Source organism: Oryza brachyantha, chromosome 5 (assembly GCF_000231095.2).
Source record: "Oryza brachyantha chromosome 5, ObraRS2, whole genome shotgun sequence".
In the NCBI taxonomy this organism is placed as follows: domain Eukaryota; kingdom Viridiplantae; phylum Streptophyta; class Magnoliopsida; order Poales; family Poaceae; genus Oryza; species Oryza brachyantha.
Window position 1 is genome coordinate 8782927 of NC_023167.2, and position 72089 is coordinate 8855015.

At 39.4% G+C, this 72089-nt stretch overlaps 3 protein-coding genes, 1 long non-coding RNA gene and 1 other non-coding gene across 7 annotated transcripts; 1 reads left to right on the forward strand and 4 right to left on the reverse strand.

Moving 5' to 3' along the window:
- Positions 1-6190: 6190 nt before the first annotated feature.
- LOC102715761 (glutathione S-transferase T3-like) lies at positions 6191-9210 on the reverse strand. The gene is made up of 3 exons (XM_015837053.1): positions 8851-9210; positions 6676-6984; positions 6191-6595 (listed from the first exon to the last, which is right to left on the reverse strand). The coding sequence occupies exons 1-3, from the start codon at positions 9208-9210 to the stop codon at positions 6191-6193; spliced, it is 1074 nt and encodes a 357-aa protein (XP_015692539.1).
- A 10455-nt stretch (positions 9211-19665) lies between these two features.
- On the reverse strand, positions 19666-19804 carry LOC121054578. The gene has a single exon (XR_005811966.1). It is a non-coding gene; the product is annotated as a small nucleolar RNA Z247 (small nucleolar RNA).
- A 10211-nt stretch (positions 19805-30015) lies between these two features.
- On the forward strand, positions 30016-43666 carry LOC102716320 (hippocampus abundant transcript 1 protein-like). 3 transcript variants are annotated; one of them, XM_006655120.3, is made up of 13 exons: positions 30026-30322; positions 39542-39653; positions 40364-40599; positions 40686-40912; positions 41699-41774; positions 42144-42230; positions 42339-42419; positions 42519-42551; positions 42648-42701; positions 42799-42840; positions 42979-43057; positions 43216-43286; positions 43399-43666. In XM_006655120.3, exons 1-13 carry the CDS (start codon positions 30158-30160, stop codon positions 43459-43461), a joined length of 1326 nt encoding a protein of 441 aa, XP_006655183.2. In that variant the 5' UTR covers positions 30026-30157; the 3' UTR covers positions 43462-43666. The 3 variants fall into 3 exon arrangements, with proteins under 3 accessions (XP_040380120.1, XP_006655183.2, XP_040380121.1); XM_040524186.1 differs by lacking the exon at positions 42979-43057 and having other exon boundaries at positions 30016-30322; XM_040524187.1 differs by lacking the exon at positions 39542-39653 and having other exon boundaries at positions 30249-30322.
- Positions 43667-44549: 883 nt separating this feature from the next.
- Positions 44550-47293, reverse strand: LOC102716597 (pentatricopeptide repeat-containing protein At2g34400). Its single transcript, XM_006655121.3, has 2 exons — positions 46269-47293; positions 44550-46176 (listed from the first exon to the last, which is right to left on the reverse strand). Exons 1-2 carry the CDS (start codon positions 47189-47191, stop codon positions 45228-45230), a joined length of 1872 nt encoding a protein of 623 aa, XP_006655184.2. The 5' UTR covers positions 47192-47293; the 3' UTR covers positions 44550-45227.
- A 19823-nt stretch (positions 47294-67116) lies between these two features.
- On the reverse strand, positions 67117-67886 carry LOC107304274. Its single transcript, XR_001550299.1, has 4 exons — positions 67809-67886; positions 67599-67712; positions 67435-67502; positions 67117-67264 (listed from the first exon to the last, which is right to left on the reverse strand). It is a non-coding gene; the product is annotated as an uncharacterized LOC107304274 (long non-coding RNA).
- Positions 67887-72089: the final 4203 nt, after the last annotated feature.

Below are 72089 nucleotides of genomic sequence, written 5' to 3' on the forward strand. Positions count from 1 at the left end.
TAAAACATAAGTCCGTTTTAGTCCTACCATGTTTGTTTGGAGGGACTAAAATGAACTAAAATCTTATTAAATGACCTGCTCAATAGTACACATTACACACATAGCTATAGACCTAGAGTAGGAGAGTAGGTGTCCTATAGACTTTTAGTCCTTTTTAGCATCTCTTTTAGGGACATATGGACCTAGATATTTTAGTCCATTTTACTGCCTTATATTTGGTACTGTCGTGGCTAAAAGGGATAGAGTGGCTACACTCCGATTAATCGGTAGATTCTCTGTCTCCTGCCTCGACTGTGACTGTTCGTCGCCCTTGCGTTGCGTGCATACCAATATATGCGGGGCCAAAAAAACACTCTCCCGTTTGTTTCCTGTATGAAACGTTCCTGCCTCAGCTTATAGTAATCCGGCCGTCTACGTCACGAACGACCATGACAGCCACAGCAGCAAGTGCTGTCTGCTAGACTGCTACTACCTCTAAATTTAACGTTGGCTAAAACACGTTTTTACACGTGAAAAATAATTTATATGTAAAACTTTTATATACGTGTATACAGTGACTTAAGAGCAATTGTGTAAAACAAACCACGATGAAAAATCATAAATCAAGTCCAAAATCAAGTTCTAAAATTTAAATTTTAGCTTATAAGAGTTCATTATCTAGATTTATAAAAATAATAAATATTAGCATATATATATATATATGAAACGGATGGAGTTACCTTTCATCTCTCCATTTCCCCTATTTTGATCGTCTCGTGCTGTGCCCGTTTTCGCCATGACAATGGCACTGGTATTTTATATGGTACTAATTCTAGATACATCTTGATTTGACCCAGTTTGATTCACTGGAACAACTAAAGTGATTTTTTTGATGTCTGGTAGTATGATCTGTATCCACTACTAACTCCAAGCTGAATAAGGCTAAGCCGAATCCTTTTGGGCCGAAACAAGCCCAACCAATTTACTTGCACAAAACGAAATAAACTATTAACACATGATTAATTACATAGGTATTATTTTAAACTTTAAAAATGTTTATTTGTGGTTTTAAGTCAACTTTTCAGTAGAAAATCTTCATAAAATTGCAATTAATAAGGTACTAATAACCAGGGCGAGCTGAGGACCCTTCTGGTTTAATTTTTGCATCAATTCTTTCTTTAAAAAATAGATGATCAATTAACTTACAAAATGATAATATATTGGCAAAGGTTAATAGCTCTATCTTTAACTTGTGGGCTTATTTGCCGTAACCAAAATCTAAATTTTGAAACTTAACATTATATTTCATTTTAAGTGTTCTTATTGTATTTTATTTCTTCTACCATTGTCTTTTAGATTGTTAAGAACACAAATAAAAAATATTATTCATTGTGAAATACATGTATCAGGGGTATCCTTAACATGTAAAGAAGGGAATACTATCTTGTACTGGGTCGGTTTATATATAGGATTACATGTTGAGATTGTCGGGCTCTATTATATCCGTTACGGATAGGCCTTAGTCTTATCAGATTAGGTCTCTATCTATAACCATGTCCGCTCACTATACAATGGGGACAGAGGCACCCCTCAGGGTGGGTCATATTCAGATCGGCTATTTTCTAGTTAATCTGTATACAATCGACTACAATCTCCAAGTAGGAGTAGGGTATTATCTTATATATCGAGAGCCTGAACATGGGTAACCTCGTGTCTCCATCTAACCATCGATATTTACGCCTCGCTAGCCACCCCATATATATTGTTGATCCAAATCGTCGACATTCATGAATTATTTTTTGTTAATTTGTATTTATTCATGTTAGTGATGTTTAGTTGTGTCGATTTAGAGGAGAAATGATTATACATTATATATTACAAGAAAAAGAATTAGTCTAAAAGATCTATAGCACTGAGTTCCGACCCTTGAAATTATAGAACCAACGTGCTATTGTCAATGAAAAAATAAAACGAAAAAAAAGAGACTAGAAAGCATAGAGAATTTTTTTACTTTTTAAAACTTTTCTAATAAATAATTTTATTACTAAGTCTCAAAAAAAATATTTGTATCGTATAAATCTTTTGGTCATGCCAGTGCTGGTGGTGTGACAAGGCAACACTGCCATGTAATCCGATTAGCGCGATAGACTTGCCACACCATTGGTCTTGCCATGCCAGTGTCACTGGCTTCGCAAACATGCCACGCCAAACACTCTCCGCTAGCGTTGGTAGCGTAGCCAAGAGGTTCGTACGGTGAAAATATTTTTCTATGAGGTTTATTAATAAAATTATTTATTAAAAATGTTTAAAATATAAAAAAATCGAGTGTAGAACCCTCGATAAAACCATCGTCTCCTTGGCTTCTCGTCCCTCTGTAGTCTCTCATTACTCTGCTTCCACTCCACCTCCATCACTCGCCATCATCGATTCCATCCATCCATCTGCCCTAGTTCCCCTCGCGCGCGCCACCACTCCGGCCGCCATGGTCGTCGGGACGGTGCGCCCTCCTCCCGCACCTACTGGGCTGCCCTGTTGGCGCCACCTGAGTGAGCGCATCCTGTCGGAGCGCCGGGTGGTGGGCTCCCTCCTCAAGAAGGCGGAGGCCTTGCTGGCCAGCCGCAAGGACATCAATGACGGTGCTGCAATGGGGGCGGCGAAATCCGGAGTGTGCTATCTCCCACCCCGCAGCAAGAAGAGAGGGCGGTTCTTGTGTCCGGAGGCCACTGCCGGCGAGAGGGACGAGGCTGCCTTCACCAAGAGGAGGAAGGCGATCATCACTAGCCCGGCGTGGAGGCGGAGATGATCGAGCCGATGATGCTCAAGGCGGAGAGGGAACGCTCTACAACCTTATCGCCTTGCTTTCGGTGTATTCTCCATTGCTGCCGCACATCGTCGAGCCGACACAGACATAATGTCGCTGCATCGTCGACCCTAGCGGCGATGAGATGGAGATCAATCTTAACTCCGCCAGTGATGCCACCTTGTTTGGGTTGCTGAACCTGCTCGAGCAATTCGCTCAACAGAGCAAGATTCTGCCGCTGGAGGAGGATCAAGAACCGACCAATATCAAGAACTGCGTTAGCCGCTCGACCCTCTCCTGTAGACGTTGATAATCTTCACATCTCATGGCTTGCCGAGCAAGAAGATGATGAATTCAGTGGTGACGTCTCTCCTGTTGCAGTTGACAAGTTCCCTAAAATGTCATGCTTGAACTGCAGCTCACCTAGATCACCTTGCAGTGACTCTTCCTCATCTTCGGGCAGCGGATCCGATGATGACGACAGTGCGAGCAGCAACCCGGATACCGCCGGTGCTCGCATGGATGCTGAGACAAAGCCATTGAAGGTGGAGTAGCAGGAAGTCACCGCACGAAACACGAACCTAACCACCAAGAGAGAGATGGTAGCATCTTCCGAATCATCATCTTCAAGAAGTGGCTCGTCTACATCATCCAGCAGCGGTTCATCACCCCCCTTCTTCTCTGGCAGTGGCTCTTACTCTTCTGACAACGATGAAGAGGTACAAGCAACAACCCTGTTAGGTATAGATGGCCATAAGGCCCAAGGCTTGACGGCCCGGTCCACGGCATGGTCATTTGGCTTGGCCCAAACACGACACGACGCAGCCAATGTCGGGCCCATGCCACCCTAGCCCAACAATTGGGTCGTTTCTGGCCGACGCCTTGGCACGATGGGCTGGCCCGGCATGGCCCGATTCAACTAGTAGGGAAGAAAAAATATTAAGGGACCTAAAATAGACTTAATTCATTCATATAAGTCCTAGTCAAAAAGAAAAGTATGTAAAATAGACTTAAGCCATATAAAAGACAACTCAAAGAAGAGTGAGGACAAATAGACTATTTACACAACCCAAAAGAAGTGAGGGTCGAAATATAGACATATTTACTGAATAAGCACGATGGGCCATTGTGCCTTTGGGCCGGCCCGACATGGTCCGAGTGCTATTAGGCCATGCTTGGGCCTTCAGTGCAGCCTGTGGGCTAGCACAACATGGCCCGGCGTGTTGATTAGGCCATGTTGGCTCGACGAATTTTGGCACAGGCTCGATCGTGCCTGGGCCATGCTGGGCTAGGTGGCCCATCTGGCCATCTATACTGTTAGGCCATAAATAATAGAGGCCACTCGATTGAGTAGTCCCATGCCCAAATCAATTAGGAATAAGTTCATTTCCCCTAATTTGACAGCGAGTTCGAATTTTGTCCCTGAACAGCAATACCAGATACAATAGGTTCCTCAACTATCAAAACTAGCACAGACGAGATTCCTCGGTGGTTCAGATGGTAGTTTTGGTTGATGTGGCACCTACGTGGCCAGTTTGACTTGGTCATCGTCCTACATGGTAGTGACGTGGCAATGAATGCATAATATAAATTATAAAAATTTAAAAAATGTGAGGTCTCCATACCAGTTAGACAAAAACCGTGAGACCCACATATTAGTAGGCCCTACACTCCTCTCTGTCTCCATGGCAAGTCGACGCCGCCTCCTCTCTTCCTTTGGGATGGCAACAAGGCAGGGCGGGGACGGGTTTGCTTGGAACGACCCCGAGCCTGACCCCCGATTCCAAAACCTGACCCTATCCCCGATATCTCTTCCGGGGCTAGATTGCACCCCGACACTGACCCCCCACTGGGGCCCCGCTTTGAGTCACCAGGCGCCGACCAAGCCTGCCAGCTTGCAGCCGTCGGCCCGCCGCCCCTGCTAGCTGTGCCCCCTGCCTATTGCCCACCATGGCCCACTCGTCAGGTCCCCGCCTGCGGCCTGCCTGACATCAGCCACTCGCCGTCGCACGAATTGACAGGAGAGGGAGAGGGAGAGCTAGAGAGAGAAGAGGGTTAGCTAGGGTTTCTCCTCATTTATATATGGTGGGTGAAATGAGCTCTAATAGATAGGCCTATAATTTACTATGCACAAAATCTAATACTCCTCGTTTGGGACCTTGTGGGTGACCTGCGGGTATACTCCCTCACCTATGTAGAAAATCAGCCCCACCCCCATCCCCGTAGGGGCAGGTCCCTGGCTTTGCGAGGGAAATTGCCACCCCTACCCTTCCTTCTAATCATCTTTGCCTCACATATTTTGTTTTTATTTTTTAATTGTTAAATTTTGTTTCATGTGCCACGTTAAATGAAAACCAAGTCAAATTAGCCACGTAGGCGCCACTTTAGCTGAAGCCATCGTCCAAACCGCCTTGAGACTTATTTTGCACCGATTTTGACAGATGAGGGACCTGTTGTATCTGGTTTTTATATTAGAGTACGGAAATCGAATTCGTTGACAAGCTAAGGGACGTTAAGAATAGATGGACTTATTCCAATCAATTACCGTGTAGGATGAGGCCAAAGTGAAGCCACTAACTGTACAATGTTGTGTCTCTCGATGACCCACCAAAAAATCTGAGGTCACTCGGGCTGAGGAAAGCTGCCCACATTGCACATATAGCCTGAGACAACCATCAACGAGAATAGTCCAGTTTACCCCACCCTCTTTCTCCAGATGTAAGATCAGCCATTCATAGCTTCAATACAGTTGTATAAAGGGAGAGATGAAAAAAAAAAATAGCTAATTGATGCAACCACGATAGCACGTAAAACAGAAGGACCACTACAGGGTACTCCACGAGAGATAAAAAAGTAGCATGATAGCCAGCAATGTTCCTGACTAATCGAGTAACAGAGACAACACATAATATCTCAATAGTTCAGTTGAGCACAGAGTTATATATATATATATATATATATATATATATATATATATATATATATGTCATACATCCAGAGTACAGCACTACATGGCAGCATAGGCCTCAAAAATAGCGAGTTTTTGCCCTGGCGTGCACGAACTCCAACTTGTCGACGACGATCCCTGGACATCAACATACTGAATGAAGGACAATTCCTGACACAAGTGAGAAAAAAAAGAGGAGAAATGCTAAAACAAACCTGAAACCTTGTCACTTGAACTTGTGAATGACACAAAATCTTTCAAAGATCCCATGCCTCCACAAAATTTCCAGCAATTCCACCAGGGCAACCTGATCAGTCCATCTATCATGGATGATCACAAAATATAGGACCCTTTTACAACCTGAAATTCAAACAAAGACATGGAAAAAGAGAACACATGGATGTACAAACAATAGCATTGTAATACATATGACCAGCAACAGAATATAATTACCTCGGCATGACTCATACAGTACCAGGACCGCTGTCCTTTGTCCTCCAAATCTGATCGGAGAGGAAAGTGACAACCTTGGTGTGAGCTTCCTTCGCCCATGGCTCCATCTTGGAGGTGTCAACTTGCAATAGCTCATTGTATGTCTCCAGTGTTTTGTTCTTATATTCTATGAGCTTGGCCTCCTTCCTCTCTTGGGCAGCCTTCAGCTGCAGGGTGGCAGCCTCAACCCTCTGGTCAGATAGCTTCTGTTGGAGATCCTTCATTCTTTTCAACTCTTCCTTCTGACTTGCTTGAGCCTCAACCAAATTCTTCAGTTGCTCCTTCACTTCTAATGCTAACTCACTAGCTGAACCCTTTCCCTTCTTGGCCTTCTTGGCCTTCTTGATACAATTGGGTGCACCATTGCTTCTGGGTTCCTGTTCAGATCAGGTGTACGCTTCTTAGGCCTTGGACCACCATATGAGGTGTGGCTGTTCCACTTTGGAAAGTCAGCAACCTCTTTCCACCAGTGCACAAACAGGAATTGGTGCCCCTGACGAGACCGATACAACTCCAATGCTTGATCCATGAGCAGCATATCACTCCTGCCACCAGCATATGCATCCCGAAGCTGGATGTAACAACCATTGAAGAAGGATACCTTCTCTATAGTCTTGTCCCAGTGGCCCTTCAGGTGGTGCACTTCCCTCTTCCTATCAGCAGGGGTGGTCTCATTGTAAGCTTCAGCAACTTTGGTCCAGTAAGTCTCCCCCTCTCTTGCATTGCCTTCGATTGGATTGGTGGAGTTTCTAAGCCATGCACTCACCTACAACAAGAGGGACAAATGTAAGCAATAGATGTCTGCAAATATATATGTTCACATTGTGTTGGTCTGAAAGAAAAATAAACTTCACGAGCAACAGTCAACAGTGAAGTATATGGCATCTGTGCCACCTATATGTGCTGCTGTCAACCAGTTTCATAAAAATTCTGACCCAAAAGTAAACAATTTCATACATAGGAAAGCAGCTATAACAATTATAATAAATTCAGGGATTCAGGCATAGGGGAGTATTGGACTGATCAGTGCAGGCAACAGTGCAGCAGACATAACAAGTTATCAAAATGATAATTATTGTTATTTCAAGAAACAAGAACATTGTAATGCTGGTAGAGTTTCAGACGACTGAACAAATCAAATCATTTTTAATTAGATAATGAACAAATTAAAACATAGTGGGCAAAACTTCTGTTATGAAGAACATATATACTCTCCATGCAAGCTGTCGGACATTATTTGAGTCGGGATAATCCCTTGTATACCCCTAAAATATTAGCTAATCCCTTTCATGCCCCTAAATTTTGCTTGCTTCCTTATATACCCCCAAAATTTGATTTTGATCCCTTCCATACCAATCTCGTCAGTTGACCAACTAATTTCTATAAATTCACCATTTTACCCTTTGGATGAGCATAGAAGTTTATGAATTATATTATTGAAAATGTAAAAGTTTATCGCATGAGACTATTAATAGTTATGAGCTTGATGTGCGATTCAATATTTATGACAAAGTTTATTTTTAGATAATAAAATAAAAAATATGTATTTATTTTTTTAAAAAAAAGTCAGAAAAATGAGGAGTGTTCATATGAAGATAGGACTACTAATGCTCACAGTATTTTTTTGAAGTACTCCTGATAAAAAAATCTATTTTCCTACTAAATTTCAAATAAAAAAATTAATTTACTATATTGTTTTGTTCTTAAAATTTATGTCACAATTTTCTATACTGAATATTTAGTTTCATTAGTTACATAAAATAAGCATACTATGCACTCAAACGAATTTCTCAATCATTTTTCAAGCTTATATTTAAACTTAAATTATCAAGGGCATTAAAGACATTTTTCACGAACTTAACAATGAAATGAAGGAAAATGTAACGGCAAGGGCATTGAAGAGATCAAGTTAAAATTTCAAGGCTATAGAAAGGATTGAGTAAGTTTCAGGGGTATAGAAGGGATTGAGCAAGTTTTCAGGTGTATACAGGGAATTCACCTAATTTGAGTTCTGTTCCAGCCTTTCAGGAAGAAATATATTCATGGATACAAATTAACACCCCTGAAAACGAATTAAGATCATTGTAGTATGCTTAAATATGCGTACAGTATTAACTTCGTTCTCACTTTTGGTATACTTCCATGCACTATTATCAAGCTGTTCCTGCAGTATCGACACATGCTTTTCTACATGTGTCCTAAACACCTAAGATCAGTACACAAAATGAAAGCTTTGCACACCATGCATGTTCAGGCTTTTTCTTCAAACAATTAATGTTCAGATTTAGTTAAATTAGTACAAATCAGTACAACAAACCAAGTACTAGTCTGTACATGCATGCGAACCAGGCCCTCATGTAAGCACAATCTACCTGCCTGCATCAAACTGATTGTGTATTTCCAAACAAGAATAATTGGAAACAAACTGAGATTGTGTATTTCCTGAATTCAGTAGGCGACACTCTCAGTTGTCTACAGTGCTTAAGTTCAGGGTGACAAGATAGCATCCACAAACTGATGAACCCAGATCACAAGCTCAGAAATGCAGACTGTTTATGAAAAGCAAATCAAATGCCGACAATTCAACATATCATGTCCAATGAAACATGTCTGCAAGTAATAAATGTAATACCAGCCGGAGATCCTCGTCGTGGGTGTAGCACATACGCTGCCTACCATTGTCGTCCCCTGCTTCAGGATTAGCAGCCACCCGATCCCCCCGTCGAACTAGAGCGGCAGACGACGCAGATGTCGTGCCGCCGGTCACATCTGCTGGGGTTGGCTGCGTACAGGATGCAGGAAAGATCGATGCTGCTGGGGGTGGCTGGGAAGGGAAAGCAGCGGGATGAGCGAATGGGTAGGTAGATGGTTGCCCTCCCTGAGGCATTGCGGCGACAGTCTCCGGATCATGCAGGAAGTTGATGAAGCCTCCTTGAGGAGAAAGATCCGTCGCCGTTACCAGCGCCCCCGCCCCCGCCCCCTCCCTGCCCATCGCCGGCGTCGCCCATCGCCCCTGCCCCTCCCCCTCCCTACCCAGCGTCGCCCGACTCCCACCGCCCTACCGTGCGCCGCCCTGGCCGCCTCCGCCGACCTGCCCAGTCTGCCGCCGGAGATAGGCAAAAAGGAATACGTACGTGGTCCAGCTTTGTCGGTTGCGAGCTTGCTCCACGACGCCGGAAAAGTGAACAAGGATGGAAGGCTAGGAGAAGTGGGCGGGAAAAGGGGGGTTTTCAGTGCCCTAACCCCTCCCCGACGCGGGAAGCGGGTGAAAAACGGCGGGAGGTGAGGAGGTCCATGCTGGTGCTTTTTTTTTTTTTGACAAATTGACCCTTTTTATAAATTTATTTTGATTTTGATCCCTAACAAAAACTTAAACTAAAAATAGGCCGTTAGGCCAGCGCTACTGCATTTGGCGCTGAGAGTGTATGTAACCACGCCAACGGATCTGGCGCTAAGCTCCTATCAACGTGGAGGCCGAGTCAGACATGCAGCCAGAGTTCAGTGCTAGGTGCAGTGGCGCTGAGGTGACCAAGCTCAACGCCAGGTGGTCGGGCGCTGAGATCCGCTACGTCGTTGCCACACGCACCGTGAGAGAACCCTATACGGTAGCTTTCCAAACGGGGCACAGATACAGTAGATCACGACACACCTCTCCACCTACGGCTGCATCAAACTATGCATGCACATAACGTAACATTGGTCGGGTGCTGCATGCTTGACTCACCTCCACCCTGGTAGGGGCTCAGCGCCAGGTCCGTTGGCGTGGTTAGGTACGCTCTCAGCGCCATATGTAGTGGCTGGCCTAACGGCCTACTTTTTATCTTAAGTTTTTATCGACGATCAAAATCGAAATAGGTTTACGAAAAGGGTCAATTTGTCAAGAAAGGTGTGCATGCTGGAGATGGCCGAGCGATTGGGGATTTTTGGGGGGGAAATTAGGCTTCAGTAGGTGGTGACATCGGGCTCCAGATTCTCCGCTCCAGTGCTCCACGCGCTAGAAAGTACATGGGACCACCGAAGCTTGCACAAGCGTCGTGCCTCCTCCTGAAGCTACGCCAAGCTGGAGGTGGGCCTCCTACATGGCGAGCAGTGGCCAGTGTTCACGTAAGAGCATCCCCAATAGCTCATCTAAATTTGGTCATCCATATATTTATTTGGATGATCATCTAAAACACTTTCATCCTTCATATCCTTTTGTACTCCAGCAGATCATCTATATATGGCATCATCTATATCTATTTGGAAGATTGGAGAGAGAACATCTAAATATAGAGTTTCTCTCCTAATATGGATGACATCCAAAAATAGATGATGAGATAGATGATCTGCTGGAGCTCAACTTCTATTGGGGATGCTCTAAGAGCATTTTTCATGGCTTTACCTCTGAACTTTCCACTGGAGCTGTAGGCAAGCCATTAGAGCAGCAACAAGTCACTGAACACAATATAAAGCTGAATTTGGCAGACATAGCAACACTTCTGGCAACTGATGAGATTGAGATGTAGGAAGTCACTGAGCAAGAGCAAGAAGTCACTGAACTTGACAAGAAGCTGACAGAGAGAGCAACATTTCTTGACACTCAGATGAAGGAGCTCATCGCTAAAGCCCAGGAGAAGCTGCTGTGGCATGTGCTCGAAAGGAAGAGAGCACGTGATCAGCTAGAGGAGATGGAGAGGACGGCGCAGCCGGTGCATGACCACATCGACCCTATCGTCATGAAGAAGCTGGGGATCTCTCTAGAGGTTGAGTACATGGTTAGCCCGGACAAATCTCGGTACAGCGTGCGTCGCCATGGCGGTGACCTACTTGTAGAAGCTTGGCTTCTTCCTGAAAGTATAGTGGTGTTGATGAGCTAGAGCTGAGTAGGACTGTAGGATGATTCATTAATGGTGTAAATCCCTATAGGTTCTTGTAGGTTGTCGTCTGTCTGTTGTTTCTTCGGTTGCTGGAGCCTGGAGCAATATGTTCAATATGATGTATTTAAGTCCATTGGTTATTTGAAATTTTGAATTATTTAAATCCATTGATTACAGTAACGATGAGATGGAGCTGAGTGTAGGATATGATTCATCAATTCAGTGGTGTAAGCTCTAAAGCTTCTTGTCATATTGGGATTGGGTGTAGATCCTCTGAAGTTACTATCATCCAGTAACAATGGCTGACATGTAGGCTCATGGGATATAGAGCCTGCATGTCAACTGCAGCTATTGCACAACAGTAATTGCAAGCAATCTCATCGATTGGGATCATACTCTCACCGTGATGTCATTTGGTGTGTGATCCTTCTACTTCTCTTAAGCCTTTGAGCTTTAAGTAGTTTGTTTAATGTTATGTATACTTGAAACAAGGAGCATTTTTACGGTCATTGAAAAGTAACTAGCTCATTGCGGTGCACCTAACTGTTTGTATTCGGTGAGGTCGTTTAGATCTTCAATCAAATTGGTTTATTCATAAATTAGGGGCATTTAACTTTTCACCACTGCTATAGTAGCAAGTTTACATATTTGTCATCTTATGTGGGACCCACATGTCATAGACATATTGATTAAACGTCACATATAAAAGTGGCAAATAGTTAATTATTCCCATAAATTAATAGCAGAAAACAAGCATGCTATCATAGAAATAATATGGTGAGCAATTTTACCATTTTTTAAAAAAGTATTATCTCCGTTTCTAGCATTCTCTAGCTTCATATAGATGCTAATGAATGCAACATATGTATGTGTGTGTATATATACACACACCAACAATATACAGAAGAATCTAGGCATGGCCAAAATGAACTTACTTCCCTAGTTTTCCTCCTGTGTTGTGCCCGTTTTGGCCATGACAATGACAATGGTATTTATGTGGTACTAATCTATCCTATAGTTCATTTTAGTTGTTGGACAAATCAAACGACTTAAATTACCTATCTCGCATATACCCCTTTCCCCCTTTATCGTGATCCATATCCCCCTCACCGACCTGACCATCACGCGTAGGGTTGGCAATTTCCCCAGTGGGGTCGGGGCCGGGAGAGATTTTCTCCAGCGGGAGTGTGGGGAAGGGACCCTAGTAATTACCAGGAGTGAGGATGGGGAAACACCCGTGGGGAACAAGTGGGGTCCCGAAGTCCAAGAAAAAATTAGAGTCCGTTCACCGAAATCACCAAAGTAGTTCCCTATCGAACAGAGGAAGAGAGAAAGGGTGCCTGTCGAACAGGCGAAGAACGACTGGTCCGTCGCCATGACCTGTCAAACTATGGGAGTTCAACAGGGTGGCTGTCGTCCTACCCAAATCGACAGGGTGTCACGGACAGGCCTGTCGAACAACCAGTGTTCGACAGGGGGCGGTGCGGGTGGCCTATCGACGGCATGTGTTCGACAAGGGCAGTGCGGTAGCCTATCGAAGGCCTGCTGTTCGACAGGCGACGCTCCAGCCAGGTTGTGGTCCCAGTCAAACGTTGGGAGTTCGACTGGACCCTCTGTCGCTCTTCTGCTGTGCAACAGGCACAAATCGTCTGCCCGCAGTTCGACAGACTGCTATTTTGGTGATTTCTGTGCAATGGCCAACATTTTTGCGATTTTCCATAAAAATATTAATATTTCTCCAAAAAATTCTATATTAACTCCCTTCAAAAAATAGTGCATTGCAAAAAAAAGGTCTAACATCAAATAGGTATATATAATATAGGAATATTTGACTATTTGCCACTTTATTCGTTGCCGCATTTCCAAATACCATTCTCCTAGTTAACTTTTATTTTTTGCCATCAGAGTGTAAGGATTATTGATTTAATGCCATTCTCACCATCTGCCTCCACATCAGAGCCACGTTCTCTAGGCAAATTGACAGTAGTGTTGAAAGGACATTGCTACCATTGATCTTTTTATAGTGGTTATTGTTAGTTGGCGTCCGTGGTTTTTTCCGAAAGGGTTTCCACATTAAATCTGTGTCTTTTGATCTATTATCCCTAACACGGACATGTGTCTTACATTTTCTGATTAGTATAGGAAAGGTTCTGTCTTTATGCAACTTGCATTACAGAAGTATTGGTAGGGGTTCATATCCGCTCCATCTTCCAACTGAGTATTTACTTTTAAGAACCAATTGCTTGAGTAGGCAGTAGATAAGAATCTAAATTTGATAAAATTAGAACCAACTTGATGGCTTCATGTCATCATGTGGTAAACTAATTTATCTGCATCGAGCAGCAAATCGTACTTAATCAAACCATCTCCATTACCCAAAATTGACACTGTTTGCTGATGCCAGTGGACCTGAACATGCTGACAAATTGCACACCATTTGCCAATGAGATGGATTGGTGACTTGTAGCATGGTCGTCCTCGTCCTTTAGCATTCTCATCTTTTTCATAAGTATATTTTTATTTATACTTATAAGTTAAAATTTTAAATTTTAACTTTAATTTAAAGTTGATTTTTGTACCTTTTATTCTAGTTTATTTTTAGACTTTGCTTTTAAATATATAAGAATACATATATAAAAGTTTTATTTATAATTTTTTTTGTTTGTAAATATGCTGATTAACATTTTCACTGAAAAAGCCCTTTTTTCCTGAAAAAGCCAAATGATGATTCATCGGTTATCAACAATAGGTAACATTAAAGAAAATACGAACAGAGAAATATATCCAAAAATATCCCTAGATAGGTTATGTAAACAAGAGGTGGAAGGATAATTCCTCTTTCACTATCTATACTAGTTGATACCCCGTGCGTTGCTGCGGGCATATTAGAAATTTTAAAAATTTAAACATTAGTACGAACGATTGGCATGTGTGTAGTTTTAGATTTGTAATGAGAATCATACATCAGTTCCTCCGTCGCTGTCTTGTACACGCGTATCGCCCTGTATCATATCCCTACATTAACATCAGCACCACTACCACCATGCGTTTCAGCGCATGCCCTCATCCGATTGGAGAAGAGGAAGTGAGAGAGGTGGAGAAGAGCTCGTGGACAGTGTGGGGACGATGGTGGGCTTTTTTGGGCTAAGGATAATGGGTTTGACACGTGGTGAAGATCTATAACTCACCGGATTCGATTGGACAGCAGTGATTTAACGATGACGTGGCCTTCTAGAATTTAAACTTTGTGGATGAACTATATAGTAAGAGAGGATATGTCTATGAGTAAATCTAAGATGGGAGATAGACTCTCTCACCCTCAGCCAATAAGTCATGACTCTCCGATTCTATTTCTTCAATTCTCTACCTTAGACTATCGTTTTCTCTAAATTTTATAAGCATAGGTGGGGAAAATATTTCTGCTCAAATCTTCGTTTTGTCGTTTGTCACTTTGACTGGTTGCTCTGCACTCTGTCATCGGAGAAGAAATCAACAACACCTTCAAAACAGCTGCAACTGCTCCATATTACTAACGTTTGGCCCTAAATGTTCGACGTCATTGATTTTTTTTATACACATTTGATCATTTGTGTTATTCATAAATATTATATAATTATTAATTATTTTCATATCATTTCTAGTATTGTAATATGAAATTGAAGAAATATTGATGCCATGTTAAAACCAACAAAAAGAAAAAGTGATAAGTGACTAATCCCTTGTCCTCGATCTTCTCGTGATCCATTGTCGTTCGTGAGGTAACTGCATACTGCTACTGAAGCCTTAATATTATTATACTTCCATGGACCTGAAATTTTAGAAATAGGTGTATGAAATGCGTACACACAACAGGTATAACACACACACATATATGACATCTGGCAACTGTCCTTAGATGCACTGTTCTTTGTCTACTTGTATTAAGCTCATACGCTGTACCGTCACATGGCACGCCATCACACTACATCCCACAATCTGACGTGTTTTTTTAACCCTCTGCGTTAACAATGAAATGACTGCGTATCATATTAACCCAACAATTATTTTATCCCGATTTAACACACGGTCAGTCTTGTATATGACAAAGGGGTGCTTGTATATGACAAAGGGGTGATTGCCGACCAACATATTTGTAAATAAAAAATAATTTTTAAATAAAACTTCTATATACGTATTTTTAGTAATTTAAATGTCTAAGGCTGAAAAAAAATTAGGTGAAAAAATTTCCAAAATTAACTCTAAATTTAAAATTCAAAATTTAAAGTTTGGCTTATAAGCATAACCAGAAGAGAAAATATAAGAGAAAATATAAGGTAAAATAAGTTATAACTGAATATTATATATCCACGACATGCCAACCTCTACGATATTTTGTCTCGATGCAAGGTACGGTCGTTCGTGTTAGGGTCAAACTGGTGAACAGTTGTATGGAGAGTAGGCTTATGGGGAGCCGAGGTTGATAATAATGATCTAGGCGACAAAGTTAGATATAAGGTGACGAAGTTAGATAATGAATGGTCAGTGTGTGGGGGAGTTCTTCGCAGTGAGCTTCACAAGTCATATGATAGGAAATCACGAAGAAATTGGCCAAAAAAAATGGAAAGCAAAGAGGAGGAAAATGATACCATGCATGTGTGTGCGCTATAAAACTTCTAGGAAGCGTTAAACCCTTTGATCTCAGGCCGCACATATACATAGAGATGTGTTGAAAACAACCTCCAACGTGGTGAACAAATATTACAAGATACAGATAGAATCGGTGTTAACTCTAACTAATCCTAGTTAGCGCATGTAACTCAGCCGGACTAAAACAGAACTCTATCCAAGACTCTATCTGTAGCATGTACACACACGCATATACTTTGTATATGCAACAACTATATTTCTAACAGCCTCCCTCAATCATAACTTATCTAAGTTAAGATTGCGACGAAATTCTCGAAGCTGCTGTACTGAAATTGGTTTAGTGAAACCATCTGCTACCTGATCTCCAGACGCAATAAATTTTATTTCCAACTACTTTCTAGCAACCCTTTCTCTGACAAAATGATAGTCAACCTCTATATGTTTGGTGCGAGCATGAAACACTGGATTTCATACAAATATGTAGCACCCAGATTATCACACCACAACCGCGCCGTCTTAGGAACTGAAACTCCAATCTCAGTGAGAAGTGTTTGCACCCACATGACTTCTGCAGTTGCATTAGCCACATCCTTATATTCAGCCTCGGTACTTGACCTTGACACCGTTGCTTGTTTCTTGGCACTCCATGATATTAAATTTGAGCCCAAAAATACAGCAAAGCCTCCTGTCATCTACTGACCCTGCCCAATCGGCATCAGAGAAGGCACTGACTAAAACAGAAGGAGACTTACTAATCTTAAGACCAAAAGCCACTGATGACTTAATGTATCTCAAAATTCTCTTAACAGCCAACCAATGTTCTTCCATAGGAGAATGTAAAAACTGGCAGACCTTATTAACTGCAAACGAAATATCTGGCCTGGTCAAAGTTAAATATTGTAATGCTCCAACTATACTTCTGTAATTTGTTGCATCTTGCTCTCCTAGAGCAGAACCAACATGAGCTGACAATTTTTCTGAGGTGGACATAGGAGTACTCACAGGCTTACACCCTAACATTCCTGCTCTCTTTAAAAGATCAGATGCATATTTTTCTTGAGTCAACAACAGACCTTCATGAACTTTATGCACTTCTATACCCAGAAAATAATGCAACTCTCCTAGGTCTTTGAGAGCAAACTCTTGTTTGAGATTTTGTAACAATGCTTCTGATGCACCCTGTGTAGAACTCGCTATAATTATGTCATCAACATAAATAAGCACAAAAACAATAACCCCTTCTTTGTTAAGAAAGAATAAAGAAGTATCAGCCTTTGAAGCCTTGAAGCCAAGATCACACAACTTTGCACTTAGTCTAGAATACCATGCTCGAGGAGCTTGTTTAAGTCCATATAAAGCTTTGTCCAATTTGCAAACGAAATTGAGCTTACTTTTGTCTTCATAACCAGGCGGTTGTCTCATGTATACTTCCTCTTCGAGTAAGCCATGCAAGAAAGCATTCTGCACATCAAGTTGACGAAGATACCAACCCCTGGATACAGCCATGGCTAAAATAGCTCTAATAGTAGCAACCTTAACAACTGGACTGAAGGTATCTTCATAGTCAATGCCATAACGTTGTTTAAACCCCTTTGCTACTAGTCGAGCTTTATATCGATCTAGGCTGCCATCAGCCTTTCTTTTTATTTTATAGACCCATGTACAATCAATAATATTTTTCCCTTCTTGCGAAGGAACTAAGTGCCAAGTTTTATTTTTCATTAATGCCATGAATTCAGCATCCATAGCACCTTTTCAATTTTGATCTGTAAGAGCTTCCGCTAGACATGCTGGTTCACCATTAGAAGTCAAAAGACCATACCTTATAGTTCCATCTGTATACTTTTTCTCCTTTCGTATGCCTCTTTGCAGCCTAGTAACCGGCCTATCACCTTGACCTGTCTGCGGGAGAGTAATCCGGCCATCACTATTGCTGGTGTCAGACTGCTGCTGCTGCTGTTGTTCGCCATCAACGGGAGAGAGCACGGGACTAGTAGTGATGCTGCGTCCAGTGATGCTGTGTCCTACAGGACTGCCTTCATGGATTTCAGCGCCGGCATCTCCTGGATCCACGCCAAGAGGAGGACTGCGTGCGCCAGCGCCTGTATCTCCTGGATCATTAATTTCAGTGCTGCCAGTTGAACTAATTTCCGTGCTATCAGCTGGATCTTCTGCACCCGTCCCGTGTATGGCCGAACTTTGCACTGTTTCTTCGCCTTGATTTGCTGCATTCTCATCAAAAGGATTAGTTTCTTCATAATGGTTATTAAGCATATGATCATTCAATTGCATACCCCCACTGGTTACGTCCGGATTTAGCATGAACACGGGTAGAAGAGCGACCTCAGATTTCAACCTGGCGCCAGCGTTGGGATTTAGACTAGCAAAGGGAAAAACTTCTTCATCAAAGACGACATCCCGAGATATGTACACCCGGTTAATTGAAACATCAAGACACTTAAACCCTTTATGGAGATTGCTGTATCCAAGAAAGGTACACTGCTTAGAGCGAAATTGAAGTTTGCGAGTGTTATATGGGCGAAGGTTTGGCCAACATGCACACCCGAAGGTCCGCAAAGAAGTATAGCTAGGTGTCTGGTGTAGGAGACTCTCTAAAGGCGTAGAATAATGGATCACTTTGCTAGGTGTGCGATTAATCAGATATGTGGCTGCAAGAAAGGCCTCATCCCAGAATTTTAGAGGCATGGATGCATGAGCAAGGAGTGATAGGCCTACTTCAACGATATGCCTGTGCTTGCGTTCTGCCGAGCCATTCTGCTAATGAGCATGAGGGCAAGATACATAGTGAGTAATACCAATTTTGGTAAAGAAGGAGTGGAGTTTTTCATATTCTCCTCCCCAATCGGATTGCATGGCAATAATCTTTCAATTGAAAAGACGCTCAACTAATTGTTGAAACTCATAGAATCTTTCTATCACCTCAGATTTTTTCTTAAGCAAATAAATCCAAGTAAATTTATTGAAATCATCTATGAAGCTAACATAATATTTCTTGCCTCCAACAGAGTCAGGGGCAGGACCCCAAACATCGGAAAACACAAGTTCTAAAGGAGAATGAGACACACTAACAGACTTTGGGTAGGGAAGCTGATGACTTTTGGCTCGTTGGCAAGCATCACACACACTAGACTCACTAAGATCTCCTAAACAAGGGAGATTATTATTACTCACTACTTTTTGAACAATAGGTAAAGATGGGTGACCCAGACGATTGTGCCACTTGGAGATGGTAGGTTTGACGACCCCGAGAAATTTCTTGGATGATGATGAAGGAGGCAGCTTTGGTATGGGGTAAAGACCATTGCGGCAGGGCCTTCTAAGCAGAAGGTTCCCCGTTCCCTGATCCTTGATAGCAAAGAAATTTGGATGAATTTCAACGAAAGCATGATTATCAAGGGCTAAGCGTCTTGCTGACACAAGATTTTTCTTAGCATTGGGAACATGTAAAATATGTTTCGAAAAGAGATTGTGTGTAGGGGTATGAATTAAAGAATGACCTATATGCTTAATGCCCATACCTGTGCCGCTTGCAGTGTAGATCTGATCTTTCCCGTTGTATTTTTCTCGGGTTGTTAATTTCTCCAAGTCTCCTGTGATGTGATCTGTCGCTCCAATGTCGACATACCAGCTGGTATCGGTTCCATATGAAGCTGTGTTTGCGGCTTTGTTGTATGGCACATAAGATTCATCATACCTGTGCCAACAATCCGCAACAACATGCCCTGGCTTCCCGCAGAGCTGACACATGGGGCGCGGCTTGCTGTTACTGCGACCACCAGTGTTATTTCCGCGACCGCGACTGCGATCTCCCCGGCCACCATCGCTGCGACCGCCTCCTCGGCCTGAATTGTTGTAGTTGTAATTGTTGACACCGTTGTTTTTGCTGCCTCGCTTTGCACTGTTGGCAGATGAGTGTGACACTGAGTGGCGCAGTTTCTGCCTAGATTCAAAACTCATTAGTTGAGAATAAAATTCAGAGAAGGTAATTGTTTCTGTTCGCCCAACTAGTGATGAGACCACTGGTTCGTAATTATCATCCAGACCAGCAAGGATATAAGACATCAGGTCCTCATCATCTAGTGGCTTGCCGGCGGAAGACATCTCGTCGGCAAAAGACTTCATCTTGTTGATGTAGTCAGCAACACTGAGATCGCCCTTGTGGGTCGTCGCCAGTGCCAAACGCGTGTTCAAGGCACGCGCCTTAGATTGTGAAGACAGCATCTCGGTAATTGCTTTCCAAGCTTGAGCGGCAGTCTCCATATTGATCACCTGGGTTAGTATTTCTTTTGACAAAGTGGACAAAAGAAAACCAAGAACCTGTTGATCTGCTGCAATCCAAGTTTCATATTCTGGATTTGAGCTTCTGATGACTTTGTCATCTGTCTTGACGTCGATCACGGCTGGAGGAGCTGGTGTCGCGCCGGTGAGGTAGCCTTCCATGTGTGCGCCACGGATGATTGGAAGGATTTGCGCCTTCCACAGGAGAAAATTTGTCATGGAGAGCTTCTCAGGAACAATCTGGCCCGAGAGAGGATTTGTGACGGCATTGGAGGAACTTGCCATCGCTAGATCGCGAGATGAGATCTATGCGTAGCTGGTGTGGCTCTGATACCATATAAAACTTCTAGGAAGCGTTAAACCCTTTGATCTCGGGCCGCACATATATATAGAGATGTGTTGGAAACAACCTCCAATGTGGTGAACAAATATTGCGCAAGATACAGATAGAATCGGTGTTAACTCTAACTAATCCTAGTTAGCGCATGTAACTCAGCCGGACTAAACCAGAACTCTATCCAGGACTCTATTTGCAGCATGTACACACACGCATATACTTTGTATATACAACAACTATATTTCTAACATGCGCATCACTTTATTGAGTTGATGCTACAGTGTTTGGAGTATTGTAGCTCGATTGGCGGAGGACGGAAAAAAAAGAGAGGCATGGCGGATCCGTGGATGGATAAGTGTAAGGCTAAGTGCACAATAAAATTTTTCAGTTACATGATAATATTTAGGTTACAATTATACCAAACTAACATTTAAATTAAAAACGCATAAGTGAACATTGAAACTGAAATTTTCCTTAATAAAATAAAGATTCAACGCTACAGATAGAGGAGTGGAGCATAGCACATAGCAACATAAATGATTGATATATGAATAATTTGCTATCTCCCTCTGCAAAACCAAAATCAACAAAACAAAATATTAGTAAAGGCAATTGAGACAGATACATTGATCTAAAGAAATATGAAGAAAATGTAAAGCCATACTAAAAACATATTTCAATTCCACCCCGCGGCAATATTATCACTTACACGAGTACTTGGTTTGTTCTACTAGAACGCCTACTCCAATAGCTCTTTAAATCTAGTCACATAACAATGGTATAACAAAATATGTTGTCAATAAATAAACCTACATCTATCAATAATCGCATTTCACAAGTTTACTATTTACCATTTTATGCTACTGCCTTTCCTTTTCCTTTCTTATCCAACTTCTATTCTTCTCAATTTCAAACAAAGATGTAATATAAAAAAATTCACACTTACGATGATTCAGTAAATCAATAAATAAAAAATCAGAACATCACGATTCACAATTCAGATTATTAAATATTTATTTTCATATTAATTCACAAATTAAAAATCACAGTTCACCTATTTGGACTGATAGTGGCGGTCTCACGTAGTCACGATCTTGCTGGCGGTGTCACGATCGATCTGGCGGAGACGCGGAGTGAACAAGGACACCGACTAGCTGGCCCTGCCCTGAGTGCCAGCTGGCTGGCTGCCGCCTGCGCCATGCGCACCCGCGCGCGCCGCCCAGACCGCATGTCGCATGCGCGTCGCGTCGCCTGCCCACCTCCGCGTCGACCGCTAGAAGTCGTCACGCCGTTGTCCCACTTCCGCACCGCATCCACATGCCGCCGCTTCCGGTGCTCCGAGTTGAAGATGGGCATGCAACATGTCACACGCTCGCACCAACCGTGGGGAGGGGGTGGGAGGGTTCTAGCCGGGGTCGAGGTATGGCAGTCTCGCCACACATGATACCCTGCACGTTATCGTGGACATATTAGAAATTGTGTACAGTTTTAGATTTGTAATGAGAACCATAATATCAACTAAGAATTTAAATTTGTAATGGATTACAGGCACAGCGAACAAATACATATCATACCAAATGAAAGACGTATAAAAGACAATGCAAAGAGATAATTTCAGAGTAAATGCAAATATATAAGGTGTATTATTTTATTGATCACATCAAATAATAGAAAGGCGGTGATCACATCAAACAATATTTGGTAAGGAATCATATACAACCTTAACACATGTTAGGTTAAATCATGAAATGAGCAATGCTTTGACTTTACAGAGACTAATTATTGTCATTTGTCAAAACAGGGGAAACAGACAGGAGTCCCTATGTGAAGTTTTTTCCCTCGAAATTTTATCGTACACTCTTTTTTCTTTTTAAAATCAAAACTTTCATACTGTTAGTCAATATCTAAATCAAAACTTCCATTCTGCTAATTTCAGCATGATATTTATAGTTAAACACATGAACATACAAACTTGCAAAGTGAACCAATTTAGACATATAGAAGTGGCAAATAGAATAAAAAATAGTACTAATGTTTATTTCAGGCAAATTTCTCTACTTTTATCTCAGACATACTTAATCTAATTAGTAATTATTTGAATGTCATTTTATTAATTGATGTTTTTCATCTGCAAAAAGTTGAAATGTTTCCGATCAGTTCAGTTGTCATTCAGCATTATTTTAACTGTCTTGCAGATTGTAATATTTGGGGATAAAGTTATTCTCGAGGATCCTATTGAGATGTATGTAATGACAACTTAGGTTATTGATAACTTAAATCATTATTCTTTTCAAGTATAGGTTTATCCATATTACTTCTGTAGTATTTTTTATGGCATAAATATATTGCATGCTTGGTTGTAAGTTTAGGAGTATTGTCTCACTTATCTGCATTTTATTTTCAGTTGGCCAAAATGTGATTGCTTGATTGTCTTCTATTTGTCTGGTTTCCCTCTTGAAAAAGTTGGATGTTTCCTTCAACAGTTGTTTATATTGGAATATTTTCTATTATGATTTAATAGGTAGACCTCTGTTCACAAAATGGTTTGTAGAACACTTCTCAATTTTTTTATTGTAGTTTTTCATATATTTTTTCTTCAAATCTAGTAGATAACTGTGCATACTTCACGGAAGTAATCTTATTTTCAAGTTCAGTTTATCTCTCTTCAATATTATCTTCTGAAGTCTTACTTTATAGAACAATACAAAGTACTATGCGCTGCACCTGTTTTCATATAAATGCCATATGTTCTGATTCAAAAAATGCTACTAATTATCTTGAAATCTAAAACTTGACTATATTCATAAGGAGCACCCATCCATGTATACATGTGTACATGATGTAATTATTTTCTAAAAACCCCTCTAGGCTCACACTTGCCTGTAAGGACCCATGCACAGGAAACCTCTTTCCAATAAGCCTTTAATATGCATTTAGATATCCTCGGTTAAAATACACATAGAACATTGCTATTGATATGTGTATACACCAGAGATCTCACTGTTCAAGATAGTATGGCGGGCTGTTTTTGGGCCGAGAGATGGTGGGCTTTTGGATTAAAGAGATGAAAACTATGGATATCTGGCGAAAATCTAAAGCTCACCGAGTTTGATCGGACGTCTGTGATTTAATGATGATGTGGCCTTCTAAAAATCAAGCTTGCGTATTATGCAGCTAGCTGGGTCGATGGATCGATAGAGCTTGGTGGCGTTGGAAGGCTGCTTGGCCCACATGGAGAAGCGAGGAGTCTGATTCGACCTACCAACAGTCCGAGGGTCGCTGGTTTTTGAAAGGAAAAGAGAATTTCAATTTGATTTGGAATTCAAGGAATTAGTCCTATTAAGAGAAATAAGTCATCCTCCTAGTTTGTGATAGAGTCTTTAGATATAAATAGATAAGGCATTGAAACTCTAATGTATAATTTCTCTGTACTACAGAAAAAATAAGGTTTAGAGTGCTTTGTAGGTATATTGTAATCACATATTATTGCAATAAAGTTGATCCATATCGAATTGTGTTCCTTGTTCGAACGGGTGGTAGTAGGGCAATCGATATGGACATGTTTGCTCAACAATTATTCAGATTGTTTTATTTTCACTAAAAGATGAGTTTGATTGGTTCTTCGTACTATTTACCCTCATATCTCTACTAGGCTTGATTCCTTGCGTTGCAATGCTAGAGAAGTATAGGTCCACGGCATGTCTAGACCTAAATATTTATTGGGTCTCATCTTTTGGGTATTTAAAGGAAGAAGTCAAACGACATATTTGCAAAGGAAAAATAATTTGTGAATAAATTTTTATACCTATTATTAGCAACTTAATTGTTGAATATGTAAGCATATAATGATTTAATTTATTCGATAAATAAATCATGACATTAACCATATAAACTATGATACTCAAATCATACGATCTATACATGTAAACTAGACAATAAAAATAACCTTATTATACTCAAGGATAACGACTACCCTAATTGGACTTGAAATTGGAGTTAATTTGATGGTTCAGGCTACCGGGTCAACATCAGTTGGGTTTGGAGGCCGGGCCTAGGAAAAGTTTGGCCGAGAAACCCAGCCCCATGCCCCATTCAAGCCCAACAATACACGGAAAAACAAAGCACGTCCAGGCTAAATTAACTCTTGGGCTTTCTTTGGCCGGTCCAGGCTTTTGCGAGTTTTTTTAGGCTTTTCTATAATTTTATAAATTTTGAGCTTTTTTCGAGTTCAATACCTAGGCATGTGACGTTACACTAGAGCAAGTTCAAAAGTTCAATAGTATAGCCATCTACTAGCTCTAATTCATCTATAACCAATTTAATAGCTAATTTATACAATAGTTACATACTAAACATGTATTACCATGTGTCCATATCTCACCTGTCATATACACAATATGTTTTGGAGTCCGTGCTACAGTTAGTTATAAATCTATAGCCCACTGTTCTTTCCTTTCTTATCTCATTAAAATGTGTTTATAGTACTGTACCTGCTGTATCCATGCATCGTCCTAGCCGTGAGGTCCAGGACCGATGGTAAAAGGGCACGGATATATCGCCCTCATCGAGACAGCTTTGTAACCAAGAGAGCAACACAAGCAAAAGGTTCAGTGACGTATACGTGAGGGTCTATAATCATCCAAATGCATGTTGCCTGGAAAGAGACTATTTGCCATAAAAATAAAAAATGCTTTTGTATAGTTACATTTTTAATGATTTTTAGGACATGTGCATTAATTGGATCTTGAAGTGACAAACGAAAAGAACATAGGGAATACTATTAATGAAGTGTTAATGTTAGCTTTCATGAGCTGCACATAAAAACAAATCACAGCTATTTAACTAGCTGACAAACACATGACAGTCACTTTAATGAATAAAAAAACAAAAACCAATAGAGGCAACTCATTAGTACTGTTTATATAGTGGATATAATATATTAAGGCAATAATGAAGTTCCCCATGCCTATGTGTTGCCCGTAGGGAAAAAAATATTGCTTAGTGCAATTGCAATAATTGAATAATAGTGATAAGTCCCTGAAGTGAGATCGATCTCCCAGGAATTTATCGACGACCACACCAGGTAAAAATATTTAGCATAAGCCAAAAAATGTTTAGGGATCCATTACACAAACACGTGGGACACTCTTGTCAGTGGTATAAATGTTCCTTGCTGCAATCACGGCATGTTTTGATTTTGTTTTTTTTTTACCGTATCATGCCATATCGTAAAACAATCATCAATACCTTGCGTTTTCTTTTTAATTGCTTGGTAGATGTACATGCACATGTACCACTGCACACAACACTACACTCACATAACTGTGAATGCACCTCATAACACACGCTCAAAGAGGTGAAAACCAATGACCCATATATGAACTCGCTAAATTTTAGTTGAAAAACCACTTGTGTATGTGTAATATTCATGGGCGCTAGGATTTAGACCTCATGGGTGAAGTCATACACCCATGACTCTGCGACCACCCTACATGTGATTCCCCAATACCTTGTGTATTTTGTTAAGAATATACTCCCCCTATCCTAAAATATAAGTATTTATAGGATTAAAATTTTGTACCATAATATAATTTTTTTGCATTGATTCCTATAACTTTTATCATTCTAATGATTTCAGAGTCAATCAGATGCTTTATGCTCAGAAGATAATCTAACCAATTTAAAATTTAATAATTAACTAAGTGACTAATAGAATCCTTAATCTATGCTAAATATCTTAGAAATACATATGCTTATATTTTATAACAAAGCTAGTATAAGAGTTAAGTGATATTACGATAGATTGATTCTACCTGAGTTGCATGCCTATAATATATCTTTCTAGCTCAATCCTTGTCACTCAGAACCTGTACACTCTGTTGTATAAACTGGCCACAAAGGCTTTAATATGACACCGAGAATTATACATCTTCTCCCTGTCGGAAACTTGTTTTCATAGTGCTAGAGCATGTGATCTACCACGTGCCGCTCTCACACTAATTCCATTGTCGCTGCATGATCAGTGCGTCCTAAAACACAATTGGAAATTTATCTTTGGTCAGCAGGCCTGTCGATCAATACCGTGGAGCAATAAATATTATATACTGTCATCCATCATCCTTGCATAGACTACTATCACCATCACAATTGCGGTTGTTGTCTTCTTTCACGTATATATTGACTAATTACTCAACTCTTCGAGCGCCTGACCACACTAACAAGCTTGAGGCTATTTGGGTAGGGTTCAAAACCGTGATTATCACGGCGATTATCGCACGTATTGCCAAGCTAAGATTGCGGTTTTTTGCAATAAGTTTCACAAATATTGTTTCAATTCAAAAATTTTGAAAAAAATTAGTAGAAAAATCCAAAAAATTCATGGTGATAATTATGTTTATCCTAAACATAATGGTGAAGAAAATTTTCAAAAACAAGATATGAATCGATTAAAAAAGGTTAAAAGGAGAGAAAAAAAGTGAAAATCTCACTGTTCATGAGGCCCAATATGGCCTAATGTGGAGGAATTCAAAATCATCATGATAATCGTAGAAAACCATGTGATTATCGTGATCAAAACCATGATTATCGTTGTATTTAAAGTCGGGTGATAATCGTGCCAAATCGTGTGATTATCGTGATCAAAGCGATGATTATCGCCGATAATCGTGTCAAACCATGCGGTTTGACGTCCAAAACCATGATGATTTTTTTTTAAATTTGGGTTTTGAATTCGTGCGGTTTTTTAACGATAATCGTGATTATCGTTGCTCCTCCGAGGACCGGTTTCGGTCCCCTGATCCACGGTAAATGAAACCTGGTTGTGTGTTCATTGGGCTGCAATATGTTGTTGCTTGTGGTTTACATCTTGTCAGGCGTTAGTGTTATCTTTGGGTTTGTCTGGTTAGCGGTCAAGGTGAGATAGGATATGGTTATCCATATTTTTATGGATAGGGTGATCTAGTTTTATGTTTGGTTAGATGGATGGGATGATGATTTTCTTTTGTTTGGTTCGATGGATGGATATGGATGGAATGGGCGTATTGAGTTACTAATAAATAATAATATAAATTAATTATCATAGATCTTATTATAATTAGTACAAATAAACAACAAAATATATCTAGATAGCTAATTTAAACTACATAATTACTAATTAATAGAAAAATAGACTAATTATCACTAAATAAATCGCTAATGATCCATATTAGTGAGGGTGGATGAGTTCATCAAGCCAATTTGGCTACATACCTGAATATTTTCTTCTTGAGCTCCTCTATCCAGCTTCGCACATGACCCAAACGCACTAAAAAATGGGCGGCCATCTCCTATCTAAGAATGTCCAATCAACCAAACGCACCCCTTATTCCAGTGGCTTCTCTCTCCTAGCATTTTATTGCGGTCGAGCCATGTTGTTTTCAGGTTGTGCTTCCCATTGCTCCCATCATTTTCGTAACGGTGATAGATGTCTTTTGGTCTACATTGGTCATCATAAGTCACCAGATTTTTTTTCACGGTACTTCCTCATGTTACTGCCATTGCCAGTTCAGACCGTTGAGTGAGCTACCCCTCCCGCTACTCTTCGCATTCGTCTTTGCACGCTATAGATCATTGATTATGTTATCTTTTTCTCGGCTACCATCACATTGTATGACACTTCTTTACCTATATTACTCTAAATATTGCGGCCATCTTGACCATCATCTTTGTGAGAGTCCCTACCTCGCCCGAGCAATATTGACAACACCGATCTATCGTGATTTGTCCTTGGGTCTTGGAAATTCAACATGATGCCTCTCCTTAAGCTTTTTAGAATATCAATTCTCTGGTATCACTAGGGATGGCTATGGGTCGGGTCAGGTACGGGCGGAGCAAAAACATGCTCAACCTCATACCCGCCCATGAATATTCGACCCGTATCCGACCCATACCTGGCGGACGCTCGGGTAGGTACCCGGTGGATATTTTGAAATAAACATATCAGTAATTTCTTATCCAATATACATTAAAAAATAGTAAAAGAAACAAATAAACTCAAAATTACAAATAAAAAGAACAATGGTATCAAAATCATAGTATCACACTTAAAATAGTGAACTACTAACCAAACATAGTATCACAATGAAATATATATGGTTTTTTATATGGGCCAATTGGGGGAAAAATTATATTCGGGTCGAACGCGGGTTATTCACAGGTAAAAATTAAAACCCAGCCGCTATCCATTAGATAGTCAAGTCACGGGCGGGTATGTCTATGGGCAAAAAACTGTGCCCATACATATACCCATCGGATCGGGTACCCACGGGTACCCATACCCATGGGTAAAATTGCCATTCCTATGCATCACCTCCTCCTAACTAGTCTAAGAATGTGCAACACTAGTTAACTTTCGTACTTCTATTGCCTGATAATGGTTTACATTCAAATTTACGCTATTTGACTTTTTTGAGAAGTAATTATGAAAATAGAGTGGTTTCAAAACTTATTTAAAAATGAACTATTTTGCTCTGCCCCACCCCTAAAGATGCGGAGGTACTTCATCTTCTCGCCAGAGCTCAATGTCGACCTTGCTGACTAAGTATGACCTATCCAAGAGGCAGGTACCTCTATGCCAGGAGGGTCAGTCCTCCTGTATAGATCGAAGATGACTTACTTCCACACGGTTAGGAGGGGGCGCGGAGCAAGCGGATTGTTTTTAAAAATAGTTTTTAAACTGGCCTACTTTCATACTTTATTATCTAAAATAGTGCAAAAGCCGGCTATTAATTTACATATCGGGTACGTACTTTTTAAGATATCACTGAATTAATTCATCAAAGATGTTTCCCTGCCACCAATAATGCACATATATGTGTCAATGTGTGTGATAGCGCGTACACATCCCTCGATGATCCGACCTGATCATTATAAATATTGAAGGAAAAAAAGGTGAAAGTGAACGCTCGAGACACTTTGCTTTCACCGGTAGCAAACGAAACAGCATTTGTTTGTTGAGATGCAAGTGCAACTGCTATTGATTGCACTATGCACTACCTGAAGCTAGCTAGACGTTGCACGAACTATCTTTATTAGTCTCACCTTTTTCCTTAATTAAGTCCATCTTAGAGACACTACAGCATCTAAATCTAATCACGGAAGCGGCATTGATCCGAAGTGAAGTTATGGAGCGGTCTGAACCTTATTCAACCGCGCTAATTTATTCTTTTATATCACTCTAGCCCACTCCACTCATTTGGCTGGGTTCCAACTTAACCAAGATGGATCTGGGAACTGTAGCCCTGTAGAAAATGTTACTTAGAGCGGATACAATAGTAGACTATAAACCAGCTATAAATATATTTTAAGGAGATAAGAGCGGAGAGAAAAGAGCAGCGAGTCAGCTACAGCACAGACTCTAAGATGCAATGTTTGTGTATGGCAGATGGGATCAGGTATTAATAGTGTAGTATATGTTTTGTAGGTAACTATTATATGAATCGACTATTAGGTTGACTATTGATGAATTGGAGTCAGTAGTTGGCTATAGTATTGAACTTGAACTTGCTCGTGATGCCATCCTTCCTATAATTAATCTTTGAGGCCCATTAATTAAATCACAATATAATATAATATACCAATCATTACTGTTGGCAGAATAAAAGTTGGCAATTAAGCAAATTTAATTATTAATCGATCCCCTCTGAGTGACGTAAAGGAGAGAAGAAAGGGGCGGTGGAGAAGTGGGCGACAGATAAAGAAGCAGTAGTTGAATAGGTAGTGAGAGAGAGTGAGAGCTAGTATATATACGCACTAACGCAGAGAGATTAAGGGAGGGGGAGGTGATGGAAATGGCGGAGGAGCTGGGTCACTTGCTGGTGTTCGGGTTCCTCTTCTCGCTGGCGGCGTACATGGTGGCGCCGGCGATGACCGACGTGACGATGGCGGCGCTCTGCCCCGGCCGCGACGAGTGCTCCCTCGCCATCTACCTCACCGGCCTCCAGCAAGCCGTAAGATCCATCATCCATCATCCATCCAATTTCATCACTTCGCTTCAGTTCATCAGTTTTTTCTTGATCGATTTCGTCAGCTATATTTACGCATCATGCATGTCGTCGTTGATTTCGTCTTAGAAAGAGAGATGGTCAGATCGACTGATCATGCATACTGGCAATTGCACGATCGATCAGCATATATTAATATATATGCATGGGTTTATTTAAATATAGTTATATCTTTCTTTTTTTAGAAAAAAGTGTTAATCAGCTGGTGGTCAGTTTCTTTTTCTCCTTGGAATAACATCTGGTGAGCTCATGAGAGAGAGAGAGAGAGAGAGATTCATCCGCACGTCGTTGCTTTTTTTGTAAGGTCATGGAGATGGCGTGAACAACCGAATGCAAAGATGGTGTGCTTCGTTAGAATTTTTCTGAGATATTTAATGGTGTCCTTCACTCTAGTCAGTTAACTACTCATCGTACATTCGTACTCTTCCACTCTCAAAATTAATGCGGGCTGACACTGTAGTTTTCAGCCGTATACCCGGTCCGTAAAAAAAAAAACTCTATTTCTTTGGATGTACCACATTTAGCCATTCGTGTTATTTAAAATTTTTATTAAAAGATATAAAAATTAGGCACACGTGAAATACTATTTATATTATATTTGGTCTCTTTCAGTTTGTTATTTATGCACTTGTCTGTAATTCCTATCAATATTTAAATTAACTTGAATAATATGAGTATATAGTTAAACCTTACCATGTGTTTTTTTAGGGAATAATTAATTTTTTGCTACTCTTAGAAAGACAATAACATATTTACCACTAGACCCACATATCTTGACACATGAGGACTCACGTATCATAGACAGCGGGTGGCAAATATGTAAGATGTCATTTTAAAAGTGGCAAAAAGTTAAATGCCCCATTTTTTTAGTGTGCGGTTTTTTCGCACTAGCAATTTTAGTTCTGTTTGCTTTTCAGTTTCGATACTTCAATTGCATGGAACCTGTTTACACTTTTTAGTTAGACGATTGACTGATCAAATTAAATTACTTTTTTGGCCGTAAGAAAAAAATAAAAAAGTAGGAAATATTAAGTGTTACCTCTGTTACACATTATATGATGTTCAAGTCATTCCAAGATTTATATGAATCTAATAAATATAGAAATCAAACATGTACATATATGAATCCATGAATATATCTAGATGTAGAGTCAAATTATAAAACATACACCCTTGTCTTTTCGCTTTTGTTTATGCTTTTAAGTCAAAATTTGAATTTTTAATCTTAAATTTAGAGTTGGTTTTGGGTTTTTTTATTGTGGTTTATTTTCTAATATTTTTTAAATCACTAAAAACATATTATAAAAGGTTTATTCACAAATTATTTGCTTGTAAATATACTGTTTGGTATTGTCCTGAAAAAGTCAAACAATAATCCCTATAGGGAGTGCTAGGGTGATCCGTTTGGTTTTTCTAATCCCTATAGGGAGTGCTAGGGTGATCTGTTTGGTTTTTCTAGAAAAAGCCAAACGCCATATTTACAATTAAAAAATAACGTATAAATAAACTTTTATATATGTATTGTTAGCAATCTAAAAGCGAAAACTAGAAAATAAACCACATTAAGAAAATTTCAAAATCTACTCAAAAGTTAAGGTTGAAAATTTAATTTTTCTTATAAATTTAAGCATAAACGATAAAACACGTCGCTAAACTTTATAAAAGCTTACAAGCTGAAAGATATCGTCCGGATACTTTTCCTCTGTTTTCTCAGTAATTTGAGAAGCATTCTGGTCAGATAGCAGTTTGTCAAAAGAAGTAGTAAAAAGCATCTAGAACATCTGTAAAATGTCGCACCGACCAATATATTCTAGACTTGCCAGGACTGTCTACCACCTCCCAGTAGTCAAAAGCTTGAGGATCAAAGCTAGCACCTTAACTGTAATGGAATTGAAATCCCACTACTACCACTATAACAAAGGATAATTAGTAGTAATTAATTAATTAAGTGTTCTATATATGTCACGTCGATCTGCATGAAAGCGATTTGACGGAGACAGATGACCCTCCTGCCCTTTGGCGCAAAATGAAATTTAAATCCAAGGAAATCAAGCTGCCAAAAGTTAGGGATCTGGCCTGCCTCAACATTGGTTTGTAAGAACCAATTGTGAATATTATATAACTTAGTTTTCTTTAACTTGTTTATAGGTTTTAATCGTCGGTTTCATCTGCTTTGAACCGCTAATAAACTCAAGAGATATAAAGGAGAAACACAAGGCAAGATATAATATAATACGCATGCAACGTTAACTTTTTTTTTCGTTTTGCGATGAGATGATGATCATCGGCCCCCTGCAACTCGAACCCCACGGATGGTAAAGTGGAAGAGAGTCCTTTGGAGACGACCGTATTCAACCATGTTCAGATTCTAATATCTATAAATATTACGCTTATGCATGATGTACTTTTGATTGAAATTTAGTAACAATGCGGAAAAAAAAGTCAAAATTATGAGAATCGTATCCACGGGTATTATTTTTCCTCAAAATCTAATAATTTGTAAGTTGTTTGTAAAATATTAAAATCGGGTTAAAGAGTACCCTTTTAGTCACATCAACATTTAATTTTTAAATTTCGTATAGTTTAGATTCCATTTTCAAACATCTCATCTACTCAGGGAATTACTGATGCGCCGAGAATCATGTCCTGAATTTCTTTTATTACTTAGACCACATGCTCTCCACCGCAGAGATTGGTCCAAGAAAAAATATCTCGAGATATTGATACTTCATGTACTAAGTTGCTTTTTATTATTGGATCTAGCTGAATGAGATGAGCATTAAATCCAACGATCAGAAATGATGTGTACCGTGAAATACCGGCAGATGAGTTACCTTTTAAAGACTTTGAGCAAATCTCCTATATAAAAGGGCTCCGCAGTCCGTACGAAGCAACCGGGCGGGCGTTGTTAGCCGCTGAAACTAAGTAAGGATGTTTAGATGGGGCTAAACTTTTTAGTCCCATGTCATATTGGATGTTTGGACACTAATTTAAAGTATTAAACATAGACTAATAAAAAAACTAATTTTATAAATAAGTGGTAATCCCTGAGATGAAATTTTTAAGTCTAATTAATCCATAATTAGAGCATGTTTACTTTAGCATCACATATACTAATTATAGATTAATTATGCTTAATAGATTCGTCTCGCGAATTAGTCCAAGATTACGAATAAGTTTTATTAGTAGTCTATATTTAATATTTATAATAAGTGTCTAAACATTCGATCGAACGAGAGACCAAAAATAAGTCCTTTTGTCCGAAACACCACCTAAACAGTGCCAACGTAAAGTGCGCGAAGACAAATGTGTATATATGCGGTCCCGGAAGCGACGGTGCGTGTGCGAAGATATCACATTCATCGCCCACAACACCACAGAATCTTCGTGCATGCGTGTCACTCAGCTTCCACAGCTACAGCCCGCGACACGACACATCTCCTAAATTTTTCAAACTTTCCCTGATGTCATCTCATCTTTTACGCTACTGCTTAGGCTAACTATCGGATAGCATTTAATTTTTAGTGTTAAATTTAGAGTTGATTTTAAAATATTTTTATCGTGGTTTATTTATCGGCTACTGTTTTTAACATCTATTAAATATTTTATAAATATGCAAAAATACCATTTCTGTTTTTCTCTAAAAAGAAAAAACCAAACTGATGACCCCACCTATGCATGTGTCACAGCGACATATGGCGCCTCGTCACAATCCCTCCAGCCCTGCAAGTTGGGACGTTGTTGCTGGAGCCTGCCGCTAATCGTCTAGTGGTCGTAGCACAGCGCACTTATGTTGCGTCGACGTGATGGTGTATATTATCATTGGTTTTATACGTGGGTTTAGAATAACTAATAGGTATTACCAGCCTTTTAACACGTGAATGAGTCACCCTCGCGCGAAAATTAATCACTACACAATCTCCGTGAGAAAAAGACAAATGAGTAGATTGGCTAATCAATGGTTAAATTTAGCAGCTCTATCTTTTTTGCTTTTACTTATAAATTAAAATTTAAATTTTTAATCTTAAATCAGGTTAGATTTTGAGGTCTTTTTTTATTATAGTTTATTCTTTAGCCTTAACTCTTTAGATTACTATAAGAACACATATATAAAATATTTTATTTATAAATTGTTTATCATTTATAAATATGTCATTTGGCTTTTCTCCAGATAAAACCAATCCATCATCCGTAGATGTAATATAGAAGCGGTGTGTTTAATTAATGAGTTAGAGCAGGTACAATAGCAGGCTATAAGCATATTTTAAAGAGATGAGATAAGATAGAAGAGAGGTAAGCTACTAATTTGTAGCCAGCTGCATACGGACTCCAAGATAAAAATGTGTGTATGACATGTGAGATAATGTATTAATGTTTTATAGATAACTATTATATGGGTTAGCTATTAGATTAACTATAGATAAATAAATTGAAGCTAGTAATCAGCAATTAAAGTTGCTCTTAGAGGCAGCATCCCGTTAAGAAACTTGCCCTATCGGAGGAAGTCGCGCACTGTACTTCCGCGACGCCGCCCGCTGGCTGGGGTTGATGCGCGCTCGATCCCACGCTGTCCGGTCGTCGCTATTCCCGGCGCTCGGTGTGCTTGGGAGGAACGTACCAGGACTCCAGGAGGCAAGGGCTCACAGGCCGGACTCACCTTATATACTGTCTATCTATCTCTTCGTCTGTCTTACTTAAAAAATTTTATAAAAAAATTTTAAAAAATAGTCACGCGTAAAATACTAGTAATGTTTTATCATCTAATATAATAACTAGCATATTGCTCGTAAGTTCTAATGGTATTTAATTTTTAAAAAATATCATAACATGTTGTTAACATTATTTTTTGCATGTATCATATTTTAATTGTTACATATATTTGTTATTGATATAAGAGACTATTAATCTCTCGGTTCTTTTCTCATAATAAGTTAAGCTAGTGGGAACGGTATATATATATATATATATACATGAAATTCACTATTATTTTTTTTAAAAATAGAGTATAGATAAAAAATAAAGAGTTGGTAGTGGTGGCTAGCAATATTTATAGTAGTATAGATAATGTTGATAGTAAAAAAAATTAAATAAGACGAAGAGTTAAATATTACATTCTAAAATTTAAAAATGATCTTATTTTAGAACAGAGAGCATAAAACGAGGGTGGAATAGAAACGAGAAAAAAAAAATACTTCAGGAGACAGAGCAAGCATGGAGCTAGGCATCGATGATAGATAATGGGCCTCATGTGCTTTGAGTTCTTTGCGCTGTTTGTTACTCGGCATGCATGCCAATACACCATACGCACTGTACCGTAAACAACCATGGAATTTAATCGCTAATTGCACTACTAAGTAAATTGTATATGTATTGGGCACTCAACTCGCCGGAGCCCTTAATTTGTTGTAGCTCCACTAAATAAACTGAATTTTATTTTACGATAAAATTTAATTCATTTCATTAAACCAAAGTTCGATCCTAAATTAGCCGACCATCATCGACAGGACTGACGTACCCCGATGGGCATGTTTGTGTTGGGATTCTAGCGGGTTTTCAGCTACAGAAGCGGAAGGTTAGGCCAAGTTGTCAGATAATGGTGGAGCCAGTGAACAGGATGGGCAAGTACGCTACCACGGCATAATTCATAAACTATTTGGACGAGACTGTTCATCGAACGTGACAGCTCTTTCAATACACGGCAGGGCTGCAATCTGCGTTTGGATTGGAAAAGAGGTTCGACGCGAGTGCGATTGAGGCGGAAGCAACGGTCACGCAAAATCAACTCGTTTTTAAATAAATAGATATTTAGTTGAATATTTTAAAGAAATACAACGTTTAAAAATACTACCCGCAACACATTAAACGTATATTTTTCCCACTAAGGGTTAGTTAAGATTTAATCCCTAAGAGAAATCTATTCCGAGGGACTATGTGAATCCCTTCCATGTCACCTAATCCTTGTGAGGTTTGAATACCTAACTTTTCCATAATCACTTCTATAAAAATATCCGTTCGTTTTGGCAAGGATTTATACAAAGTAGCAAAGTAGCATGTTGGGATTTTACACATTATCACACAAGATGATGAAATTTTTTCCACACCACCGATGGAGAGGATTAATTCCTCGACCAAGACAATAGAAAAATCTTAGGATGAGCTGGCCTAGAACTCTGACTAGGCTTAACCGAATCTAGAGGCTAGGATTTATTCTGCGGAGGAGAAATCCATGGGGGCTGTAGCCCAATCCTGACCAGTCCCCTCCAACCGAACAAGGCCTAAACGTGTGCCAATGGTTATGGAAGAAGGGTATCATGTACTAGTGTTAATACTGTGAGCTACGGTTTTCCTGGTGAGGGGGCAACAACTGCTCCCTCCATCTCTTAAAAATGTTTACGATAAATTAGTAATCCGAAGAAATTTGAACTGGGAGCAATCGGACGGAAAAATAGTGCTCCAGAATTGTAGTCTTCGAATCAATTAAGAGTTTTTTTGGAACATAGGGAAATGTGAGAACAAAAAAAAATGGTAAAACCACCAACAGGACAAGGATCTCGTGCAAAATAGGTGTTTGAAACAATAGAATCGGTGAAATATAAGCATGCTAATAAAAATGTAAAATATATTGCCATTGCACAAAATGTGCTAAATTTATTATCAGCTTCAGATCTCTATAGCTTGATTTGCCTTGGATTCTCAGAAGAAAGAAAGAAAAAAAAAGCCTATATATCTACAGAATCGAGGCAAAGGTAAACAATGCACTGTGTTTTTCTACATCTAATTACTATTTCTATGGGATTTTGAATCCTAGTATGCTTTTCTATATATGGGAGGCTTTGTGTGATCATGTATATTAGCTACAAAATGAAAATTCTCTTTTAATGAAATGGTGGGATTAACTTTTAAGGAATTGGTGACAAGAAAGTATGCATCTAAGACTCTGTTTGGTTCATATTTAGTCCCTACTTATTACTCTCTATTAGTCTTTTTTAGCCTCTAAAATCCCAAACAAGAGGAACTAAAAAGTCTCTATTTGAGGTGCTAAAATAAGTCCCTTAAGGTGCTTATTTGGGACTAAAGGGACTAAACATGTGTCATAGGGCCCACCAGACCAAATAGTCACCCTTTGACTGGTCATTAGTCAACCTTTAGTCTCTTAAACCAAACAACACAGACTAAAGTAGAGACTAAACTTTAGTCCTATGAGTAAAGTTTAGTCATAGGACTAAAGAAACCAAATAGGGTCTAAGGCTGCGTTCGGTTGGTGAGCCCTGACATGGAAAACGTAGTAATAGATTAGTACATGATTAATTAATAATTAATTATTAAAAATATAAAATAGATTAATATGATTTTTAAAACAACTTTTCTATAGCAGTTCGGGAAGCATATGCGTGAAAAACGAGAGGGGATAAGTTAACTAGTGGGGGCGGTCAATGCGGCCTAAGTTCACCTTGAGGGCTTTAACTAGGCCTTGAACTTGGATGGTAGCAAAGCCTGGATGGTGTCCTGTCTGTGTATAGTCTCCATGCTACAAAATAAATACTCCCTCTGCCTTTTCTTTTAATTAATACCATTGATATTTGGATCCACATTTGACTATTTGTACTATTTAAAAAATATATAATATATAATTATTTTTTATAATTTGATTTATTACTTTAGTAAATTTAAGTAGATTTATAATTTTACAGATTTAAATAAAATTAAATAAGACAAAGGGTCAAATTTAGATCCAAAAATCAACAGCGTCAACTAACAAACTGGAGGGAGTACTATAGACCAATTTGATAACACTATAAGGGCACCTCCAATACAGTGCTAAAGTGAGGTGCTTGTGTAAAAAAATATAGCGCTTAGCTTAATCATGTTGTTAAACACCTTACTAAGTACTCTGCATTGGAGGTGCCCTCGGAGAGTTGCTTCCATGCCCTTAAACTAACAATAAGGCTGCGTTCGTCCCAGCCGGTAAGTTAACTTATCTCTCTCGTTTTCTACGCACACACTTTCCAAACTGCTAAACGGTGTATTTTTTGCAATAAAATTTTATAAGAAAGTTGTTTTAAAAAATTATATTAATCTATTTGATATTTTTAATAATTAGTAGTGAGTAAAGTACATGGCCGGTCCTTAAAGTTGTGGCGCGGTACTAGGGGTGGCAATTGGACCCATGGGTCCGAGGTCCCAATGGGTTTTCTACCCAATGGGTACGAGTATGGGTGAAGGTTCGTACCCATGTGTTCATGGAATAGGTACCCATGAAACTATGGGTTGTGTACGGGTTTTAGATTTAACCCGTGGGTGCCTATTGGGGCCCAAAAAATCTAGTGACGCCTTAAAATATTTGACATGAAGCATGCTTATTATTCAATATTATAAGCCGGGAGTATAAGAGTATTGTTGATGCGTGATTGGCCGTCCGTGTCGATATAATTGGATGATTGAATGTTAGAATTCATCAAGCTTAATTTTACTTGCTTACTATTGTACCTTTTTAATTTTCTTGTTGCTATATTAATCAATCGACTATGTTTATTTGTTTATTCCTTGCATTTAAATATTAAAAAACCTTAATATACTCATGGAGTATACTCATGGAGATGTATCGATTAAGATATTTTTATTTGACATGGTTTCACCCGTGGGTATCCATTGGGTTTCGGGTGCCCAGCGGGTATGGGTACGGGTTTAGTTTTACATCCATGAAGATTTACGGATATGGGTTTATCTTACAGTTATGGGTTTTGTGACGAGTGGGTTTTTATAAAACCCACCCGAAACCGAACCCATTGCCATCCTTGCGCGGTACCACTTAGGTCCATAAACTTAGAAAATACACGTTTAGATCCATGAACTTGTTTTAATGTGCCATCCAGGTTCATGAACTTGTTTTAATGTACCATGCAGGTTCATAAACTCGTTTTAATATACCATCCAGATCCATAATTTTAGACACTAAAACGAGTTTATGGAACTAAATGTGCATTTTCTAAGTTTATGGATTAAAGTGGTATCGCGTCACAAGTTTAAAGACCGACCATGTACTTTACTCATTAGTAATTAATTAACCAGGTATAAATATATTATTATATTTTTCATGCCAAATAAGTTAACTTATCTCACAAGCGCGGCCTAAATATCCTCTCTGTGAAATACTCCCGGCTGCAGATTACCGGGCTAGGTGCTCTGGTGGCGACTCCGATTGTGGGCAACCTGTCGGACAGATATGGTCGCAAGACGTTGCTCCTTCTCCCTGCAACTGCCTCTATCCTTCCACTGGGTATGCACGCTTCTTCTGCACACTATATACTTCCAAATTCCAATACACTTGAAAAATTGATCATGACCAATGGCCACAACATAAGACCATCCTCAATGTAAGTTTTATGGACACGATTATCTAGAGTGACGTGTCATCTGAAAAGTTTGAAACTAGAATAAAACACTCATCTCTTAATGCATAGTTTTATCTATTATTGTTTCCTAGGTTACATGCAAGACTCAAGCTGTCTAGGTAACTGTGCATAGAAGGTTTTATCTCTCTTCATTAATACTTTGCCACATCATCCAAAAAGTCTACATAACACCCTATTTATTGCCCATAAAACTTTTATTAAGGTTGGCCTTAAAAGTTTCATAGGAAATAAATAGGATGTCATATAGATATTTTTGATGATATGACAAAGCATTAATGAAGAGAGAGATAAAATGAGTTTCATGTAGATAAAACCTTGCACCGTTAGCTAGACAGCTTGTGTCTTTCATGTAAACTACGAAACAACACTAGATTAAACTATCTATTAAGATATGATGTTTTATTCTAGTTTCAAACTTTTTAGGTGACATATCACTCTAGGTAATCGTGTCCATGAAACTTGTATCGAGGATGGCTACGACTAGTGCTTATTATTTCACTGCATAATCAAGTGTACTTATATCAAAAAGACCTCTTAATTACCTCCTAATTATTGTTGATTGGGGTGCAAATAGTAATTCTGGCGTGCAACCGGACGAAGGCCTTCTTCTACGCCTACTACGTCACCAGGACGCTGACGGCCACGGTCGCCGAAGGCAGCATGTCCTGCCTTTCGCTTGCCTACGTCGCCGACAAGGTGCCGCCGTCACGCCGGGCGGCGGCCTTCGGCGTGTTCTCCGGCGTCTGCGTCGCCGGCTTCGTCGCCGGCACCGTGGCCGCCCGCTTCCTCACCGTCCCGTCCACGTTTCAGGTGCGCTATGCCTGGTTAACTTAGTTGTGTTTGTGGATGCATTGTTAGTTCTGGCTGTGTAGTGTACTCACGCGTGCTGCCTGCAGGTGGCCGCCGTGTCGGCGGTGGCGGCGGCGGTGTACATGCGGGCCTTCGTGCAGGAGACGGATGGCGGAGCGTCGCTGCTGCGCGCCGCCGGCGACGAAGAGGAGAACTCCCATCCGCTCTGCGTTCCTTCCTGCAGCAGCAGCAGCGAGGACGTCGCGCCGCCGACTCTTCCGCCTCTCCGGAAAGCGGCGTCGCTGTCGGAAATGGCGGCCCTCCTTACCACCAGGTGACATATATATGTTGTTCAGCCGTCCTGAGTTATTAATGAAAAAAACCAACAGATAAAGTCATCACCTAATTTGTACTAGTATATTGCACAAGCCAGCTTTCAAAATTGTGCTGGTAGGTTCCAAAGTTTAGCAAATATGAGTACATAATATTTATGAAAAGTGATGACAAAATTTGACAACAAATATACGTTTCATCTAAACCATCCAACAAAATTTCAAGTTTAAACACGACCAATACACTGAGAAACAAAAAATACTGATCAGGGAGTGAGTTATGAAGTTCATGATACTTCATCAGGCCAAAAATATTTATCGTTTAGGATAAGATTTAGTTAAATTCCTAACTTTTGGATCATCGATAATTTCTTAAATATGTAGTTTAAATACAAGACAAATGATAAATGTAAATTTTAATCAAAAGGTACCGTCATAATATTACAAACTTATTAGATTTTATAAATTTTAAAAGTTTGACTAAGTAAACGACAAATATTTTTGCCTGAGCGAGCAGTGACCTATTAACCTAAACCTACGTGCAGGAAACCAAACACCTATAAATTAAATAGAGTTTAAAACATCAACTCCTGAGGTCTGCTCCAACCAACTCTGTCAATAAAGTTAATTTCAGTTGACAACTACTAAGCGCAGCATGGTACTGACACCTCCCCTTCCCTGATGCCAAAACAACAGATCAAACACATGAATAATCAACGAAAATTGCAACATGATGAACCTCATATAATCTGCAAACTACCTGCTGAATGCCTGTGGATAATTTTCAGCTCAACGTTCTCGAGAGCAGCACTCGTGACATTTTTCCACACCCTTGGAGAGACAGGCTTGCAAACTGCGTTATTGGTACTCTTCTTTCTTCAGTAGGAATATATACTGCTAGCTCTGTTTCACCGTGAAAGATTTTCTACTATTGTTTAGATTTATATGTAGACTAATAAATCTAGACATATATATAAATAATGTAAATTGATCAATTAATTAATCTAAGCATAGTCAAAACGACTTACAATATAAAACGGAGGAACTACATGCACGCAAAACATACATAGTACTGCAAATGGCACTCTTTGGAAGTTGGAACATTTCAATAAGCAGGAACCATAAACAGCCTGTTACCTTGCTGAAGTTGATGTCTTCCCGTATACCTGAAAACCTCATGCATATATCAGAAAAATGCTTCTAACTGTTCTGTCTTTGGCAATACAAATGCAGTATTACCTCAAGGCACAATTCCACTATACAAAGAACCAGTATGCCAATTTGCTTCTTGTTATTGGCATTGCTGGAAGCCTCTCACAGGTATAGGTTTATTTCGTGGTAATTTCTGCAACGCCGTTAGTATTTTGATCATTGCATTCTGAGGTTTCACCTAGGGGAACCTAAAGCAGCTTATGACTTATGGTACAGCTAGTTATTATGCCTATGCTAGCACCGAAGCTGGGAGAGCAGAAGCTACTGATTATAGCACTTTTGGGGAGCTGCATGCATGTAAGACCTAACAATGCTTGCTTTCATAGTCCTGTTAAGTTGCTTTTGGTTAATTTTCTGAAAGAAAAAATTGATGTCATCTTGTGCATGCTGCTGCAGTGTGTTCTATACAGCATAGCATGGTCGCCATGGGTATGTAACTGATCAATGCTGAATTTATGTATTTTTCGTCTTCAAGTTTTCTTAGGTTTAAGATTGAACTAAACTAGCATGGAATTATTTTGTAAGGTTCCTTACCTTGGTGCAAGCTTTTTTATTATAGGCATGTCGGTCAACCCCTGTGTAAGTAGTAACATACCAGCACCCCATATATATTTTTTCTGTTTGACCATTCTGTTTATTATGCCATGTTAGTATTTCATGATTCTATTTTAAACAGATAAGGAGCATTGTATCCAAAAGAGCAGGGCCTTTTGAGCAGGTTGGAATTTCTAATTCACATCTACTCCGACTAGATTGTGTAAATGTGGAGAAATGCATCATGATTTAAATGAAGCTAGCCATCTGTAACTACTAGCTATTCTATTTGAATGATGAAATTTTGCAACACTAAATTAAGGGAATGGCTCAAGGGTGCCTGACCGGAATAAGCTCAACTGCAAATGTGATATCGCCTATAGTTTTTACTCCTCTCACCGGTACGCCATTTAATTTAATAATGTTACAAGTACAAACTAGTTTTAATTTACCATTTCTTTTGCATCCACATACTCCATCATTCAATGCAATAGCTCACAAACTTAGGCAATGATTTAAAAATTAAAATAGACATAATTGTGTCCAATTGGCTTCACAGCTTGGTTCCTATCAGAAACTGCACCTTTCAACTTCAAAGGTTTCAGCCTTGCATGTGCTGGATTTGCAATGGTATGCTCGCTAGTTGAACATGTTATTGATACGGTTTGTTTTGTATGGATCTTTTATGATGTAACTTGTCTATGGACTTCATATCAACTCTTACAATCTTGTATATTTGCAGTTGATAGCACTTGCAGTGAGCATTAATATGAGACCAGCAGAACTTCAGCCAGATAGCAAGTAGAAGATCCTTGAGTACTCTATGTTTGTGGTAAAGAACAAGAATATAGATGTACATATGCAGTTGCTAATTTTTATCTCTCTTTGTAAGTTCATGTCCATGGCCATGGTCAATTGTTGGTACTGACAAAGGACATACAATATGCACCATATCTGGTAGTAGACAATGCACATAGTGATGCAAAATATCAAAAGTAGAAGAACACCAATGAAGCTTGTGTTTTTTTGTACTAGCCAATAGAGCTATCCCCTAGTGTTCTCAAAAGAAAAAAGGTTCCCGTATGAAATTTATTGCAGATAAACTGGAAGGTTTATAAGAACTTTTCAGTTCATATCAGTTAGTACATGTATTGTAGTACAACATGTCTCCAAGAAACAACAACAGCATATAAGAGCAGATTAAGACTTACCTTCTCATATCCATCATTGTGGTTCATATGACATTTTAATTTGCATGGAGAAATGTCATCCCAGAAATCTTCTGTTATCTTTTGTGAGCACCTGATCCTTGCAAATTTGATCAATACTGAAGCTTCAGAAAAATAGCACAGCTTCCAATCATTTTTACATCAAGAACCACCTGACATCCATGTTTCCAATTTAAACCTGAAGATAAACAAATCAAATTAACTAAGCTTTTTTAAGGAAATTATCCAAGTCTAGGTTAGGACTAAATGTTAAATAATATTGTTGAGTTAGTTCCATCTATATAGAGGATGCTCATGTGCTACCTAGGATACACTGTAGGGAAATTGAAGGAAAAGAAAACTCTGTTGTGAACAAAAATGGTTATTCTATCAGTAAGTGCACATGTGACATCAACAAGAGTAAACAGAACTTAGGAATGGCTCCTCAAATTTATATAAAAAATAGCAAAAAAAGGCAAAAAAATATGACTTCCATTTTTTAGTCCATCTAATTGTGTCAACATTTCATTGTTTTCAGATGAGAATATATAGGGCATGTTTGCTTATCTGAACCAGCCTTCACCTGTGCATGTACTTATGTCACAAAGGATTTAAACCTGAGACAATTGGCACGACACAATTTCTGGTTTGTGCCAATTAAGCCACACCAAAACAAAGTTGTGTCAATCTCTTGGGACCAAGCTTATGTCCAATACAACCATGGTTGAATATGGACTTTTACAGAAAGAATAGAATAATTGGATCAAGAAAAGTGAACAATGCCAAAATGAGATGATAAAATTACAGAAACAAAGATCAGCAGTGTCTATGTGACTATGTTGTATTTACAGTTTTACACTCTTTAGCAATACGGTTTCCCATACCCTTGCCTTTCCCTATTATCTAGCATGTTCAGATAACTTCTAAGATCAATGAAATCCATTCATGAAATGATACCGGTCTGTAGTCTACCTATCTGCTGCATTGTTTCTAGTGTGGGTAATACTCATTAAGATAAGTTTATGGACTGCAAGCTCAAACAACTGACACACCTACGTGCTGACAAAATTTAAAGAGCCCTGTAGTGTAGATATGCCAATCGGGTTTAGCACAATGCACTGGATTAGTCCAGATATCTGGTCAGATGGAATGATTGCAAATCCTTTGCTAGCTCCATCTTTGACGTCCACCAATTCTGTTTAGACTTCTAGCAGATAAACTCATGCTTCTGCTGCTTTGAGAGGATAAAACTGGCTCCTTGTATCACATATCCACATAGTCACAGCCTCAGAGACAAACACCAATCCAGAAGCAAATTCAACAAGACTGTCACAGCTGAAAATAATTTGCTTCTGCTTATGTGCTACACCACATCAATATTTGGAACATATCCCTCCAGCCTCATCTCATCAACCAGTAGGTCTAGGACTTGATACATATCGTTGGCACCATGCTGTGGTTCGGTCCCTGCATAAAATTCAAGGACTTTGCCTCTAACCTCAACCCAGCTGCAACCTGGAGTTTTGCTGACACCCCTTTCTCTCATTAGCCCTCTCATCTTTGCCGAGTCATCTAATCTATCTGAGCTTGCATATATCTTGGACGACACCACATAGTTCCACGAGTTTGTGGGTTCCAGCTGAATGATCATATTGATCACCCTCTCACCAATTTCAACATTCTTGCATTTTCGACAAGCCGCGAGCAAAGCCCCCAACATCGCTGCATCTACCTTCTCAGGGATCTTCTCAATGAAATCCCATGCTTCCTCTAAATGTCCACTCCGCGCCAATAGATCAACCATGCATGAGTAGTGCTCCATCTTAGGAACAATTTGAAATTCAGATGTCAAGGAATTGAACCAACGCTGCCCATCTTTCAGTAACCCAGCATGTACACAAGCAGAAAGGACTCCTATGAAGGTGATATCATCTGGCTTGAGCCCCTCCTCATTCCTCATCAGTTTGAAATGCTGAATGGCTTCGTCACCTTGCCCGTTAAAGGCAAGACCACAGATTAGGGCATTCCAAGAGGCTACATTCTTGCATGGCATCTTCCTAAACACTTTTATGGCTTTGTCAAGATCTCCACACTTAGCGTACATGTCCACTAAGGCTGTCCCAACATAAACGTTGCTATACAGACCTCTGTGTGAGGCGTAATTATCCAGTTCAGAACCTAGCTCCAGAGCTCCAACCGCCGAGCAGGCTGAGAGGACTCCAGCCAGTGTTATCTTGTCTGGACGTACACCTGCTTTCCTCATGCTGTGGAACAAGGCAATGGCTTCATTTGACATGCCATTCTGCGCATATCTGCATCATCTCAAATGCAATAATAAATAAACACACCAATAATACTAATTATTCTTTTCGTATAATAATCGAAGAATTTTTTGTAATCTTACCCGGTTATCATGGCGTTCCAAGCAACGACATCCTTGTCAGTGATGCTGTCAAACACTCGCCGTGCCTCTGAAATCTCTCCACACTTCTCATACATTCCCAATAGTGCTGAGCCAACAAGAGATTCTGTTTCCATCCCCGCCGACCTTGACCACTCTTCCATCCATCTTCCAAGCACCAAATTCCCCTCGTCCCTGCATGCAGCTAGCACTACAGCTACTGTGACCGCATTGGGAGCCACTGCACCCTCCTTCACCATGGCCTGGAACATCCTGCCTACCTCACCGGGCATCCCCACCCGCCCATATGCCTTCATCATAGCGTTCCAAGAGACCACGTCACGGAAGGGAATTCCGTCGAACACCTTCCGTGCGGCACGAGGATCATCAATATATGAGTACATGGTTATGAGAGAGTGCACAGTGTGGTCATGGTTCGTCAGTCCGATCTTCTGAAGCAGCGCGTGCGCGCAGCGGGCGAGAGACGGCGCGGGGCACCGCGCGGCGGCCAGGAGGAGGAAGGGAAGGGTGTAGGAGTCTGGGCGGAGCCCCGACCGGAGCATGAGGAGGAAGAGGCGGAGTGAAGTGTCGGGACGGGAGGTAGCGAAGAAGCGGATCGCCACGTTGTAGGAGAAGGCGGTGGGATCCGGGTGGGACGCGAGGAGCAGGAGAACGTAGTCGGCGGCGGCGGCGGCGGAGTGGGTGGCGGTGGAGGAGGAGGAGGCGGAGGCGAAGAGGGAGAGAAGCCTGGAGAGGAAGTGGTTGTAAGGGAAGGCGCGGTGGGCGGAGCGGAGGAGGAGCAGGTGGGCGTGGAGCTGCTTGACGGCGGCGAGGGAGCGGCATTTCGGGAGGAGCTTGGCGGCGAGGGAGGACGACGCGGAGGCAGCTGACGAGGAGGTACGGATCATCGCCGGCCCCGCGGGCATAAAAAAAAACAATCGTCCAGCTGTATATAGCCCTCCGCTGTTCCGGCGACGAAGGTGAAACCCCAGCTATACCGCCTTGGCCGCCGGCGACGCCGCGCGAGAGCGACGGTTCAAAGAGGAAGGGGGGGAGAGACGAGTACAGCGGCGTCGATTTGGACGAAAGGCTTAATGGGCTGAGGGATGTGGGAAACGAGAAGATGGGCCTTGTCATTTAGATCCACTCCACTCGTCTGTCCTAACCCCGCATCCAAACGATGAACAGGGAGAATTTTTTAATTATAAATTTTATTGTTATATTTACAGAAATATATATTTCTGTAAATATTTTGAAAAATAAAATTAATAATAATAATAATAATTGAACAGGATGGCGAAGCTGCGAACATTTCTTACTTTCCAAAATGTTCGCAGGTTCACCGTCCGGTTCGATTATTGTTATTACTAGTTATATGTCCATGCTTCGCAACAGAACTATATTTTTATGAAAAATAAGAGATAAAAGATTATATTTACAAATATACACGTAGGTTGCAGTGGCAGTGGCATGCACCTATTGCTTGCGCCACCGGTCCTTGACGCCCCCTTGGTCATGGCAACCCTGATGACGATAGATGAGCAGGAGTAAGACGGAGGTAGCACAGTAGGGCGCGAGCGGACTGAAGGAGACGTGGGCGATGACAAGGAAGAAGCAGTTGACGATACAATGAAACTACTCGACCAATGACTTGGGCACAAAGCTCGCTGACGTGTATTTGGTGATCGAGATCGTATTTTCCTGGGTACGCGCCCGTGCCACCAACCTTTCGTTGTTGCCATCGGCGAAGGACGAGGTGCAACCCAGGCCATTGCAGCGCACCATGCACGAAGCACACACACTCTGTCCTTTTTGTTTTTCTTCTCTCTTTTTTTCCTTTTCTTTCTTTTATCCTTTATTTTCTTTTTCGTTTCTTCCCCAGTGTGCAAGCCCTTCTACCCCCATGCAAACCTTATATATCATGTAATTCTAGACTGGTGGATTGAAATCCGTATTAAACATGAATTTCTCATTCTATTTAGGTGAAACATTTGTTTTGTTTCTTTTTTATATAAAATATAGAATGTAATCATAGTGCTACTGCGATTATAGATTTATTATTAATTGTATTTTTACTCAGACTTTACAAAAGTAAAAGGCAAATTGTGTTTCTATTTATTAATTTCATTCAGATGTTATGTGTGTCAAGGATCAACGAACACTTCAACACGTCGTGGATATTAATTTGTGAGTGCATGAAAGAGCTAACTCAAAAGCTCATGCATGCATGCAATTTTCTATGTCATTATTTTAACTATGTAATTTGAAATTTTGTTAACTTACCCCACTAAATATTAAAAAATTATTTAAAAAACATTTACATTGTACCGTAGAAAAATCTATGGAAAAGAAAAATAAACTTCTCAACATTTTTTCTTAGATTATGTTCTCCTATCAAATAAAAGTGAACAAAAAATTCAATGTTCTACTTAAAATTATATATATGAAAATTAGGTTTCATCGGTAAACTTTCTAAAGGGTCCTGTGTGACTGCACAATGGTGATTAGTACATTTTACACAGGACCCCTTTTTTCTTTTTATTTATAAAGACCATTTATTTTTATTTTTTAGTTTAATTTATATTGTTACTAATAGTATATCCGTTAGTACCAATCGAGTGTTAGCTGATACCATCTAGTATCGGTTGGTAATAACTACTACCTCTATTTCATAATATAAGATATTTGATTTTTTTGGTTATAACGTTTAACTATTCGTCTTATTTAAAAATTTAGTATAAATATAAAAAATGACAAGTCGTGCTTAAATTACTTTTGATAATAAAGTAAGTCAAAAAAAATAAATGATATTTCTATAATTTTTTGAATAAGATAAATGGTCAAACATTACCAGCAAAAAAAATCAAACATCTTATATTATAAAATGGAGGGAGTAAGTATCAACCAGTACTGTGCGAGTATTAGTAGGTATCGGTGTGATATCAGATCTGATATTAGTGAGGTATCATATTTGGTAACTTATACGAATCATTTCGTTGTAAAACATGATACTGTACGATAACATTCTCTTTTATTTTTATATATTTTTTATTTTTTTCAAAATAGATTTTTGTTTGAAAAAAAATTAAATATAAACTACTACGCCTAGCTAGTGGACGAAATATATAAACGCCTCGCGCAGAATTTTGACATGGTAGACAGGCATCGACCATCTGACGGAGGACGGAATATTTGCAGGCGGCCTCCTTGACGCCCACTGTCTAGGCATCAACGATTATGCTCTCTCGTGGTCGTACGAATAAATCATAGTCCCATTTTAGAATACCAAATGGTGCAAATGTTGAATTTGTGCAAGCTAACCAAGATACGAGCCAAGAACATAGGCTGGTCTATCATTTGAAATAACTACTTTCATCAGTCTCCACAATTACCTTTGGTTTCTTCAAATGCTCCAGGTCTTTTTAAATGAAAATTTCCTAGAACTTGTCATACCTCCCCATTTGGCCCTACATTTATGAACATTTCAGCTATGGGTGATAGGATAATGTGTTGAGAAAAAAAAACCTAAAACTTACATATTATATTAATTGGTTTGTTGGGTGCAGGAGGCGACTTTATGATTACATCATTATCTGAAAGAGCTTGATAATTATCTTCTACTAGTTGTGCATTCCCTCCATCATGAACTTCAAGATGCAAATTATCATCATAGGATTGTGCATCTCCTTCTATATCTTTAGAGTTGTTGAGCAAAATTTCCTTCTTCAACTTGCACATGTCTTGCACCTGGTACATGACATGCAATTTTACTGCAAACTTTTATGAGCTACAGAGTTACAAATTAAGTACGGGTCAACCGATGCAATGCATAGTCTAATTTACATCCCCCATATGTGCCTTGTTATGTCAAACATATATGTAACCAAGAAAGAGATAAATTAGTGCTTATATATTGAGACTGCTGACGGTTGGTCCTGCTGTAATTACATAGAATTTATGTGGTAGTAGGACACATTCATTCCCAATCTGTGACTTGGCCTAGGCTGTATAAAAGACCACCTCAAAACAAAACTACATGCTAGTGGAGTTCATATATCAGATCAGTTTAGCACCAGCAACTGAAAGCCCCAAGAACATGATCCAATAGAGGATGACCCAGCTACCATCAATGGTTTAAATAAGTACACAGGAAAAAAGAGAAAAACATATGAAAGGTACTACCTAGTGGAGCTCAGACTCACATAAGGAGACAAACGGATAATAAACCAATCTAATGCGCCTTTGTTCTTCTTTGTCATGCCAACACAAACATGGTAATGGAGCAGTAGCCCTAGAAACTTCAATCAACACCCAAACCGACCAAAAAACTTGCAAAAACTAGAAAAAACAGAGTTTTGGTGGTGATACAGTTTGAAGATTATCCTGGTGACAATAAAAATAATGGCGGGGAGGTGGACGTGATGTTGGTAGCGGTGGCAGTCGCAATGACGTTGACTATGGTGCTACACGTGAGAATCTAAGATCAACAACTTGACTCAATGATGTAACGGAAAGTCAACGAAGCAAGAAACTAAAACATGAAAAGGACAATGTAGTGGCTCAAAGATAGCTAGGTGATGGATGCAATATTTTTTTTTGGCTTTTTATTGTTAGGGATAGATAATAACTCACTGAGCAATAAAAGCTCTAACGCCAACTAGTATGAGTAGGGATGGCAAGATCTTTTGGCGAGTGTAAGAAAACTACAATTTGGGAGAGAAGTTATTGACCCGATTTTAACAACACTAGAAATTGTTGGGTTGCGTATTAGTAGTAAATACACCTCTACTTAGGCTGTTGATCTTGTCGTTAAAGATCAACCTTATTCCTATCAGCAAATCGAAAAATGCAAATAGGAATTAAAGCTCACAATATATTGAAACACTCGATAAGGTGGGATTGCAATGATAAGTAACTAGACAGCAGCTAACGCACATATATACAAGGTAAACTAGTAATTGCTAAGGTTTAATATAAACAAAATCTAAACAATCCTAAAGGGATAATTAGCTATTTAAATGGTGTGAGGATGACCTAGGGGTCCTAGGGTCATGATCCACCTATTTGAAGCACACACCACATGCAGTTGGCTGGGCCCTAGATGAAACTACAAGCCTATAGGCCCAACGTAGGTGGTGTAACATCATGTTTCTTCAATTTTGGCTGAATCTTATCAAATATTGAGGTGAGATTAGATCCGTTTGAAAGAGCAGCCCAAGTGTTTTCCATCAAGTACTAATGGGTCTAAATCTAAGCTTGTATGTAAATTTAACATTGTTTCAAGTCAGTGTTGTCTTGGGAGACCGAACTAGATTCCAAAACATTTGAGATTCCATCCCTAGTTCTTCATGTTGACCTATGAGGTGAGCATTGGTTGTGTCCACATGTGCCCTGGTCACATCAAGCTAAGTTTTCAGCATATACGTTTCAAAATGTTTTCGAGGGTGGAGAAATGTGTATGTGATTCTAATCTACTGTGTCCCCCAATCTTCACGGTTATAGATATGTTTCAACGTTAGAGGATCATTGTATGTTCCCCCTAGGAATGGTTTCTCTTCTAACTAGCTACCTGGAGGGCTGGTTTGTGCCACTTCAACTCCCAATGTATCCAATTTATAGGAGCAATAGGTACTGTTCATGTCATACTTTGGGGCATATTTTACTTAAGCACGTAGATTAACGACACTTAATTGTTGAGCATGCAGGAGTAGACAATGAACACGGGTGATGGTTTGGCTTTGAATGGAAAATGACAAAAGGAATATTTGTAAACAAAAAATGATTTGTCGAATAAAATTTTTATATATGTATTCTTAGCGATCTAAAATCCTGGCTGGAAAATAAACTTTGATGAAAAACCTCAATAAACTTGAAATTTAAGGTTCAAATTTAAAATTTGGCTTATAGACATAAACAAAATGAATATACAAGCGTGATAGTTTAGTCGTGAGTTTAGTCTGCATGCAACATCTTAATACAATATATATTAAATAATCATGCCAGCCTTTTCAACTCTCTCTCTCTTCGTTCGTATACATGTACTTTAGAACAGAAAAAAAAATAAACTAATGTAACCCTTGATAATAGAGTACACCTTATAATCTGATTTTTTTAAAAAGAAAAAAAGTACCCCAAATTACGTCATCGAGGAAGCACCCGCAGCGCAGCACAAGAAGCACCCGCAGCGCAGCGCACAAGCCAGCGCGCACGCATCCTGTACTCCCTAGCCAACAAAGCCAGACTCTCGAAATAGGCACGCGCTGCCGAATCGTGAACGCGAGCAGCACACCTGCCCGATGTGGCTTCTAAAGCAGCGATCGGTTTCAGCAATCAAGCGCTCACCGTCGCACCGACTTCGGCTGCAATTCCTGGTGCTTCCCACTCCCACTGGACTGTTGTTGGTTTAGAGAAAAGTGTCTCGGTAAGTTGGGACTTTCGCACAGGCTAGCCTTACCACTCACTGTACGTAGCTAGCACTCGTGGAGATAGAAACAAATTATTTATGGGTGAAACAAAGCAAGCAGAGGGTGACGCAGATCTAACTGATGTTCTCGTCTTTTCGCTTCTGCTTATATTTATAAGCTAAAATTCATTTTTTTTAAAAAAATTTAAATTTAGAGTTGATTTTAGGGTTTTTTCACCAAAGTTTATTTTTAGTTTTGGCTTTTAGCTCGCTAAGAATACGTATATTAAAGGTTTATTCACAGATTACTTTTCGTCGTTTGCAGCTACGTCGTTTGATTTTTTTCTAACAATCACAAAACACAGGCTGTATCGAAGCGTCTAACCGACATTTTTTTGGGCAATGTTACCTATTAATAGTGGTGCTAGCGTACTAAAATTTAGATCTAGCCATGTATTTTTATAAGTATATATTACATAATTTATTTGAAATTTTGGTAAAATATATTTATCTATTCATCTATTTGAATACGATACATGACACATGAATTTATCACAAAGTCATATATTTTAGTTCCAATTTTATCTTTATAGAATTTCTACTTCCCATACCACCAGCAGTGTACCGTAATAAAATCAAATCCGTTGGATAAAAACAATGGACGACTCACAATTAATTGAGCGCACCTTAAAAAAATCTTTTTTTTATCATATGGTTATGATCAGGGTTCACTTTTTCGTGGAGAACACTGAAATCGACGTGCAGTGCAACAGATCACCATTATCACATGATTTTCCCCTGTATTTAACGGTTCTTCACGATGATAATTGTGGTTATCGCAATAATCCGGGTTTTCGTGGTGATAGCAGAGGTGGTTTTGCAAACCCTGGTTATGATCGGTACAAGCAGCTTTGATGCGATCCATCGATTTTTCTTCATAATTACATGTAGCCCATGGCTGATGACGTTTTGTTAGAAATAACTTTGTTCTAGTGGAGGGATATATCACGTTTGCGTCAGTGTCACATTACCTTTTGCTCTCACGGTTTCTCCAAAGGATAGAAGTTTCAGATTTTTTTTAAAAAAAGGGTCAGAAGTAACCCATCCTTTTTTTTCTTCTATTTGTGATTGGATCTTTTTTTTTTGAAACGAGGTGATTGAATCTTTTTAGTTGTCAAGACAGATAGCACAACCACATAGAGAAGTAATTGTGCTGGTTTAACACAGTTGAAATGAGACTGGGTCATTAATTAGTGTCGAGAATTATTCCTCACTAACAACCCTGCTTAAACACGCTTTCCTCATGAATCAAATTTCAGAGATTGGAAGTGTCCTGCAGCGCCAACCTGTTGGCTTTTCTGCTTTACAATTGTATCAGGCACAGACTACTCCCTACAGAAGAAAATCGACTGCACAACAATTTGTTTTTTTGTTTTTTTGCCAATTCCGTTTTAGGAACCTAGAAACAGCCTAACACCTGTTCAAACAAGTCATGTGTTCAATATGACATCAAGTGGCACAAAGAATAAACTAGAGAGAATTCCCAATCACTAAAATTATACCCCGTTTCTTCTATGTCATGCAAAAAATTGAACTTTCCTCTGGGTCATTCATTTAATTTTTTCTTCCTTATGTGCCGCTGCAGTTAAGTTTTCCATCTAACTCCGTTAACTTATTTTGCTTATGTTCCTTCTATGCAACTACATGCCAAAGGACCCAAAACATAGAATTGAAAATTGGTATTTACGACTAAAATTTAAAATTAAGACAGCAGAATTGAAAATTGATATTTTCGAATAAAATTTGAAAATTGATATTTTTGGATAAATTTGAAATGACCCGCAACAAAGAATTGAAAATTTGAAAAATATCAATTTCCCTACTTAGAATTTTTCAGAGATTTTCTGTCATTTTGTTTACTCGTTTAATTTTTTTTCAGAGATTTAAAACCATTTTAGTTTTTGAAATTTTTCAAAAGGTTTAAAAAAGATACCCATGTTGTGATAGTCAGAGAGTGAGGTCAAATATTGCTCTTTAGTACTCTTTAAAGTAGGGAAATTGATATTTTTCAAATTTTCAATTCTATGTTACGAGTCATTTCAAATTTATCTGAAAATATCAATTTTCAAATTTTATTCGAAAATATCAATTTTCAATTCTGCCATCTTAATTTCAAATTTTATTCGAAAATATCAATTTTCAATGCTATGTTTCGGGTCATTTGGCATGTAGTGGCATAGAAGGAATGTAAGCAAAATAAGTTAACGGAGATGGATGGAAAAGTTAACGGCAATGGCACGTAAGGAAGAAAAAAATTAAGTGAATGTCACATAGGGAAGTTCGATTTTTTGCATGGCATAGAATGAACTAGGTATAATTTCAGTGGCATACAGGAAATTCTCTCAATAAACTCTTATATGGCAAATGCGGATTATGACCCCCCAGAATTCTATCCTTGATTGGTGGATCGAGAGTACCATGAAACCTGACATGAGCAAATAAAAAGGGATGAAATCCATGCTCATCCTCATATAGCCTGGGAGTTCTGGTGTGAGAGAAATAGAAGGGTGATTAAAACCAAAGAGATGAGTTAGACACATATCGCATCAAATATCCTAGAGGAAGGCAGCCTATGGAGTGTATGCAGAGCTGAAAATTCAGACCTTTGATCCTGATCTGTTGATTCTTTTCATTTTCTTCGCAATCTTAATATAAAACCATGTAAGCATGTATCACGTGAAAGATCCTCATGCAAGCATGCATATGTTTTGTAACATCCTGATTTTTGTGAGCTCAAAAATTCTGATAATCAAAAATACCAATTTCAAAAATCCTGATTATTGTACCAAACTCCTGAGCTCGATTGTCTCAGAGAGATAATAATTCATCTATTCATTTTCTCGGCATCCCTGACTCTCCAAAAATCCATGCGACTAAAATTCTTTTCAGAGAATTCAATCGCACAAATAAAATTTCCCGTCATCGGAAATTTACTTATTTCACTCCTTAATTGTCGGGGCCGGATTATATTCGTCTTATTTAACCTCCGTTCATTTCCAAACTTGTACCGTCAAATTAAATATCTTTTTCGGTCTTGTATCCATCCCAATATTCCTTTTTATTCTGGACCCTGATCGTCCAAATAAATATTAATCGCCTCATTCTTTATCTATTCCTTTTTATTCCCAATTTCAATCGACCGACTAAAACTCATTTGCATAGTTCTTTATCCGTTCCATTTATCCTAGACCCTGTTATTCCGGCGAAAGTCAATTATTCATCATATCTGAATATTTCCCAGGAGACAAATCAACTCCATTCATTTCTATTTCATCAACTCAATATACCACTAATATTTTCCGCGGGCACCGTATACATTTCCATGCACTACAATCATGCAAGCAACAACAAATCCCAGTCGCATCACCGCACGTCGCCATGCCGCCACCATGCCACCGCCATGCTGTCGCGTCACCACGCTGCCGCAACCGCGCCATCGCATCACCATGTTGCCGCCGCCGTACCGCCGCCACGCCGCCGCAGACGCTGCATGTCGCCATGTTGTCATGCCGCCGGTTGCATCATGTCACGTCGTCGTCGCACCACCTTCGCCACACCCGGGCTCACCTATAAAAGGGCGGGCAGAGCCCCGACGCTGTCGACCCTCCTCTTAGCTTCAGACTCCTCTGCCTCAGCCGCCACCGCGCTCTCTCCCCTTCAGGCACCACCGGTCGACCCCGGCCGTGCCTAGTGGCAAAGCTAGAGCGAAATAGAGATGGGTGTCACGGGTATCTGAATTTGAATCAGAGAAATGAATATATGGTGAAAATTTATAAATTAGTTAAAAAATTTTCTGAGGGGGTTCCCGGAAACCCCTTCTTCTACACAGCTTCGCCACTGGTCGTGCCACCGACAATTGCCGCCGGCGCCCTCCTCTCCTCCACCATGGCCGCCGCTGCCCCTGTCTCCTCCCTGGGCACCTTCCTTCTACTGGCGCCGCTGCCTCAACCGGCTGCGCCCCCATGTGCCGCCGCGCCGGCCGGCCTATGCCGCTCCTCCCTGCCGCCTCCCACGCCGGCCGCCGCACCCCTGCCTCCTCCCCACCACCTCTGTGAAGAAAAGAAGGAATAAGTTCACTTTAGATCCCTTATCTTGACACCGAGTTTTAAAATCATCACTCAACCATAATACCATAATACCAGAAATGTTGGACCCTAAACTCATGAATACCGTGCAAAAGAGGTCCCCCGGTGGTATATGAGGATGGTTTCGCTTATGTGGCGTCCCAGTCAGCAAAAGAAATTAAAAAAATTATGGGACCCACATATTAGTTCCAAGTTAGCTTAAGCAAACATAAATAAAATGTAGGGCCTACCTGTTAGCCTAATAAAAAATAAAAAAATTATCTCTCCTCTTTATCCGACAAGCCGGTGGTGACAAACTATCTCATCTCTACTTTCTCTGCGATCTCCTTCTCTCCCACGAGCTCTAGCTTCCTCCTCCGGCGAGCAAGTTTGCCCACCCCCCTCTTCCTACTGACCTCCTCTCTACTTCCTCCGGCGTTTTGCACGGGACGACGGTGGCGAGGCATGCACGACAGGCCTAGGGACCAGCTAGCTAGCGATGAATGCATGCATGCATGCGTCCGGTGGCCAGGAGGTAGGCATGCATGCAATGCACACCGGTCGCCGACGAGCTGGACGACGTATGGGTCCGGGGTTGCACGCCGGTGCCGTCGCCGGGCTGGCCAGTGCGTATGCTGCATGGTGACAGGGCTGCATGGGTGGTGGAGGCCAGAGCTTGACCCAAAAACTCTCACCACCGTCAAAACTGCTCTACTTTGATCCCGACGGCGATGAAGGACACCACGCACTGCATTCGTCGCTGCGTTCAAGCTGTTGCTCGCCGGGATCAATACGTTGTCCAGCGGTTGGCTGGCCCTGGCGGCAACCGTCGACGACGATGTAGAATCGCCACGACGCATCATGCCCGAGATGTCAGAGTGGCAGAGGAAGCTCCCCACCCTCAGCGCTCTTGCCGCCACGGAGCGCAGGACGCTGGTGGCTCGCCGGCGTGGCGCCGAGACGCGGCCCTCCGCCTGGACAGTAGCGATGACGATGCAGGGGGAGTTTTTATTTTTATTTTTATTTGACTTACAGGTGGGTCCTACAAGCTGACTAGTATGCCACGTAAGCGAAACCATCCTCATATACTGCCTGGGGACCTTTTCGCATGGTTTATATGAGTTGGGGGTCAAACATTTCTGGTATTGAGGTTGAGGGACAATTTTGAAACTCGTTACTAAGATGAAAGACCTAGAGAAGCTGCAAGAGAGGAGGAGAGAAAGAGAGAGAGGAGAGGGAGAAAAGGGATGAGGTGGACCCCACTGGGCCCTACCCAGGCCGGCCCCACCACCTTGCTGCCTCCTGCGGCCGGCGGCAGAAAAAATAAGAAAAAGAAGAAGAGAAGCTGCGGGAAAGGGAGAAAAAAGGGGAGAGAGAAAGAAAAGGGAGGGAGAGTACCAAAAAACGAAAGTCTGATATCCCTCCTTTTCTTTCAGCCTTATTCATCCAGGAAAAGTCTGATTTTCGTCCTCCATTCATCTTTTCAGTGCTGAGGCCCATCAGTTTATTTGCCACCTTCCAAAGTCCAAATCGCATCCCCTTTTATTCCGAATCTAAGCTACTCAGGTATAATCCTTTCCTTTGATTCCATATTAATCCCGTCCTAATCCATCGAGTGATTAAGAGTAATACCAGGCTATAGTTGTTCTTTTTATTTCTAAAAATATTTGTTTACCTTTATTATTTATTTAATCCTAAAATATTTATTTCGAACTAAGTATTTATTCAAAACTACTTATTAAATACTTGGTTACTCCCTTATTTTGACAAAACCTTTTTAGCTATTATGATTATATTAGCACTTTCTAATAAAGTTAGCATACTTATTTATTCAAAACCTATATTTTATTTATAGCTATTTTATTGGCAAAAACCTTTGTTTTATTTAAAATCTCTTTCTAGCCGTCGTCCTTGATTTTAATTAGTTTATTTATTTCCTTTTCAATAGAAATTTATTTTATTTCAAAACCTTTAATTGCCTTCAAAACCTTTATTTGATTTCAACCCTTTTATTTGTTATTTGTTTCCAAAATATTTATAAAAGTCTTTGCCTTTTTTCCGATCGTTTATAGAAGTTGCGTCGAGTCTTTTTTATTGCTTGTGACCTCACGATTAAGCCGACCGTTCACTTTGTTAGTGTTGAGAGTAGCGAGCGAGTCGTGCGAGGATGTAGGAGTAGCGAGCGAGTCGTCTGTAGATCCGGGTGTAGCAAGCAAGTCGTGCGAAGGACCGATTTCGCAAGGCCTCGAACCAGGCAAGTCACCTTACCTTTTGACAAAGTTGAACCTATGTTTCAAAAATGCATTCTTTTACTTTAAATTGCATGCAAAACAATTACAGACCCACTGTAGTTAGTTAGTTATACCCGTCATATGCTTGATTACCCTGAAACCTTTGTAGCCTCATTACTCAACTATAACATAATCAACTTATGACATTTCTTAGCCCTACTATTAGCTGCATTTTATTATACTTTTGAAATGATTATGATGTTGAGGCAGTACTCAGTGAGAGTAATTGCATGATGGCGGGTGGAGACATGAGCACCACCCGGCCATGTTGAGAATGAGTTATTAAAATAAAATTTGTTTTCGATCGGGGCGGAATGGTGAGAATATGGGTGGTTCCAGGGATAGGTTAGCCGCCCTGATCAGTTAAGGACCGAGCCATGCAGCTATACATGAAACGACCACCGTACAACCGTGTTTCTCGTATGGGTATAGACCTAGCTTAGTAAATAGCCGAGCGGAGGCGGTGCCCAAGCCGTGGTGTTTCTTATGAGTGTGCAAGTAGGCAGGAAGCCTATTGCACAAGGGATGACCCAGAAGGTCAGTCCCGGTGAATTGTGGTGTGTTGGTTATGTGTTTGTTGGTTTATTCCTCCCTCGGGAACGCCAGAACTCCTCTCACGGCTAGAAACTGTACGTCTAGAGTGCAATGGGGCTTAAAGTTCATGGAGCGGGCACTGCCGAAGTGAGGTTATCGAAAATCTTTGCTACGGTCGTCTCATGTGTTGGGATGAGGCACATGTGTTGGGTAGTCATAGAGCACGGTGAAAGTGTACAACCGCTGCAGTGTGTTAAATCTATTCGAATAGCCGCGCTCTCGGATATGAGCACCGGGACATGACATACACTTGGTTAGACTCTTAAAACCCAAAAGATGAATATGGATGGTGAATATGAAAGTGTTGTAGGTATGTCTAGGTGATTCATTCCTTGGGATTCAAGGGGTTGAATTATTTAGAAGATGGCATGGATGCTATGAATGGAAACCATCAATGGATGACTGACAGAACCTTCATGACTATTTAATTACATCATGGCATGAAAATTACTACTAGAAAATAGGTCTAGTGAAAAACTATTTAAGAAGCCGCTTTTATGCAAAAGAACCCTACAGCCTTCCGTGCTACAGCCTTGCATGCGCATATTTTCGTGGTGATTTGCTGAGTACTCTATACTCACCCTTGCTAAATCCAATCCTCTAGTGCTTAAGAAGAGTTGGCTCCAGATCTATGGTAGAACTACGAAGTTGTCCTAGTTGAAGCGGTCGTCTAGTGGTTCTTGTCTCCCAGTCGCCACTTGTGTCGTGTCAGATAGGCCCTCTTGTCCCCTTTTGCTTCTGTTGCTGCTGTTGTAAAGGTTTTTGTTTTAACCAAAGGTTCGTAATTAAACCCTTTCAACCTTATCTTTTTGTCATGATATGTGATGACCCAACTATATATATGTGTACCAACTATTGATCCAAGGATTGGTACTGATAAACACAGAAGGTTACCGATTAGCGAAATCGAGGGCCTACATATTTTTTCACTACCTTAATATAAAATCAGAAAGATCTTAATTGGTTTCAAAAGAAAAATAATGTGGGTAATAGAGTACACCAAACACCACGAGTTCAAGATTGACCAGTGGAATAAGTTTGTATGAGTGTTGCCCTGGTGTGCTCCTTAAGGCATGCACGCATGTGCATAGCCAAATTTCATTGCATACTCTCAGATGTTTGAACTACACCTATGGTCCGTGGCCGAACCACCACACATATGAACTCCACACCTGCAATCACTCTTGATAATCAAGCCAATTAATAGATTTACTAGTGCTTCCCACTCCCAAGAGGAGCTGAGAGAATTCATCACTAAAGTTCAGACCATGAGTGTTAGATTGGTTTATGCACAACCTAAGGCAGCTGCTACTGCTAGTATATATTGTCATATTCCTACACAAAGAGGTAAGTATTTATGGGTGACAGAGAGTAGTAGGTGACTTAGAAGGCAGGATCATGTGCTCCATCAAAACATCTCCCTGATTATTTTTCTTTTGATAGGTACAACTATACCAGCAGCTTATGAAGTGATGTTGCGATCAATCGATTGACACGTGGCTCGAGTAGCATCTAAATGATGACCTTTTATTAGGACAATACATTTTGATTCTCCACCAAGGGATGTTTTATTTGTGGCACAAAATTTTGTGCTTTTCTATATAGTTTTTGTTGTAGCTACGTTACATGTGCATTTGAAGTTAGCATAGTATGTCTCTTAACCATGAAAAAAAGAGATTTTGTATAGTATTTTTCTAAAGGAGTTATTTTAACTAAAGATAATTTAGCAAAAAGGAATTGGAATGATAGTACAAAATGTTGCTTTGTATACATTATTAGACTATCCAACATATATTCTTTGAGTGTCATATGGCTAAGTTTCTTTGGAGAGCTGTGTATATATCCAGCTCATTGAATCCACCTGCAAGTATTTCACGTTTGTTTGGGACTTGGTTACGTGGGATGAACTTTTACACACAAAAAAAACTCATGCTTGTAGGAGCATTTAATTTATGTTGGGCTCTATGCTAACTAGGAATGACATGGTTTTTGATAAGTTTTAATTAAACCCTACTTGAAGGTAACGTTGGGAGCAACTTAATCGTTCCAGTTTTAGGTGTAGATATAAATATGTGATAATGATGAGGAACTCATTCTTTAAGTCTAGAAAGTACTGCTATGCAAGTGTTTGTCAATTTTGGATGTAGATTTTAAAATAGGCTTTCCTACATTTAATGGATCACCTCTCTACTTTGGTGTCTGTTAGTTCCGTTTTGGCCTATGTCAAAATTTTTGTGATAATGCTGTGTCAGTTGCAAACTTTGTAATAGGTGGCTGTATCTTCTGTTGAAGTAAATACTTGGCTATCTCATCCATTATCTAAAAAATAAATGTTTTATCCATGAAGGAAAATTGGACTTTATTTTATAGTGCACCAAGATTGTTTACACCACTGGTTTCAAACCAATCTAACGGTGGACATGAATATTACCTCCTATGAGGTAATACATGCATCTTAAAGAAAAAAAACAAAACATACTTTACACTTGCTATTTATAAGATCGGTCAGCCATTAGGCAAGTGATTAGTGCAACAATCTTGTAGTCGTATTTGAAAATTCAGTTTCCATACAACTTTATTTATTTTCTATTAAATTTTTTTATCTACATGGACATGTATTTCAAAATATGATCAAATTACACAAAAAAAATCATCTTTTGTATTTAAATATCATTGTTTAGAAGCAATAATATTTCTTCCAATTATTTTCTATTTTTTTTGATTTTGAAATTTGAGATTTGAATCAAATTTGCTTAGTTGATGCTGTTAGATAATTTATTTTATGCACCTATGGTTTTTGTGGATTTATATTAGCTTTCAGATATTCTTTTAATATGCCAAGCATTTAATCAACGGCTACTGTTGTCAGTTTTCTTAGATGCATGCACGACCATGTATGGAAGGAGTAATGAAGTGCATTAATGAGTTTCCTTTTTCTGCCGTTTATTGATTTAGGGAAGCTAATATATTTGTAGAACAAAAGATAAATCAAAATAATTAAAGGGTCTGACGATGATGACCATATTTCGGCACGACTGACAAACGATGCAGCAGTGGTGTAGTGATTCAAGGGGTTCAATCGTTCTGGTCGCAGCCTTTGGATCATCAACATCGGGTCTCTATATATAATGGACATATCCATATCTTTTGAAAGATCAGGACCCTAGTTTGTCATCAGCATCAAGATTTATCCATGACTCTTACTACCACAGAAGTAAGGTGGAGTACCTTAAAAGGCTCAAGAAAATTACGGTGGCACATCCTCACATAAAGTTCAATTACTATCAGCCCCATTGTTTGGTTGTTTAAAAGCATAGACAAAGCCGCTTATTAACGATTAAAAACTAATTTACGGGTGAAACTTTTATATATGTGTTCTAAAAGTAAATGCTAAAAAATAAACTACGATGAAAAATTCTCAAAATTAACTTCAAAATTAAATTTTGAATTTCAAATTTTGGTTTACAAGAATAAGGATAAGCGAAAAGATGAGGGACTAGCGCTTCATTTTTCTGCCAAGTACAAATGAAACTGATAGTTGTCGAATTCACAAGTGTTTGTGATCAGCGGGTCAAATTCAGAGGTGTCTAGAGCAGAGTGAGGGTTCAGATCCTCCAACATAGCTTTTCGTTATACGTGATCACTGCTATGTAGAACCATAAACCATAAACTATAGACATGCGTGTTAGGAACCACGCCTTCATGACTTACGTTAGAGGATATGCTTTTGATTGGGACACCACTCATTATTTTAGTATGAAATGTCATGTGGAATAAGTGGTCTAAGCTTTGGCACCATTTTTTTTAAAGAAATCGTAATTTTGGAAGTGTAGCACAAATGATCTACCAAAAAAAATTGTGGCAATCCGAAAAGAATGGCCCAGGGCGCTGTTTTCGGATTCCTCAAGCCAGCTAGTACAACTCAAGTTACTCTCTTCTTTTACCTATGAGTAGAATTCACAAATTAGAGTGCAGCTCATTGCCCTCCGATGTTACAATTGTTCATACTAAAGTGCATGGTGACATATCATTCCCACTTCGGTGCAAGTACAATATCTACATTTAAACATTTCTTGGCCATTTTCATTGAGTTGTAGTGATCCCAATCCATCCCATTCCTAAGAGACACTAGTATCAAGAAGGACACCCAGGTGCTGCGACCCTGCAGGTGTGAAAAGTCAAGTATCTTGCTTGATCAACTCTACCATGACATCATCCTGTGCATGGGCATTGGAGAACACCTGGGCATTCCTATCCTCTATAGATGCCAAGAAATGATGATTACCATGATACCAAAGGGCGTGATCCAGGTACAAACAGCACCGGTTTGTCGATGATGATCCAGTGCACATTGCTTGGCTGAAGCCCCAGTCCTCCAGATGAGTTGATCCCAAATCCCACACATGAATTTTTGGTGTTTCATACATATGCTTGTGACAGTGGCCTCAATGGAGATTTGATTAACTTGGGCTAAATCACCCATTCTACCCTTCACCAAACTTTGTAAGCACATGAGCTCTATAGCTGCAATTGAGCTAAAGAATTGTTTGCTACCTCGCCAACGCACTGACTCAGGCTAAATTCCCCCATGCCTCCCACTCCTACTGAAAACTTGGAAACTGATATGGTTTGCCACTCATTCTCCTACCAAGTTCATTGATCTTTGTAGGTGTATTTATATTTGTGCCAAGTATAAGTTTTATTTTGCATAGGCCAGCATAGAACTCGACTGAGCAGAGTATCTATTTGAGGTATTTTACAATGTTTCTATTTCAAAAAGAGAAAAGATCTGACAGCTCATGGCAAAAGGTATCTCTTGAAAGGTAGTAAAGGTACATAGGTACTAAGGGTTAAAAAATAATTATATACAAGAATATTTAGGACCAGCGTAAGTGGATTGAAAGGTATCGGTAAAATATTATTTACATTGTGGGGACCAAAATTGCTTTACCTTGTAATTAGCTCCCAAATTTCTACATAGTTTATGTGGCAAAGATCATATTTCCGTGATCTTTAAAAACCTTTCCAATTTGTGGCCATATTTACGTCGCATTGCGATGTTTGTTGAGTTTGATGCATTAGGTTATACGGTATGTTTGTTCTGATATACTCCCTCATAAGGAAAAATAACGATCGATAAGGTATAACATTATAATAGATGAGCAAGCATAAGGTTAGATCAGGAGCCGCTAATAGATGATTGTGTTCATTAATAAAGTCCTTGATAAACCGTAACTCTCTATCCCTATTCACCTCTATTACCATCTTAGCTAGCCATACAACCACAACGAGTGATGTTCCTTGGCTTTATCTAAATGCTTCAGTACCCGAAACACCTGTGGCTACAAACCATAATTCTCCATGTGATCTCTTTTTTTAACATTCCTTCTTTCAGCATAACATCTTCTTATGCTAAACCCTCTACCCCATTCATACTTATTGTAGAAGTGAACTCCTTGTTTCTCACTATTGACTGTCTTCTCTACAATTTGTTTGTACTCCAACATATACTCAAATGATATTCCACTATCATACATCATGACTTATTCCCTACAAGTAACAATTCATATATTTTACAAAATGATTGGTCTTTCACACTTGACTTCACAAAATTAAGTTTTGTACAACAAGATGAAACCATCTATTCCAATTACCAGACATCAAACAATTAAACCATAAAAATTGTGTGATAATGAAACAATTATCATGTACTGTACATTATCAATATATATTTAATTAGTACTAACATATATATTATTGCAAAAAAATAGGGACATTCACATTACTCAAATACTAAAATTTATATAATATACGAAAGAATTTAAATAACCTTATTTAATTTGCACTCATCACATTATCATCGTAAAATAGTCGTACAACTCAACCGAGTCAACAAATACCTCAATGTACAAACAACTAATACCAAGATAAATTCATAAATAATGCAATCTTTTTAGTGTATATTAGTACATAAGTATACGTATGCCTATTAGCATCAGACCATTCATTACATATCTACAATATTCCTAACTGAACAGATATTAACATCCAAACAATAATTCAGAGACTTAACATAGTGGGTGTGGGTTGTGCCACGTGGGATGTCGATGTGTAATGAGAAGACCAAAGAACAAATATAAAGGGAAGATATACGTACCCAACAAATTTCAATGGCAATCAACCCAGATCAACAAGATTTGTGTGACCAACAGAAACTCCATGCCCGGATGACTTTACACCTGCCACCACTTCTTTCTCCAACAACCACGCAAGGTAGCGTGGTGCCCCTTCCTCCGACGTTTACCACATAAACAAGATGATGAGAACTCCAACATGTACAACTAATACATTGGTCGCATGCAACCAACCTAACCAATAAAATACCTATCCATACCTTTCATATGTGCAAGGTATACACAAAAAATACATTTGCCATTAGAATACCCTTATAATTACATCATTGTCATTGATTACAATTTTTTCTTTCCGTACCTTGCCCTCACAGATCAAGGGCTCACGTTGCACCACCTCCCTATACCTCTAAGTACCTCGTAAACACTGTAAAATCCCTTGCATGGATATCAGAGAGAGGATGATGACTTAGAATCATGTGCATCTGACAGCTTGTTCTGTTTTGAGATTATTATTAGATGAACAAATGAGAGTGCAATTGATCGACCACGCTTCGTGTGAGTATCAATTGTATGTTGTTGTTTTATTAGGAAACCTTTTTTGCTGACAGAGGGATGTCACATTCTCGTTTGTACCATGTCACACTACAAGAGATCTTATGATAGATGACGTTTCATTTACGTCATAAACATTGAATTTTTCGTCACGTTTCGTAATCTATGACGCTCGCGTGACGAAAATTCATTCATCACCTATCATGTGTCTCTAATGGTGTTCTATGACGAAACCTTATTTTTTCGTCATTAATCCAGTGACGATCCTTCCATCGTCATAAGTTTATGACGCCCATTTTCGTCACAATCAAGACCAAAAATCGTCATAAGATGCCATGTGGCCCGTTAAGGCCCATGTAATGAGCAACCTATTTATGGGCTAGGCCTTGTTAAAGCCCATATAATGAGCAACCTGTTTATGGGCTAGGCCTATTATATGTTCAATTAGATTTTAATAAATTCAGCCCAATTGTACCATCTCCATCTATATATTGAGTGGGCCATACATATTCAAAAGGTCCAATAGGACCAAGCATTACAATAAAATTGTATGTGGGCCATGCACTCAAGAAGCCCATATATCAAACAGATTTAGCCCAATCAAAATCCAATACAACCCAATTAACATGCACACGTCAGACATCTTATAGCCCAATTAACAATATTCAGCACACATGCACTAGCTCACATTTAATACAGATTCACAAACAGTCGATCACAGATTCAAAAAAAAACATTATAGGTTATCCACAAGTCAGTTACAAGATCAACTAATTACATCCACAAATCACTATCCAAAACAAGTTCAATTACATCACAGGTTGACTCACCAAGTCAATACATTCGGAGTGTTAGGCCTAGATGGGCCACCAGTGGACTAAGTCAATGACCTTTCACACATCTACAGAATAGAAATGATGTCAGGCAACATTTAATACAACAGAAACCGAGTCAATGATATTTCACATATCTACACAACATGAATGGTGTCAAGAAAATGAAAGGAAGTATTTTCTTTAATGAGCTAACAACAGGTAATTAAAGATCAAAGTAATACCAGAAGACTCCCACCTTCAAGTCCACTGGTGTAGTAGCATCCAAAAGTCGAGTGGTGCCGCCAAAGTTGTTGGTGCATAAATCTTAGGAATTAAAAGGGGCAATGGTTATTACCAAAAACAAAGAATAGATGTCCTTGAGAAAAATGCAACACATGAATCACGATCGGATATACTTACCTGCATGTAGATGACCTCAATGGTTCCACCATTACCCGTAGGGATAACATGGATGATATCAATGAATTCGCAATCATGGTACCAAGATGGGTGATCCTTGAGGATCTCTGCAACCTGAAATGAAGCTTATCAGGGGTTGTATCACGACAGTTGATGGGAAATATCATGTAGTGTCAATGTAAATATCTAAAGAAAAAAAGTAACTTTCACCATCTTATTGATTTGGATCATCTTCACCCCACTCTCATATTTCCTGAGCATTGACTGGGTTACTCTACAAACCAACATCTACAAGTAAAACATATAACCAAAATTAATGGTTGGCAAAAAAACCATCTAAGAATTTTAAAATTATTATGCAACACAACATACATACACGTCAAATTTCTCAAAAGGAAATAGGCTTGCAGATGATCCTTTGGTGAGATCAACTCTACACAAATACAAGAGAAGAACATATCAGAACCACGTAAGAAAGGAATTCCATACAAATATTTAGCAGAAAAGCACATGCATATCCCTCTAGCACGGTTATAGAGACAGTAAACATCAATTAGTGAATGCCATCATACCACCCACTTTCTCAAGTGGTGTTCTAATATAGTCCGTCAACTGATAATGAATTATAAATATAACAGATTGAAAATAGCCTCAGTAAGACTGCTCTAACCGGGAAGATTCAGAAGAAGATAAAAGCTCTTCAAAACAGTCAATTACACACGCATTGGCTTTTTTTCTTTTTTTTTTGTTTATGAAATGAAATAGAACTAGAGTATAGAATCTAAATATGTAGTCTATTGTTGCAATAAACGACAATCCTATGAATTATTCCCAAATGTGACCCAACTAATGACTAAAGTACTAAGCAGTGTACAATAATTCAGGCATAGAAGTTAACAGAAGGTACTGTTCAATCAAAATAGAGGCAACAGAGGACATCACACAATTTATCCAGAAGATCCTATGGCGATAAAACCTCTCAAGTTAAAGATTTGGTCTAGCTGGCATGATATTACACAAAATACATGCACCACCATCACCATCACAGTTGAGCTCCACAGACATTAAAAACTCCTTCGCAATGAATGTAGGAAGAACATGAAAAAGCATGCATTGCCTGGTTCATGGTTTGCCAATGAATGTATAGATTGCTCGGTGAAAAAGCTAGAATCTGTCTAGCCAAGAGTTACGTCAAACTCTGCTGGATCGTGCGTTGTGCAGAGGCAACGGAACGCATCTGAACATGGTAGTTGAATCCTGAAAAAAAAAGAAAGTGAAGGAACTAAAAAATCATGTAATATTTCTCTACAAAACTCAACGTCTGCATTACCGGGGAGGGGACCTTGCCTGCCCATCTACCAGATCTGATTACCGGAGAGGGGAGCTTGCCTGCCGGTGACTTTCTGCTCCCCGCCACCTGCCCTTCTCGGCCTCCTGCTCCCCTCCGCCAGGTCTGCTTGCTGATGCGACCTCTTGAGGTGGAGTGGATGTTGGCGGTGGGGGAGTGGATCTTGGCGACGACAGAGTGGATGGTAGTGGCATCGTCGCACGAGCTGGCGATAAAGGGGATGGTGGCGGCGGCGGAGTGGACGGTGGCGACGACACACAGGCGGTGGTGGGGTTGCATGGACGGTGACGGCGGCGGAGTGGATGGCGGTGTGGGGGAGTGGATGGTGGATGGCGGCGGTGCAGGAAGAGGAGGAGGAGAGGCATTGGTCGGGCCCGGCGGCGCCGCCACTGCCGCCACCGAGGATGCCGAGGCCGAAGTGGTTGGGGGAGAGAAGAGGAACGAGATTTGGAATTTGCTAGGGTTGAGGGAAGTACCAATTTTGATGCGATTTTACCAAAATAACCTTGCTATCTGGAAACCTATTGTACAAGTTACTTGGACAAAATGGTCATTTAACGTGGAAATTTTAAAATGTATTAAAACTTCTAATCGAATTTTATCATACTAAATGAACTTATATGAAAACATTGTCAAAAACAAAGTTGTATAACTTATTGAGATCTACCAAATTTATTTTGGTTATTTCTCCATCTGAGTTTGATTAACCTATATAAAATTTGAATTTCAAATTATGACAATGTCAAACAATATTTTCAAATATTAAGTTATTTCAACTTAAAAAGTCATCAACAACAAAGTTGTATAACTCATCAAGATCTATAACTTTTGTTTTGGTTATTTTGCTATATGACTTGGTTTTAGTAATTTGAATTTGAATTTAGAATTATGGCAACTTCAAACAAGATTTTCAAATACTAAATGATTTCAACTGAAAAAGTCATCAACAACACAGTTGTATAACTCATCATTATCTACAACTTTTATTTTGATCATTTCTTCACCCGACAAAGTGATACTAGTATTGTTCACAAAAATTACATATCTCTTATATGGTTTTATAAACTACAAGACAAATATATAGATTTTATACAAAATGTTAGTACCACTTTGTCAGATGAAGGAATGACCAAAATAAAAGTTATAGATATTGATGAGTTATACAACTTTGTTGGTGATGATGTTTTCAATTGAAATCATTTAGTATTTAAAAATATTGTTTGAAGTTATCATAATTTGAAATTCAAATAGAAATTATTGAAACAAAGTCATATAGCAAAATGACCAAAACAAAAGTTGTATATCTCGATATGTTATACAACTTTGTTTTTGACAATTTTTCCATTTGAAATTTTTTGCTATCCAAAAAATTATATAAATTAAGAGGAGGAAGGCAAACTAGACTTCTTGGCGAGGAGGAGCAAAAGTGCCAAGGAGGAGGGGAAGGGGAGGCCGGCCCAAAGAGGGAGAGAGAGGCTGCAGGCCAAGGGAGGGAGTAATACTTGGGCTGAAAAAGTCCCAAGGACAGAGAGGAGGATTTTAATTTGTTTTTCATTTATTTTAATATGTTAAATGAACTTTGTGATATTAAAATTAATTGTTTAGATCCAAAAATTCACGGAAAATTTTAGAGAATAATTCAGACCACGTATAATATTAAAAGAATATTTTCGGCCATGATTTTTAAAGGAAAATTTTAGTTTCCTCGTTAATTCACTCGATGAAATCGCTTTTACTTTAAATATATTTTTCTTGAAATGCATTATATAAATCTGTGACGTTTGCTTTTTGCCCCTTATGACAAATTAGTATTCGTCACAATCTCTTGTTGAAATACTTTATGACGATTTCTAGTTGGTATTAACGACAAACACTTTTTTCGTCACTAAGCCATCCCATCTCATACTAATCGTCATAAAATGAAATGTGCTAATGACAAATAACTCTAATGTCATGAGAAATTCGTCACAGAAGATCAAATTTCTTTTTTAGACAAAGGATTAGATTAACCCAGCCTCTACACCAATAGGGGTGTACACAACCAAATAGTAGTGACAAGAGTACATGAGACTCGTCCCATTACATGGGAGATAACACAAGTTTAAACACTTTAAACTGAAGAACCAAGATCTAAACGTAAATTCTTCTTCTAAAGTTCCAACCAAAATAAGCATAAAACTCCATCATCCGTGACTCCAAAGTTTTGTAATGTATTTGCACAGCCTCACCGTCCTCCTCCCTAAGAAGCAATGACCATAGTCTTGCCCAATGAGTCCCTTTGAAGATCACCTGCAAGAAAGAAATAGGGTTGGAGCCATTAAAGACTACGTCATTCCTACTAAGCCACAAAGCCCACAACATGGCAGCTATGCCCAAATAAATTTGTTTTTTCAGTCTATCTTCAACACCATATAACCAGCTTCCAAATAACTGGGACATGCTATGTGGCTGTCTAATTCCAAAAGTGAAGAAACAAGCACTCCAAATATACCTAGCCATGATGCAATCAAAAATGAGGTGTTGTATTGACTCTTTTGAGTTACAAAAGCAGCAACTTAGGCTACCCTTCCACCTTCTCTTAGCTAGGTTGTCTTTTGTTAAAATTACTCCTTTTTTAAGATACCAAATTTTAAGCGGAATTCTAAGCTTCCAAATTAAATCTTTTCTAGGTAACACACAATTAAGCATTAGAGCTTTATACATAGATTTAACAATAAACACTCCATCTTTGGTGGCCATCCAAATAAATTGATCCTGTTGATTGGACAAGTTAATATTAACTACCTTAGAGACTAAGGCATACCAATCTTGTAGGTTTTTTTTCCTGTAATTGCTCTTCTAAAGCTCACGTTTAAAGGAATCCTTCCCATAACCTTAGCTACTAAGGAGTTCTTGTTTCTTACTAAGTTGTACAGGTTAGGAAACTTCTTTTTAAAGGACTGGTTCCCTATCCAATGATCTTCCCAAAATCTTGTTTGTTTGCCATCCTCGACCTTCAGATAAACAAAAGAACCGAATGATTCCTTGGCTGTCATTAGACTAGCCCAAAAGTGGGAATCTCCTGACTGCTTTTGCACTTGAAGGATTGATTTTTTGGTTAGATACTTCCTTATAAGCAGATCTTGCCAAACCCCCTTCTCATT

What these genes read in the sequence shown, in the direction of transcription:
- LOC102715761 (XM_015837053.1), bottom strand. Translation starts at nt 9,210, where the DNA reads ATGGGCAGGGAGGGGGCGGGGGCGGGGGCGCTGGTAACGGCGACGGAT. An exon ending in ACGACGAGGATCTCCGGCTG is followed by an intron (nt 6,985 to 8,850) that starts GTATTACATTTA and finishes CTCTTGTTGTAG; the next exon opens with GTGAGTGCATGGCTTAGAAA. An exon ending in TTGTGCACTGGTGGAAAGAG is followed by an intron (nt 6,596 to 6,675) that starts GTTGCTGACTTT and finishes TGATCTGAACAG; the next exon opens with GAACCCAGAAGCAATGGTGC.
- LOC102716320 (XM_006655120.3), top strand. Translation starts at nt 30,158, where the DNA reads ATGGAAATGGCGGAGGAGCTGGGTCACTTGCTGGTGTTCGGGTTCCTC. An exon ending in CCGTCCCGTCCACGTTTCAG is followed by an intron (nt 40,600 to 40,685) that starts GTGCGCTATGCC and finishes TGCTGCCTGCAG; the next exon opens with GTGGCCGCCGTGTCGGCGGT. An exon ending in GCATGTCGGTCAACCCCTGT is followed by an intron (nt 42,702 to 42,798) that starts GTAAGTAGTAAC and finishes TATTTTAAACAG; the next exon opens with ATAAGGAGCATTGTATCCAA.
- LOC102716597 (XM_006655121.3), bottom strand. Translation starts at nt 47,191, where the DNA reads ATGCCCGCGGGGCCGGCGATGATCCGTACCTCCTCGTCAGCTGCCTCC. An exon ending in TGGAACGCCATGATAACCGG is followed by an intron (nt 46,177 to 46,268) that starts GTAAGATTACAA and finishes GAGATGATGCAG; the next exon opens with ATATGCGCAGAATGGCATGT.